This window comes from Nuphar pumila, chromosome 6, assembly GCF_984573655.1.
Source record: "Nuphar pumila chromosome 6, dmNupPumi1.hap1.1, whole genome shotgun sequence".
Classification (NCBI taxonomy): Eukaryota; Viridiplantae; Streptophyta; class Magnoliopsida; order Nymphaeales; family Nymphaeaceae; genus Nuphar; species Nuphar pumila.
Genome location: NC_143254.1, coordinates 102,849,692 through 102,921,780, shown reverse-complemented (window position 1 = coordinate 102,921,780; position 72,089 = coordinate 102,849,692). Strand labels below are relative to the sequence as shown.

Below are 72,089 nucleotides of genomic sequence, written 5' to 3'. Positions count from 1 at the left end.
TATAAACCTCGATTTTAGTGTACTTTTGGTGTCAATAGGTCAAGTGAGAGAATGTTGGACATAACGGATCTAGGTCAAACCCATTGGGTGACCTGGTTTGACACTATTAGTGGGCCACATAATGGAAAGTTAGTGAGTGGGAGTTACGTGAATATAGAGAGACCACATTCATGTAATTATCTCTTTCCCCAATATATAAGAGGGGTAGGCTGACATGAAATGATGAAAGATTCATAGCTATTAGCCTACCCCATATACCACATAAGGTTTACGCGGTACAGGATTTTGCTCATTGTCGACCTTAGGCCTGGGCTCATCGTGGGTATCGATCGGCTGAGGAGAATGCCGAACACCCACACTCGCATGCCATGGCATCTTCAGGTATGCTTTCTGTGTCTGTTTACGAAGAATCGCCAACAGTGAGCCGAAGAGAACAGTACTCCTCTGTTTGTTCTGGTTTATTTGCGTTGTGCCGTTGATCATGAACAGGTTACCACAGATGGTGTGTTTCTAAAGTTGGTGGCATTGAAAGCCCACAGTGACTTAACAGGGTCATGTGGGTTCAACACTGCAGTTTTCTGAGTTCTGGTCTGCCTATGTTGTGTTTTTTACAACCGTCTTGGACAGAGAAAATTGGTTGCAAGGATGATATCTATTATTTAGGGTTTAGGGTTTCGGGTAAATTTCACCAGTCAAATAACCAAACAAATGCATGACATAAGCAAATAACCTTCCACAAACCTGTGTGAAATAAGTGCAAATTGAGCTCAGGTAGAAGATTGTGGAGTATGGTGGATGACGAGGAAGCCAAAGAGGAATGAGCTATTTATAGCTTCTTCTTTGCTCATCAACACTTATGATTGGGGGGTTGATATTTTACCAACCATGCAGGGGCCATGTTGGGCAGTCGGTCATGTGGGTTTGTCCTCACTCGCTTTGACTTGCCTTTCAACAAAAAAAAAAAAAAAGCCTTGTGTCCACTGTTTCGAGCCCAACATTATCTTCATGGCGTTGATTCGTTGACCCGAAGAGTAAGCTTGCAACGGTATTTTTCCATACTAATTAAGTAAAATACTTAATTTTGAGTAACTTGTGTCTACTGTCTCGAGCACAACATTATCTTCATGGCGTTTGAGCAGTTGACGCGAGAATTGAAATAAACAATAGTCCCATATCGAATGTTTTACAAAAGTTTAAACTTTTTATAAAACAAGATTCGTCTTAAATTCAATGTGAGCGGTGAAGAAATTGGCGCCCTTGTGGAGTTGAGTTCCTTCCACGCTTGTCCGATTGTAGTGACGTACGACGGCGCATCTGAGCTCAAACATTTTTTATTTTCTCTTTTCCGTTTTTATCTTCTTCAGGTGGGTCACGTTTGGATCCGGAAATTACAGGAAAAATCTGAGACCCTGATATCATCAGATACCTTGTGTTCTGATGCCGTTCGTTTATGCGATGAACGGCATTCCAAATACCATGGTTGGGTTCGACTCTTCATCTTCTAAATGGGTCCTGTTTTCGTTTTAGTGCTGTTGATGAATGGCATCTATCTAAGGTTTGCAAAATGAACATCTGAAAAATACTTCATATATATGGTATTTGAGATGCCGTTTTTCACATGGATGAATGACATCAGACTCCTCATCTTCTAAATGGGTCCCACTTTTTTTAGAGCCGTTGATGAACGGATCTAAGGTTTGCAAAATGAACGGCTGAAAAATAGTTCATATATATATATATATATATATATGGTATTTGGGATGCAGTTCATCGCATGGATAAATGGTTATCATAGCGAGGTTTGACGGATAACTCTCCGTCTCAGAGCTGGCTCTGACTTGATATGCACCCATTGAAAATGTGGTCAAATGTACTGATTTTACACAAAATACTCACTACATTTGTTCTGAATCCAGCCCAAATTCAGCACTCTATCATGTGTTTCAAGCTCGACCTAGATCTAGAAGCTGACCCACTCATTGAAGTTTGGATCCAATATCAGGTCGACCCATTTGCAACCCTATAAGATAGTAGAAGAAATTAAGTTCAAGTTCTAGTCACCAATATCGCCACCTTTTTCAAAATACCGCAATAAAATCAAAATATTTTCAAAAGATGATATTATTACCGAAAAAAGCATGATATTTTCAAAACATTACTTGCTTTGAAAATATCATGGCTTTAACCCAATATTAACACAATAAAAAAACTTTTTTCCTAGATTCTTATAATATCTATATTTTTATTTTTATTTTTATATTTATATAAAACCTTATCTTTCCCAAGATCCTCATGAGAAAATGCATATGTAAAAGCACACCGACGGAAGCTCAGCTTGTCTGGCACGAGCAGTTAGTGCAAGTCACCTTGTGTTGCAAGTTTGAATCTCAATGGTAAGGTTGTATAACAGGTAGAGGTCGGCCTAACTAGGGGTGGCAAAATCTGACCTGACCTGACCCGCCCCGCAAACCCGCTTCTTAGCCAGGTTAGGGTTTGGCTTAAACGGATTCGTGTCGTAAACGGGTCAACCCGCCTAACCCGTTTATTAAACGGGTCGGGTTCGTGTTAGGGGTATGCCAACCCGCCAACCCGTTTGACCTGTTTAATAAATGGGTTAGGCGGGCGGGTGAACCCGTTTACACAAACTCGTCAACCCGCAACCCGTTTATATATATATATATATATATATATATATATATATATATATATATATATATATATATATATATATATATATATATTAACTTTTAACCCTACCAGAGTAGTGTTAACATTAAAGTTAGGAGTTAAGGTTTTATGTTAATATTGGTACTCTCGACCCTTTCTCTTCTCTGAAAACCAAAGAGGGTTAAACCCTCACTTATTCTCAAAAACATTGCTGCAAGTTTTGGCGACGATACACCGATGGAGTTCGCCCCAGTCAGCCGACGATGGAGTCCAACCACTATAGGTCTCGACCGATGCCTTAGTGGGTGTTGATCGAGATGATTCCGCTTTCACAACACGTTTGGGGCTTTTTCGGCGATGAGATGGGTGATCTCCGACAATTCAAATTGGACCTTCCATCGAGTGTTGCCGTCAGACTCCCTATCCCTCGAGATGTCCTCAAAATTTTGGCGAGAAGGCTCTCTGACCCTTCCTCTCGCTGTTTCCTTCTTCTCAAAAGAGGGGTTTTCTTTTTCTTAGTTTGATCTTTGATTTAAAGGGGATTTTGGTGACTCACTGCATAAAACTAGTGAACAAGAATATTTGCAAGCTGGGAAAACACACGGCGGCCTCTGGCGACCACTAACTCTATTTTGTTTTTCCTGTTTATTTTTTCTTTAATGTATTTAGGGAACACCCTAGAGCAGTCACCTGGATTCCTTTGTTCACCGGATTTTCGTTGACTGTCAACAGAAGGTGTCAATAATCGGAAAACAAAAACTGGCTATTATCTAAACCTCTTTCCTCTTAATATTTTTTTCCTATATATATATATATATATATATATATATATATATATATATATATATATATATATATATATATATATATATATATATATATATATATATGTGCTGTAAAAGAAAATTTTATCTTTTTTTTTAGTTTTCACTAATTGTGTTATTCGGGTTAGACAGGTTATTAGGGTTACTCGGGTCGGTTATCGGGTCAACCCGTTTAATAAACGGGTCGCTGTGTCGTGTAATCGTGTCGACCCGACCCGTTTATTAAACGGGTTAATCGGGTCGGGTCGGGTTAGCCGTTTAATAAATAGGTCGTGTTCGTGTTTTGCCACATCAGGCCCGTTTAATAAATGTGTTGTGTTCGTGTTGAGGTGTTCTGACCCGCCCCGATTGGCACCCTTAGGCCTAACCCCAGCTTTCTGTGGAAAAGAGAGAGAGAGTTCAACTTAGGTGGGCTATTGTCCATAGAGTTGGTGGCCTGGCCATTTCATTGATTTTTTTTTGGATTTTTTTTCGGTTACGTGTTTTATTTTAATACACCACCTTCTTCTACCTTTCCTTTTCCTAATTATTGTTCTCAGGTTTTCGTTTTCATGATTTACATGCAATTTTCATCCTTTTTTTTGGGCGGCATTTACTTATGTTATTCTGGTGAAGGGAATTTCTGGAATTTAGACAAAAATCTCTTCCAATCTTAGTCATTGAAACCGTTCAATTTCAGGTGGGCGATGTCATTTCTGTCCAGTTAGCAGCACCGATTAAGACCCGGGTTCAGACCCGAAGATCCTATTAATACATGGATCCGGGTATAGTTTGTAAAATTTTATACCGGACCCGAGTTTCGATTTGTAGTGGACCCGATTAGACATGGGTCCGGACCCAATACCATACCTGAAAATAGATTCCAAGTCTGGTTTCATCTGGGTCCGAACCAAACCCAACCCGTTGACACCCCTAAACAGTGGACACAGAGCGGGATAAAACACTACATATATGGGTAAGCAAGCATCTATGAACACCTGAAAGTTTCTGTTTTCCTTTGAAAGACTATGAACACTTGAAAATTTCAAACCATCATTTATCCATTGACCAGCTCCAGTACTGGTTACATCTCAAAACTTGAAACATAGAAATTCTCTCGGGAAATCTATAAAAATTCGAACACTTTGGTTGGCCATGAATATCCATCGAAGAACTACAATCATTAAAGAAGATACAATTTGACCTTTCAACCTCATTTCACCAGGAAAAAAATTCAGGCAATTATAGTGCAATATGTAATAAATTAAGATGGATGTGCAATTGAGAATCCTAATCATTCACAAGGATAAGAATCTTTCTAGATTCAGAACTACAGAGAACCTACGGACTTGACAAACAGAACATTATAATGTTGAAAGTCGATGAAGCTTAAAGGTAATGATCTATTTAATTTTGAGTTTGGCTACAAATATTCAAATGGTATTATTTGTCTGCGAAGCCAATATTTTGTCTTTGCATTAGTTTATCATAGATGGGTTCAAGACCTATCAGCTTTGTGGCTATGCATTGTGGTTATGCATTTCCAATAATTTGGTATTCAAGATTAATCTTTCAGAGCAGGGAAGTTGCAAGCTTGCTTTTTGAATTAACGTGTTCTACTTCCCATTTAGTCATTAAATTCATAGTCTGATCAGACAGATTTTAACAACATAAATCTCTTTCAATGTGCATTAGTTGCAAATGGAGGATCTCAACTGCATAATTATTCTCACAAAAGACTCGGGCGAAAACATAGATAAAAATAGGAAATGAAAATGGCATGAAGGTTGTATGCATCCTTAAAGCATTGCAGTTTATGCTTTTCCCCACTTGAGCAGCTTAACAGTCTCCCATGTGAAGTCTGGATCATCACGTCCAAAGTGCCCATAAGCAGCAGTCTTTTGGTACCTGAAATTGCCCCCTCTCTTCAGATCCAAATTGATAGCAATCATCCCCGGCCTGAAATCAAAATTCTCCTTGATCAGAGTGAGTATATCCTTATCTGGGATATTCCCTGTCTTGTAAGTATCCACAAATACTGAGAGTGGCTCAGGCACCCCTATTGCATATGAGACCTGAACTATGCAGCGACGAGCCAGGCCTGAAGCAACCACACTCTTTGCAGCCTGCCTAACTATATAGGCACCACTTCTGTCCACCTTGGTAGGGTCCTTGCCTGAGAATGCACCACCCCCATGAGCACCCCACCCTCCATAGGTGTCAATTATGATCTTCCTCCCCGTAAGCCCAGCATCACCATGGGGTCCCCCAATGACAAATCTACCAGATGGGTTCAGATGAAATATGGTCCTTTCATCAAGGTACTTTGATGGGATCACAGGCTTGATCACATGCTCCTTCAAATCTGCTGCTATCTTCTCATTTGTCACAGACTCATCATGTTGTGTGGAGATAAGAACTGTGTGGACTCTCAGTGGGACCATGGCACCTCCTTCGTTTCTGTACTCAACAGTGACTTGTGTCTTCCCATCAGGCCTCAGCCATGGGCAGGTGTCGTTCTTCCTCACCTCAGTGAGTCTCGCACCAAGCTTTGTTGCTAACACATGGGTGAGAGGCATGAGCTCAGGAGTCTCATCTGTGGCGTATCCAAACATGTGGCCCTGGTCACCAGCACCAATCTCCTCTGGCCTCTTGGTGAGATGGCCATGCACACCTTGAGCAATATCTGGGCTTTGTTGCTCAATGTTCACAAGGACGTTGCAGTTGTCGGCGTCCAGGCCAACGTCTGCAGAGACGAAGCCTATCTCTCTACATGTGTCCCTAACGATCTTTTCATAGTTGATTTGAGCCTTGGTTGTGATCTCTCCAAAGACCATGACCATGTTTGTCTTGGTGCATGTCTCACATGCTACCTTGCTGTCTGGGTCTTGTTCCAAGCAGGCGTCGAGGATGGCATCTGAGATCTGATCACACAGCTTGTCAGGATGGCCCTCGTTTACAGACTCTGAGGTGAAGAGGAAAGTGTCCATCTGCAACGGCCAAAATTGTTGACAGTCAGCAAAAACTGATATAAATGAGAAGCTTTTGAGTGTTTTAGAGTACAGTTGCCAGAATCGCTTATGCTACACGGGAATCATGATTCATAAAAAGTGAAATCAGAATCATCAAGAATCACGAATCCTGATGACGTGAACCTCATTTACATGATACGAGAATCTCAGTTCTCCTGATTGAGAATCCCTATTCTCATAAAGTCCAGAATGTCAATTTCATGACTGGGAATCTTAACTTCTCGTTTAGACCATAGTTACCAGAATCGCTTATGCTACATGGGAATCATTATTCGTAAATAGTGAAATTAGAATCATTAAGAATCATGAATCCCAATGATGGGAAACTCAATTTCAGGATATGATAATCGCGATTCTCCCGACTGGGGAACCCGACTTTTTCAAGAATCCCTGTTCTCATAAGCTGAGAATCTCGATTTTGTCGTGACTAGGAATCCTTTGTCTGAACAAAAATCGTGATTCCCTCAGAAATCTCGGTTCATGTAAGAATTCTGATTCTTATGCTCATGTAATTTTACATATCACTTTCTAAACGATTTCATATGCTGCTTCCTACTTGCTTCTCACTCCCTCAATCATGATTTCATGCGAATTCCCATTCCCACTCTGGTAACTATGTTTCAAACATTAGATGCATACGCTATTGTAAAGAAGGATGAGCAAAAGTAAGAAAAGTAAACACGAAAATTTCAACTAGACCTTCATCTCAACCTCCAAGAAGATATTTAGCATTTATAGAAAAGAAGAGAACAAAATAGAGTTCATGAGCAAAGAAGGATATTCAACTAAAGAAGTGGGCCGAAGAGAACAATACTGCTCTGTTTGTTCTGGTTTATGTGTTCTGTTCCTCACATCTATGATGGACACTGGACAGTGAAACTTGGTTGCAGGCATTGATCATGAACAAGTTACCACAGATGGAATTTTTACGCAGCAGTAATGCTCTGTTTTCAGTTCTGGTCTGCCTATGTTCTGTTCCTTACAACCGTCTTACAGAGAAAGTTAGTTGCAAGGATGATGATATCCATCACTTATGTTGCTACCGTTGGATCTGTTAATGATTTGACATGTGGAAAGAGAAATTAGTTTGGGGAGCTTCCCATGGACCAATTGTAGCAGACAAATGGAGATTGATAGTTTAGAATACATGAACCAGGGTAGGAGAGAGAGAGAGATGGAAGGAAATACAAAAGTAAATTTCAAGATATTGCAATTCTAACAATCAAATAACCAAACAAATGCATGACATAAGAAGATATCCATAAATACCAGGGGAAAAAACAAAAACAAAAAAAGTTTCGAGTAAAGCGGGGACTAAAGTAGGTTTAACTGTAATAGGCCTTTAGTCAAATTGGCTTGATTAGGCACGTCAGTGACTCGGACCCTCAAACACAATGAAACTTGAAGTGCAGCCAAGCCAACCCAGTCCAGTCCGAGCCTTTGAGACTTGATTGGTCAAATCACTATGTGAACTTTGAACCCTATGGCTATGAGCCTACAAAAGGTTAAGGGAAAAGCGCATACCTTCCACAAGCCTGTGTGAAATAAGTGCAAATTGAGCTAAGGTAGGAGATTGTGGAGTATGGTGGATGACGAGGAAGCTAGAGAGGAATGAGCTATTTATAGCTTCTTCTTTGCTCATCAACACTATCACTGGGGAGGTTGGTATTCTACCAACCATGCAAGGGCCATGTTGTGCAGTCGGTCATGTGGGTTTGTCCTCACTCGTTTAATTTGACTTGCATTCTACACAAATGTGAAGGTTTTTGGTGGAAAGTTGTGGCCCAGATGGTTTGTTGGGAGAGTTGGTGGATCGATGGTGGGTTATTCCCTTCTCTTTTTATTTTCTTTTTTTTTTTGGGGGGGGGGGGGGGGTGTAATTTATATAAACTTGTTGGTGGATGGAGATGGTGCCATGGTGGATTATTCTCTTTTCTGTTTTTTGATCCCAGCCATTTTACAGATGGACAACTTTCACAAGACCGGGACAACTTAGGGGGTTTTACCTGGTGATGATTGAAATTCTTATGTTAAATGACACTCATTCATCAGCTTGACTCCTTTTTTTAGTTTACTGAGAAAAAAAAAAACATGGAACTAGGCAGTATGATCAAATCGCATCATTATAGGTAGGGGTGGCAATTTCTGACACGACCCGCCTCTTAGGCAGGTTCGGGTTGGGCTTAAGCCAACCCGTTTAATAAACAGGTCGACCCGCGTAACCCGTTTATTAAACTGGTCGGGTTCGGGTTGGGGGTATGCCAACCCGCCAACCCAGCTGACCCGTTTAATAAACAGGTTAGGCGGGTGGGTCAACCCGCCAACCCGTCTGCCAACCCGCCAACCCGTCGACCCGCCAACCCGACCCGTCAACCCATCAACCTGACCTGTCAACCTGACCCGCAAACCTGAGAACCCGTTTACCCGACCCAACCCATTTATTAAATGGGTTGGTGGGTCGTGTCGGGTTACCCGCTTATTAAACGGGTCGGGTTCGTGTTTGCCACAGCCGACCCGTTTAATAAACGGGTCGGGTTCAGGTTGAGGTATGCTGACCCGCCAACCCGTCGGGTCGACCCGCCAACCCGACACGATTGCCACCCCTAATTATAGGATAATGCCATGGAGGAAGTAGTCAATCTTGTTCACTCTTGGTTACGGATGAGGTCCACCTCTAAGAACTTGTCCTTATCATTGATGTTGACTGCTTCCAAACACCCCCACGCAAAGTTTTTTTTTTCCTTCAAAGAAGACGACCGGGACATGGGGCCAACTTTGATCGTTCAATCTTAGATTGACTATGATCGCTGCCGCCGGCCGCCCTTGTTGGACATGGCACCTAACACAATTGTAATGGCCAGGCCACCAATCCTATGGACTACAGCCAGCCAAAGTTGAACCCTTTCTCTTTCTCTTTTTTCAACGGAGAAAGCTGGGGTTAGGCAAACCCGTACCAGTTATACAACCATACCATTGGGATTCGAACTTACAACATTCCAACACAAGCTAACATGCACGAACTGCTCCTCTTTCGTTGGCTTCTCTCTCGATCCTTTTACAGTTGCCTTTTCTCATGAGGATCTTGGGAAAGATAACGTTTTATATAAATATGTAAATATAAATAAAAAATGTGGATATTATAAGAATCTAGGGAAAAAGTTTTTTTTTATCGTGTTAATATTGAGTTAATGCCATGATATTTTCAATGCAGGTGATGTTTTGAAAATATCATGTTTTTCTCCGTAATAATATCATCTTTTGAAAATATTCTGATTTTATTGTGGTATTTTGAAAAAGGTGGCGATATTGGTGACAAGGACTTGAACTTAGTTTCTTCTACTATCTAATAGGGTTGCAAATGGGTCGACCTGATATTGGATCCAAACTTCAATGAGTGGGTCCGCTTCTAGATCTAGGTCGGACTTGAAACACGTGATAGAGAGTTGAATTTGGGCTGGATTCAAAACAAATGTAGTGAGTATTTGTGCAAAATCACTACATTTGACCACATTTTCAACGAGTATCCATAAAGTCAGTTGAATCCCAAATACCATGAACTATTTTTCAACCGTTCATTTGCAAACCTAAAAAAAAAAAGTAGGACCCATTTAGAAGATGAGGAGTCTGATGACATTCATCCATGTGATGTTATGAACGGCATCTCAAATACCATATATATCAACTATTTTAAAGCCGTTCCTTTTGCAAACCATAGATGCCATTCATCTAGAGCATCAACAGCTCTTAAAAAAAGACAGGACGAATTCAGAAGATGAGTCCAACTACAAGCATGGTAATTGGGATGAATGTCAATTTCTTCAATGCTCACATGAGTCATAAACGGATCTTGTTTTATAAGAAGTGTCATCTTTTGTAAAACCTTCCATATGGGACTATTGTTTCTTTCAATTCTCTCGTCAACGACTCAATGAACAAAGATAATGTTCGTCAAATTGACCTTCGAAAAACATGAATTTTTTTTTCTAAAAAAATTGTCATAAACCTCCCAAAGAACAAGGTTACATCACAAATTCAATATATCATTTCCATCAACCCTTCCAAACATAGAGTCAATTAGAAACAATAAATTGAATTTCATTTACTCAATCAATATTTTTTGATTTTTTTTTGTCTGTTACGTGTTTTTTTTTAATACACCACCTTCTTGGGCGTCATCTTCCTTTCCTTTTCCTACTTATTGTTCTCAGGTTTTCGTTTTCATGATTTACATGCAATTTTCATCCTTTTTTTTGGGCTGCATTTTTTGAAGAGAATTTCTGGACTCTAGACAAATATCTCTTCCAATCTTAGTCATTGAAACCGTTCAATTTCAGATGGGTGATGTCGTTTCTATCCAGTTAGCAGCACTGATTAAGACCTAGTTTCAGACCCGAAGGTCTTATTAATACATGGATCTGGGTATAGTTTGTGAAATTTTATACCAGACCTGAGTTTCGATTAAGACCCACAATTTTTCAATGTAAAATTGATAAAAAGTATTATTTTACCGGGTATGGTCCGAGTCTGGGAATGATTTTTCTTATAGTGGACTTAATTAGAACTAAAAATACTCTGGGATGTCGGTGTTCTCACGTACGATGCCCACAAAAAATAAAACTTCAATATGAATGTTGTTGTTCTATGAACAATCAGTGACTTCCCTGCATATGGTATGTTATCTGGTTGGAGCACACATAGGAGGTTGGCATGTCCGTACTGCATAGATGATACAAAATTGTTTAGATTGACCCATAAAAGGAGGTCGTGTTGGTTTGATTGTCATTGTCGATTTCTACTTAGCGATTATCCGTTCTGACGATAAAAGAATGTGTTTCGAGTAAGCACAACTGAAATGGAAGGTCCACCCACAAGGTTGTCTGACATAGAGATTTTAAGAAGATTGTGATACTTTTCATGTGGACTGACAGATGCCCATAGGCCAACGCCCTTTATTGAATTTGGGAAAGATCACAATTGGACAAAGAAATCTATATTTTGAGAACTACCATATTGGTCAACCTTATTGATACGACGTAATTTGGATGTCATGCATGTAGAGAAAAATGTGTTTGATAATGTGTTTAATACAGTAATGAATGTGAAAGGAAAAATGAAGGATAATCCGAAGGCCCGTATGGATTTAAAAGTAGTATGTAAAATACCAAAATTGGAACTCAAAGAGTACAATGGCAAAGTACGGAAACCAAAGGCAAGGTATGTGCTTGGACCAGATCAAGTAAAGTTGGTATGTCAATGGTTGAGACAGTTGAGATTTCCAGACGGCTACATTTCTAACATTGCTCGGGCTGTGAAGATAGACGAGGGACAGTTATATGGGTTGAAGAGCCATGATTGTCATGTCATTATGCAACGGTTGATACCCCTAGCATTCCATGATATGTTAGACAAACCTATATAGGGGGTATTGTCCAAGTTGAGTAGATTTTTTAGAACATTGTGCGCATCAAAAGTCATAGTATCTGAGGTAAAGAATCTCGAAGAATCTGTCATAACTACTATTTATCAGCTAGAAAAGATTTTTCTACCAGCATTTTTTGATGTTATGAAACATGTGATCATACATTTTTTATATGAACTTAGGGTTGGTGGACCTGTGCAATATCGGTGGATGTACTCATTTGAAAGATATATATATTTTTTATTTTTTATTTTTAATGCTATTGAGAAATTTATTATAATCCGAGATGTATATTGTTGACAGATGCATGTTTGACTTCAAAAAAATGTTCAGAATAAAGCAAGATTAGAGGGCTTTATTTATGAGGCGTACACTTTAGAAGAGATTTCAAATTTCTCATCTATGTACTTTGAACCTCACGTTACACATGCCCACCTCGTAATGATGATGAAGAATAATTAACCATAACTGACAAATTATCTATATTTCAACCACTTGGGCATGCATTTGGTAGTTACCGGTCAAGACTCTTGGAAGATCGAGAGCAAGATGCATCACAAATCTATATCCTTTTTGATTGCTCAGCAATCAACCCATACATCGAGTAAGTATACTTAATATGTAACACTAAGTTCTATACGTGCGTACATAGTTCGGTAAAATAAGTTTACGTTAAGTACATAAGATTTGATCTAGAGTTGCGAAGAAAACTTCAACATCTTACTAATGCAGAAGTACAAAAAGAACGTGAAAATAAGTTTGTGGCATGGTTGAAAGAGTTGGTAAGGACGATTATATACATTTTTTTCTTGTAAACAACAATAAGATACTTAATTGGTCGTTATCACAGTCATTATTTATGTTTGTAGGTCTGCCATGATGATGTTAAAGATCAAGGAATATGTGATTTACAAAATGGTTTGTCCAAAGTTGTGCAATGTTATAACGGATACATCATAAAGGATTATCGATTCCATACAAAAGACTATTGTGTCAACAAGTCAACGATGAATAGTGGTATGTGCGTCAAGGGTAGCAGCTACGGTAAAATTGAACATGACTACTACGATGCTATAGAAAAAATAATGAAGTTGACTTACTTAGGCACAAATAATAGCTTAACTTTATTCAAGTGTCATTGGTTTAATCCCACAACAACAAGAGTCGACAAAGCCTCAGTCATTGTGGAGGTGAATCATAAATCAAGATTTGAAACATATAAATCATTCATATTAGCCTCGCAAGCTCAACAAGTTTATTATACTTCATATCTGAGTATAAGAAAGTCAGATAGAAATGAATGGTGGGTAGTTTCTAAGGCAAAGTTTAAACTATACCCTGAGTATGATCAGTTACAGAAAGACAAGATTGCTGAAGATGGTGATTACTATCAATCAGATGATATGTATGACTTCTCTTATGGTCACGATATCGCGCATGGTATGCATGTCATATCTCCATTGTCCGATGGCACATGCATGAAAGAATGTGATCCAAATGATATACGAAGTGGATGGGCGCTAAATAAAGAAGAAGAAGATGACAAAGAAGAGAAGAAGAAGAGTATGAAAGTCAAACAAGTGATGATGAATCATTCATGAGCTAGTGAAATACATCTTGTAATACATACCTATATTTGATCTGAATGATTAGAATGTATTGAAATATATTGCAATGATTTGAATATATTGCATGAACTTATTTTTCGATTTGATTATGTATCTTCGATAGGTATAGAGATATGAATTGAATTTATTGTAACGTGTTAGAATTATTTAAATGTATTGCAATATTTGAATGTCTTGCATGAAGTCATACTCGATTTGATTATGTATCCATAAAGATATAGAGTTGTGTAACTGATCTAATTGTATTGCAAGTTAAGCATAAGTTATCCATGATTAGCAAGTGATTTCATATCTTATGTTTTAATGTATTGCAATATTTGATGTGAATATATTGAAATATATTGCATGAACTTATTTTTCGATTTGATTATGTATCTTCGATAGGTATAGAGTTATGAATTGAATTTATTGTAATGTGTTAGAATTATTTGAATGTATTGCAACAATTGAATGTCTTGTCATGAAGTTTTTTTCGATTTGATCTGATTGATTAGAATGATTTGAATGTATTGAAATGTATTGTAATGATTTGAATATATTGAAATATATTGCAATGATTTGAATGTATTGCATGAACTTATTTTTCGATTTGATTATGTATCTTCGATAGGTATAGAGATATGAATTAAATTTATTGTAACATGTTAGAATTATTTAAATGTCTTGCATGAAGTCATACTCGATTTAATTATGTATCCAATAAGATATAGAGTTGTGTAACTGATCCAATTATATTGTAAGTTAAGGATAAGTTATCCATGATTAACAAGTGATTTTATATCTTATGTTTTAATGTATTGCAATATTTGTTGTGAATGATTTGAATGTATTGCAATATTTGAATATATTGCATGAACTTATTTTTTTTATTTGATTATGTATCTTCAATAGGTATAGAGTTATAAATTAAATTTATTGTAACATGTTAGAATTATTTGAATGTATTGCAATATTTGAATGTCTTGTCATAAAGTTTTTTTTCGATTTGATCTGATTGATTAGAATGATTTGAATGTATTGAAATGTATTATAATGATTTGAATATATTGAAATGTATTGCAATGTTTGAATGTATTGCATGAACTTTTTTTTTATTTGATTATGTATGTTTGATAGGTATAGAGTTATGAATTGAATGTATTGTAACGTGTTAGAATTATTTGAATGTAATGCAATATTTGAATGTCTTGCATGAAGTTTTTTTCGATTTGATCTGAATGATTTGAATGTATTGAGATGTATTGTAATGATTTGAATGTATTGCATGACATTTTTTATTTGTTAGAATATGGTTCATGGAGGATACAGTCGTCGAACACCCAGTGGTAGCCAGTTTGAGCCTTCATCTTCACAGGCTACTTTAATAGGTATATCATTTAAATAATTATATACTTGATTAGTTTAAATATACATTGTGTGAATTTCTAACTCATTGTTCTATAGGTGTTGTTTTACCTACACATGATCCACCTACGCCGGATGCAGGGTCTTCTCAGTGTGACACACGATAAGTAATTTAAATAGTGTATATCGATGGTCGATTGTAAGTATTTCATTGTCACTTGTCCAATATTTAACTTATAAAAAGTGTATATCGACAGTCGATTGTTAATGTGTATATTTTCATGTGCAGTGCATGGTTTGAGTAGCAAGAAATAATACGAAGAATTGTGAAGTCATTACTACATCATCTTCCAGAATTGGTAGCGCAATGGAAAGAGTACCCGAGAGAGGTGTTGGAGAGATTAATTTCTTCATTCATGGTATGCAATCATTTATTATAACAAGAAGTATTTTATATTTATGTGTGCTAACTTTTTGAAAGTATTTGTAGGCTTCTCATCGCTTTGCGAGTGCAAACGAGAAGAAAGACACGAGGGTAGTGTGACAAAAGGTGGTTGTCAATCGATTTGCCGACATGCTGCACAATATGAAGACTGCAGCAAAAAAGCAGCTGGTGGGATAGATGATCCACTACAGTAGAAGAACCATGGGCCTTCTACTATCATGAGAGATTATTGGAAGGGCATGTGCGACAAGTAGGCGAGCAATAATTTTTGAAATCGCTCAACAAAGGCTGCACAAAACCGAGGAGCGATGCCCGATGCCCAGCTACACACAAGTGGATCTAGGACTTTTGGGAGCCACCAGAAGAAAATGGTAACTCATCAATATATATATATATATATATATATATATATATATTGTCAAATTCATAAGAATTTTTGCATACTTATTAATCAATTTTTTTTTATCATATAACATTGCAAGAAGCAGAAAAAGGAGGCATTGTGCCTTATAAGGTTGTGTTTGTTAAAACACATAAACGTAAGAGCATGAAAGATTTTGTATCAGAGAAGGCGAGAGCAACATCGGTATGTATTTATTGTATTAATAAAAATTATAAGATACAAGTTACTTTGAATTACGTTATCATAAACATTATAATTTTTAATTATTAATTCATATTCCAATTATTACTTTGTTGGAGTCATACGAGCAACAAATGATATAGCGATATGGCGATGACTCCACCCAACATCCGCCTTTTGATCCTACAGCATGGGTGACTGCTACTGGTGAACCCAAAAAGGGTCGTATGTTCAGGTTTGGGAGTAACATGAACACCACACCAGTCGTTGCCTCCTGCAGCCATGACTCACAGAGTTCTCTCGCCAGCATCAACTCCTAACATTCGATTGACCCTGCTATGTCAGGGGATGGTCTGTCAGTGTCTTGAGGACAAAATGCAAAACTTTTTAAATAAAGTTATTCTCAACATTGTCCGTAATGAGTTGTGCAACTTTTTTTAGGACAGAAGAACTTCATCTGCATTCAACATGAGCTCAGGTGCCCGTCAGGTATGCATGATTGAATTACTATAATTTTTTCCTTATAATTCTGTTAATGTCCTTCAGTTTATTACTAGTTTATGTGTCATTCAGCCATTTACTTTGTTGCATTAGATTAGGTGGATTTCATATAATTTATTTCATTATATTATGTTTATAAATAGTAACATTTTGGTTCTCTTTTGTAGGATGCTAGAGATAATCAGCGTAGAGGAGCTGATAGAGGCATGGAAGGAGGGGCAAATCGAGAAAATGAAGAGGATAATGCCCAAAATCTTGGCGAGGATTATATTTGTTTGTTTAATTTGTTTGACAAACTTGTAACTAATTATAACTTCGCAAGGACTATATTTGGTTATTAAAGTTTGCTTAACTTAGAATTTGTGTTTAATTTGTTTCACCTGTATATGTATTTTTTATGTGTACAACAACAACAACAACAACTACGCCTTCATCCCAAAACAATTGGGGTCGGCGATATGAACCAACAAAGAAAATCATTCTGGGTCTTCCACATGAATCCTTCTCCTTCATTCATTTCTATCCAATGCCATGTCCTTGGTGAGGTTCAAAGCATTCATATCCTTTCCTATCACCTCCATCCATGTCTTCCTAGGCCTACCCCGACCTCTTTTAACTAATATATTTTCCCATTTCTCCATCCTTCTAACTGGAGCATCATTAGGCTTACGTCGAATATGTCCAAACCACCGTAAATGATTCTCTCTCATCTTATTTTCAATGGGTGCAACGCCTACCTTCTTACGTATCTCCTCGTTCTGAATATTATCTTTTATTGTATTTCCACACATCCATCTCAGCATACGCATCTCAGCTACACTCATTTTTTGAATATGATGTCTCTTGGCAGCCCAATATTCCGTACCATATAGTAAAGCGGGCTTAATAGTCATCCTATAAAACTTTCCCTTCAACCGCAATGGCATTCTACGATCGCACAACACTCCAGTTGCACTCTTCCATTTCATCCACCCAACCTTTATCCTATGATTTACATCTCCAGCTACACTCATTTTTATTGTGTTTTTTATGTGTACTTTTTTTAAATAAGCAGGATATATGAATTGTATAACGAGAAATTTTTTTCGAGTTTCAAAATATTTCAAAAAAAATAAAATAAATTTTTTATTAAAAATTAGCGACGGATATTATTTGTCGCTACTTTGTCGCCAATTTGAAGCAGTCATCGCTAATTATCGTCGCCAAATTGGCGATGGACATTAGCGACGGATACTTATCTATCGATAATTAGTAGCGACGGCATAACGACGAATTAAATTCCGGCGCATAACCAAATCAGTCTTTATTTAGTGATGCATTCGTCGCTAAGACACTCATTCGCGACGTACATGATCCATCGCTAAGTCGTCGCTACTTAGCGACAGATAAATATTGTCGCACTTTAGCGACTAGGGTTATGTGTCGGATGCTATTCGTCGCTAATCCATCGCAAAATACATTGCTAACTTATTTAGCGATGGATAACATTCGTCGCCAATATGCATTTTTCTTGTAGTGTTTTATAGTGGACCCGATTAGACATGGGTTCGGACCCAATACCATACCTGAAAATCGGTTTCAAGTCTGGTTTCATCTGGATCCGAACCAAACCCAACCCGTTGACAACCCTAATATAAAAAGTAACTCAGGTGGTCACGTAAGCAATTTCTTGAATAGGTAAGTGTTTTATCTCCAATGTTCGAGAACTTAGGCCGTTAAATGTAAATTTGTCATAAGTATATAAATTGCTCGAATAAAAAGAAAAAAAAAAACAGAAAAGATAATAATCCACCGTGGCACCATCTCCATCCACCAACAAGTTTATATAAATTACCCCAAAAAAAAGAGGAGAATAACCCACCATCGATCCACCAACTCTCACAACAAACCCCTCTGGGCCACCACTTTCCACCTTCACATTTGTGTAGAATGCAAGTCAAAGCGAGTGAGGACAAACTCACATGACCGACTGCACAACATGGCCCTTGCATGGTTGGTATACCAACCTCCCTAGTGATAGTGTCGATGAGCAAAGAAGAAGCTATAAATAGCTCATTCCTCTCTAGCATCCTCATCATCCACCATACTCCACAATCTCCTACCTGAGCTCAATTTGCACTTATTTCACACAGGCTTGTGGAAGGTATGCACTTATTTCACACAGGCTTGTGGAAGGTTATTTGCTTATGTCATGCATATGTTTGGTTATTTGACCGTTAGAATGGCAATATCTTGCAATTTACTTTTGTATTTCTCTCTCTCTCTCTCTCTCTCTCTCTCTATAAAACTATCCTTTGACAAAATCTCATGTATGCTGCAATTGGTCCCTGGGAAGCACCCCCAAACTAATTTCTCTTTCCACATGTCAAATGATTAAAAGGTCCAACGGTAGCGACATAAATAATGGATATCATCCTTGCAACCAATTTTCTCTGTCCAAGACGGTTGTAAAAAAAAGAACATAGTCTGACCAGAACTCAAAACAGAGAATTACTGCTGCGTTCAACCCACATGACCCTATTAAGTCACTGTAGGCTTTCAATGCCACCAACTAACATTAGAAACACACCATCTGTGGTAACCTGTTCATGATCAACGGCAGCAACCAAGTTTCGCTGTCCATCAAAGATGTGAAGAACAGAACACAAATAAACCAGAACAAACAGAGTACTGTTCTCTTCGGCCCACTTCTTTAGTTGAATATCCTTCTTTGCTCATGAACTCTATTTCGTTTTGTTCTTTTCTATAAATGCTAAATATATGCCCGGAGGTTGAGAATATATGAAGGGCAAAGACCCTAGTTGAGATTTCCTTGTTTACATATCAACTCTGTTTTATTACTTTTGCTCATCCTTCTTTACAGTAGCGTATGCATCTAATGTTTGAAACATAGTTACCAGAGTGGGAATGGGAATTCGCATGAAATCATGATTGAGGGAGTGAAAAGCAAGTAGGAAGCAGCATATGAAATCGTTTAGAAAGTGATATGTAAAATTACATGAGCATAAGAATCAGAATTCTTAAATGAACCGAGATTTTTGAGGGAATCAAGATTTTTGAACAGACAAGTTTGTCAAGACAAAATCGAGATTCTCAGCTTTTGAGAACAGGGATTCTTGAAAAAGTTGGGTTCCCCAGTCAGGAGAATCAAGATTCATATCCTGGAATTGAGTTTTTCATCATTGGGATTCATGATTCTTGATGAATCTGATTCCACTTTTTACAAATCATGATTCCCATGTAGCATAAGCGATTCTGGTAACTATGGTCTAAACATCATGAAATCGACATTCTGAACTTATGAGAATAGGGATTCTTGAAAAAATCGGGATTCCTTGTCAGGAGAACTGAGATTCTCGTATCATGTAATTGAGTTTCCCATCTTTGGGATTTGTGATTCTTGATGATTCTGATTCCACCTTTTATGAATCATGATTCCCATGTAACATAAGCGATATTCTGGTAACCATGCTCTAAAACACTCAAAAGCTTCTCATTTATATAAGTTTTTGCTTACTGTCAACAATTTTGGCCGTTGCAGATGGACACTTTCCTCTTCACCTCAGAGTCTGTAAACGAGGGCCATCCTGACAAGCTATGTGATCAGATCTCAGATGCCATCCTCGACGCCTGCTTGGAACAAGACCCAGATAGCAAGGTAGCATGCGAGACATGCACCAAGACAAACATGGTCATGGTCTTTGGAGAGATCACAACCAAGGCTCAAATCAACTATGAAAAGATCGTTAGGGACACATGTAGAGAGATAGGCTTCGTCTCTGCAGACGTTGGCCTGGACGCCGACAACTGCAACGTCCTTGTGAACATTGAGCAACAAAGCCCAGATATTGCTCAAGGTGTGCATGGCCATCTCACCAAAAGGCCAGAGGAGATTGGTGCTGGTGACCAGGGCCACATGTTTGGATACGCCACAGATGAGACTCCTGAACTCATGCCTCTCACCCATGTGTTAGCCACAAAGCTTGGTGCGAGACTCACTGAAGTGAGGAAGAACGGCACCTGCCCATGGCTGAGGCCTGATGGAAAGACACAAGTCACTGTTGAGTACAGGAATGAAGGAGGTGCCATGATCCCACTGAGAGTCCACACCGTCCTTATCTCCACACAACATGATGAGTCTGTGACAAACGAGAAGATAGCAGCAGATTTGAAGGAGCATGTGATCAAGCCTGTGATCCCATCGAAGTACCTTGATGAAAGGACTATATTTCATTTAAACCCATCTGGGAGATTTGTCATTGGGGGACCCCATGGTGATGCTGGGCTTACAGGAAGGAAGATCATAATTGACACCTATGGAGGGTGGGGTGCTCATGGGGGTGGTGCATTCTCAGGCAAGGACCCTACAAAGGTGGACAGAAGTGGTGCCTATATAGTTAGACAGGCCGCAAAGAGTGTGGTTGCTTCAGGGCTCGCTCGTCGCTGCATAGTTCAGGTCTCATATGCAATAGGGGTGCCTGAGCCACTCTCAGTATTTGTGGATACTTACAAGACAGGAAAGATCCCAGATAAGGATATACTCACTCTGATCAAAGAGAATTTTGATTTCAGGCCTGGGATGATTGCTATCAATTTGGATCTAAAGAGAGGGGGCAATTTCAGGTACCAAAAGACTGCTGCTTATGGGCACTTTGGACGTGATGATTCAGACTTCACATGGGAGACTGTTAAGCTGCTCAAGTGAGGAAAAGCCTGACTGCAATGCTTTAAGGATTTATAATGCTTATTGGTTCATACAACCTCCATGTCATTTTCGTTATCTATTTTGTGATCTTTGTTTTTTTTGTTTGTTTGCTTGAGTCTATTGCGAGAGAAGTTATGCAGCTGGATTCTACATTTGGCTGTCTATTGAAAGCGAGTTGTGTCGAGAAAACCAGTCTGTTCAGACTGAATTTAATGACAAGATGGAAAGAAGAACATACTAATTAAAAAGTATGCTTGCGACTGTATTTCTCCATACTAATTAAGTTCCATACTTAATTTCGAGTAACCTGTGTCCAATGTTTCGAGCTCAACATTATCTTTTTTTATGGCGTTGAGCCGTTGACGTGAGAATTGAATGAAACAATAGTCCCATATCGAAGATTTCATAAAAGATTAAATTTCTTATAAAACAAAATGCGGTTCTTTCCAAGGTGAGCTGTGAAGAAATTGGCGCACTGGTGGAGATGAGTTTCCTCCACGCTTTGCCGATTGTAGTGACGAACGACGATGCTTCTGAGCTCATCGATTTTGTTATTTTTGTCTTTCTGTTTTTGTCTTCGTAGGCACGCAGGTATTGAGGGGTTGCATTGAGGCGTTTCAAGCTTGAAACGCACGCTTCACTCATGTGAAGCGCACGCCTCAAGTCGAAATGCCCTTTGCTTCTAAAGCGTACGCATCTGTGTAGTTCCTACAAACTGCCCCTTTCCTGCCAAAATCCGCCGCCGGAGACATTGACGAGCAGGTTGGCGCCGCGAAGTCGATGGCAAAGAAGGCAAGGATCCTGACGACGACAAGGATCGCGATGTGAACCGCCGGGGAAACCTCCCTTGCACTTGCGTCGCCGGAGGAGCACCGCCTGAGTGTTCGGGTTAGGGAAGGGTCGGACGTGCAGAGTTGGGGGTTTTGGAAGAAGCTTTGGTCGAACGCCGTGGTGTCGAAGGCGTTGGGGATCTTTCTGGTGAGGGCGTTGTCGGAGAAGTTGCGGAAGGTCGGCTTCAGTCTATCGAGCTCCGGCGACGATATCTCGTCGGAGAGGTTGTTCTCCGAGAGGTCCAGACTGTTTAAGGATGACAAGGAGGCGAGCGACGTGGGGATGCTGTCGTTGAGTTTGTTGTGGCTCAGATTCAGGATAGATAGCCCCTGCAACGAGCCGATCTCTGAGGGTATTTGGCCGAAGAATCAGTTGCGGTCCTTCTGGGAGCCGGTGAGGCAGAACTGGGCGAGGAAGCGGATGGTGCCGAAGAGAGAGAGAGATGAGGATGCCCTAGGGGTCCGGGTCTCGGGGGTGAAAATGGATCGGGTTCGATTGGACCCGATTGATCATGAAGCGTACACTCCAATGCCTCGAGGCTTATGCCTCACTTCGTAACATGCTCAACGCCTCGCTTTGCCTCAGTACATTTAACAACCTTGGGTGGCATCCCCAATACCACGGATGGAGTTGAACTCCTCGTCTTCTAAACGGGTCCTGTTTTTTTTAGAGCCATTGATGCTCTACGTGAAGGGATCTAAGGTTTTGCAAAATGAACTGGCTGAAAAATATTTCATATATATATCGTATTTGGGATGTTGTTCATCGCTGAGCGAGCTCTGACCGATTACTCCCTTTGAGAGCTGGCTCTGACTTGATATGCACTCATTGAAAATGTGGTCAAATGCATTTGTTCTGAATCCAGCCCGAATTCAGATGTGTTTATATAGAGAAGAGGGTAATATGGTACATCAAGTGGTGCTGGGACACGCCGAATTCAAAAGCTCCTTTGCCGCAAAGCTGAAGTGAGGTGATTTTGCCCCATTGTCATAAAAAAAGTACTAATGTTGGATGCAGGTAGGGGTGGGCATTAGGCTGGGCTGGCCCGTCCCGGGCTCATTTAGAGCTCAGTCTGTCAGGCTTTAAGTGCGGCCTGGAGATTGCTCGACCGGTCTACTAACGGATCAATGTGAAGCAGGTCAGGTCTAGCCCTATCCAACTATAATCTATTTGTAAATAGTAATAATTAACAAGTTTTCAACTTTATATGCTCCCAATTAATTATCTTTCTAGTTTTTATAAAATTATTGTAACTAATTAAGTAAATAGTAGTAGTTGGCTTTTTTTTCAATAGTTAAGTTAGGTTGCTTCTGCCTAACCTTTTTTTACTAAATTAATATGAATGGTTGAAAGTTGAAACAATGTTGACATGGTGGACAATATAAGTAATTTATGAAAGTTGAAACAATGTTTGCATAAGATTTTTTTTTTTAAGGCAAGTTGGGGGTAGGGTTAGGTGAACTGATCCTGTCAGAACAAGAGCCGCCCCATGTGGCAGTGAGATTTGACACAGGACCCCGCTTACCACATGGGATACCACTTTGGTGGTGAATATGATAAGATATACGTTGCTTGTTAGGTGCTAGTTATTTTTTTTATATCCATAATGAGAGACCTAGTTGTGCTGCCTTATTTACCATCACTTGACAGCGTAAAACTCCATGGGCTTACTCCTTGCCTCCAGAGAATCGCTAAGCTTCGGCTTGCACAAAAGGGCAAGGTGTGACTGCCCATGGGATTTGAACCTAGACTGCCTGCCTCGCAGCCTAGGACCCATCCCACTGCGCCAAACCCTTTTGGGGCTTGCTAGGTGCTAGTTGCTGTCCTTTTCAATGGGTGCTCCTTCCCTTCAATCGCGTCTAATTTCATGCTTTGGTTGAGATCTTACAATCTTAAAAAACCGCGATATTTTGAACATATCACGTTTTTATCCAGACATTAAGGAGGATCCCATTCGCACTAAAGCATTTGGGTAATTTCACGTTATGCTTACATAAAAAAAAATGCCGGTAAATTCGCTACATCGTGTTTTCAGCTTTACAGCTGCTCAAAGATCAACCGCACTAAAAAGGACACTACAAGCCCTACATAAAGAGCTAGCTAAATGCCACGTGTCCTCATCCAACAAGGTTTTGGTCTCATCAAAGCAGGCCTCCAGATCCAGCCCAGGCGAGCAAGGTGGAGATGGCAAGCCATCTTCTGGCTCTCCTCCACTGCGAGAGGGCCGATCCGGTGGCGGACTTAGCGGAGACAGTACCGTTTGGGCGGTGGGGAGGTTTGGACGAGGAAGCGTTGGTTTTTGAAACTCCTTGAAGAATCTGCATGCATGTTACAATCACATGAATTCAAGCCCATTTCTTACTGAACAAGCATAGTATATCACATTTATAAGTTTAAATCTAAAAAAATAAAAATACCAAAAGAATCATATTTCTAGTCAGTAGCCCTACCCTCGTTAGCACCAAAACTTTACTCTTTGAATTAACTCAAGAGAGCGGTGGGATTGATATGGTTGAGTTTATGAAATATATTTTAGCAAAATTTTCAAGTCCTTTAGACGGATGAATGAAACCTTAGTGGTAAACAAACGTGAGCACAAATCTCGAATTATAAATATTTACAATTAAAATACAAAAGTTTAAATCTGGCTAGGTGGTTTGGCTTAAGATATTCAAGTTGATGGATGTCGTGAGTTCGATACCCCCGGGGTATACGTCCCTTCCATTATGGCTAAAGCAGCTAACTCCTTAGGGGACAAGAGGGTCGACCAAGGAGTTTTAAACTTTTAAGTTGGGGTGGGCCATATGAAGATCTCTCGCACCCCTTGATAAAGATAAACAAAAACAATACATGTTGGCCATTTTAGGAGCAAATTTTTTTTTGATAGGCAAGCTAGGCTTAGGCAGACCTCTATCAGTTATACAACTATACCATTGGGTTTTGAACCTGCAATGTCCCAACACAAGGTGATGTGCACTAGCTGTTTCCTACCAAACAAGTGGAGCCCCCATTGGTATTTTAAGAGCAATCTTGTTGTCAAAACACTGCATTGAAAATGAAGTTGGCGGCCTACAACCAACAACCTACAACGCCATTCACCCATGGATGTTTCTGGCAACTGCATCCTCAAGACCATATTTTGGCAACACATGGAAATGGTGCTTCTATCCATAGTGACAAATATCGCGAGAAATTGCTTGAAAGTTTAAAGCGGCAATTTCTTGAGAGATTTTCAAAATATCGCGAGATTTATGAAAAAACATAAATACCATGATTTAAATGAGATATTTTCGTTTTAAACAACTATTTATTATGAAAACCCCATGTATTTTTATTTTTAAATAATTTTTATTAATATTTTCTTATAAAATAATTTTTATATTTTTAAATTTATTTTTTTATTGTTGAGATTTTGCCAAAAAATGTGAGATTTATGAAAAATTTTCAATTTCTCGTGAGTTTTTGAAAAACAAGATTTTGCCGATAATAATGTTTATCGCTATGCTTCTATCTCAATGCAAGGCTCCCAAAAGTGCTTAAATTGAAATCACTTAAGCATTCTCATTAATGTATATCATATGTCCATGTCTCGCATGACGTCTTGTTTATTCTATGTTAATCGACGGCCAACCAAAGGCAGATCCAAAATCAATGGCCAATGATAATAGGTAGTCTTCCTTCTCTAACAATTGAGTTTTTTACTTTACATATTGAATCTGAATAATTCATTTAGTGAGGGACATGTTTTAGATTATAAAATTTAGATGTTTAGATGCATTTTTTTAAGGGCCAAAAGTCAATGGTCAACAATACTTTGTATTATAATGTTTTAAATGCATTATGAGTCATTGATCTTTCACGATTCAAAAAACATGATTATATGTGGTAGGGCTTTCATGTAAAGCATATTTCTTACGAAATAGATTATAAAGAACAAATATATGAGGTCTTATCAATGAGTTGCTCACGAATTAGAGAAGGGGGGTATTGTCATTGATTATAGATTTTTGACCTTTCTTTTGTTGGACAGTCTCTCTCTCTCTCTCTCTCTCTCTCTCTCTCTCTCTCTCTATATATATATATATATATATATATATATATATATATATATATATATATATATATAGAAAGAGAGAGAGAGAGAGAGAGAGTAATGAGTTCCTTAGGCCCCATTGTTCATTAGGTCTAGTTATACTACAAGAAATCTATGGATTAGCAACAGTCGTAATCCGTCGCTAATCTATCACAAATCTGTCGCTGAACAATTTAGCGACGGATAACTTTCATCGCAATTTCCTAGTCGCTAATTAACGACAAAAAATATATGTCGCTACTTTCGTCGCTAATTTGCGATGAATTAGCGAATGCCATGATTCGTCGCAAGGTCGTCGTTAATCCGCAGAGATTTAGTTTTACGACAGATACACATCCGTTGGTAATTTCGTTGCTAATGTAGTGATAGAATTGCGACGGATTATAATCCATCGCAAAACATCGGCCGATTCAGTTTTCTGACGGATAAATATCCATCCCTCATCTGTCATTAAATTGGAGGTTGATACTAATTAGCGACGGATAATATTCATCGCTAATTCGTCGCAAAATATAAAAATAATTTTGAAAAAAATGTTTGAAATATAAATATCGAGAAAAATTTTCTCGTTATATAATTTATATATCCTATGTATAAAAAACAAAGTACGCATAAAAAATACATATACAAAGCAGCTGAAATAATTTATCAATCCACTATAATCTTCGCCAAGTTCTAATTATTTACAAGTGAACATTTACAAAGAGTTTCTTTTGAAACAACAAGAAGGTACAACAAATTCAATACATGAATCTAATCATCGCCAAGATTTTGATCATCATCTTTTTCATTGTCTCAATCTGCCCCTTTATCCATGCCTCCATCAGCTCCTCTATGCTGATTATCTCTAGCATCCTACAAGAGAAAACAAAGGTTAGTATTGATAAACAAAATATAATGAAATAAATTATATACAATGCACCTAATCTAAGGCAATCAAAGTAACATGAATGAATTATGCATAGACTAGCTAGCAATAAAGTGAAGGACATTAACAGAATTCAGATATGTGTTCTAAGGCTGACAGAAAAAAAAATTTAGTGCTTCAATCATGCAGATATGTGTTCTAAAGTTGTCAAAAAAATATCATAGTGATTCAAGCATGTGTTATAAGGCTGTCAAATAAATATCTTCTATATCACAATCATGCTTATATGTGTTCTAATGTTGTCAAAAAACTCTCATAGTGATTCAATTATGCATATATGTGTTCTAAGGTTGTAAAAAAACCTTCATAGTGATTCAAGCATGCATATATATGTTCTAAGGCAGTCAAACAATTTCATAGTGATGAAATCATGCTTATATATGTGCTATAAGGCAGTCAAAAAACTTTCATAGTAATAAAAGCATGCTTATATGTGTTCTAATGTTGTCAAAAAACTCTTATAATACTTCAAGCATGCATATTTGTGTTCTAAGGTTATCAAAAACTTTCATAGTGATGAAATCATGCTTATATGTGTTCTAATGTTGTTAAAAAACTCTCATAGTGCTTCAAGCATGCATATATGTGTTCAAAGGTTGTCCAAAACTTTTATAGTGATGAAATCATGCATATATGTGTTATAAGGCAGTCAAAAAACTTTCATAGTGATGAAATCATGCTTATATGTGTTCTAATGTTGTAAAAAACTTTCATAGTGATTCAATCATGCATATATGTGTTATATGGCAGTCAAAAACTTTCATAGTGATGAAATCATGCTTATATATGTTCTAATGTTGTCAAAAAACTCTTATAGTGCTTTAAGCATGCATATTTGTGTTCTAAGGTTGTCAAAAACTTTCATAGTGATGAAATCATGCTTATATGTATTCTAATGTTATAAAAAAACTCTCATAGTGATTCAATCATGTATATATGTGTTCAAAGGTTGTCAAAAAACTTTTATAGTGATTCAATCATGCATATATGTGTTCTAATGTTGTCAAAAAACTTTTATAGTGATTCAATCATGCATATATGTATTATAAGGCAGTCAAAAACTTTCATAGTGATGAAATCATGCTTATATGTGTTCTAATGTTGTCAAAAAACTCTCATAGTGCTTTAAGCATGCCTATTTGTGTTCTAAGGTTGTCAAAAACTTTTATAGTGATGAAATCATGCTTATATGTGTTATAAAGTTGTCAAAAAACTCTCATGGCGATTCAATCATGCATATATGTATTCAAATGTTGTCAAAAAACTTTCATAATGATTCATTCATGCATATATGTGTTCTAATGTTGTCAAAAAAATTTCATGGTGATTCAATCATGCATATATGTGTTATAAGGTAGTCAAAAACTTTAATAGTGATGAAATCATGCTCATACTAGCTTGAAATTTAACGACATGAAACAAATGACATGAAACTTTATACCTAACAGGTAGCTGCAGGCGAAGTTCTCCTGTCCCAAAAGAAGCTGCACAACTCATTACTGACAACATCGAAAATTGCTTCATGTAAATAGTCATGCATTGTGTCCTTAACAAGCTAGCAGACACCATCTCAAGAATTAGCAGGGTCAATCGGACTCTTGGAGTTGATAATGGCGGGAGAACTCTGAGAGCCCTGGCTGGAGAAGGCAACGACTGGTATGGTGTTCATATTACTCTCAAACTCAAACACACGACCCTTTTTTGGTTCACCGGTTGCAGTCACCCATGCTGCAGGATCAAGAGGCGGATGGTGAGTGAAGTTATCGTCATATCGCTCTACCATCTGCTACTCGTATAACTCCTACAAAGTAATGATTACAGTATAGATTAATAATTAAGAATTATAATATTTATGGTAACTTGTATATTACAATGTTTATTAATACAATAAATACATATCATTGTCATTCTCGCATTCTCTGATACAAATTCTCCCGTGCATATGAAATATAGTAAACTTGTTGAGCTTGCGGGGCTAATATGAATGGTTCATATGTTCTAAACCTTGATTTATGATTTACCTCTATAATGCATGAGGCTTTGTCGACTCTTGTTGTTGTGGGATCAAACCAATGACACTTGAATAAAATTATTCTATTATTTATGCCTAAGTAAGTCAACTCCCTTATTTCTTCTATAGCACCGTAGTAGTCACATTCATTTTCATCGTAACTGCTACCCTTGACACACACATTACTATTCATCATTGACTTGTTTACACCGTAGTCTTTTGTATAGAACGATAATCATTTATGATGTACCCGTTGTAACATTGCATAACTTTAGGAGGACCATTTTATAAATCACATATCCCTTGGTCATTCACATCACCATGGCAAACTTACAAGCATAAACAATGACTGTGATCATGACCAATTAAGTAATTTATTGTTGTTTACACAGAAAGAATGTATGTCATTGTTCTTACCAACTCTTTCAACTGTGCCACAAACTTATTTTCACGTTCTTTCTATACTTCTGAATCAGTGAGATATGGAAGTTCTCTTTGCAACTCCAAATCAAATTGTCTGCACTTAACAAATATTTATATTATCGAACCATGTACGTATGTATAGAACTTAGTGTTACATATTAAGTATACTTACTCGACATAGGGGTCGATCGCTGAACAATTAAAAAGGATATAGATTTATGTTGCGTCTTGCTCTCGATCTTCCAAGAATATTGACTGGCAACTACCAAAGGCATGCCCAAGTGGTTGAAATATCGACAGTTTGTCAGCTACAATAAATTGTTCTCTATCATCATTATGAGGTGGGCAAGTGTAACATGTTGGAATGTGAGGTTCAAAGTACATAAATGAGAAATTTAAAATCTCTTCTAAAGTGTATGCCTCATAAATAGAACCCCCCACTCTTGCTTTATTTCAAACTTTTTTTTTTAGGTCAAACATGCATATGTCAACAATATACATCTCATAATACAATAATTTCCCAATAGCATTGAAGAAAAAAATATAAAAAAATTTATACCTTTCAAATGGGTACATCCATCGATATTGCATAGGACCACTAACCCTAAGTTCATATAGCAAATGTATGATCACATGTTTCATAACATCAAAAAATGCTGACATAAATATCTTCTCTAGTTGATAAATAGTAGTGACAATAGAATCATCGAGAATCTTTACCTCAGTTACTACAACTTTTGATGTGCACAATGTTCTAAAAAATCTACTCAACTCGGATAATACCCCTATAAAGGTTTGTCTAACATATCATGGAATGCTAGGGGAATCAACCGTTGCATAATGACATGACAATCATGGCTCTTCAACCCATATAATTATACCTTGTCTATCTTCATAGCCCGAGCAATGTTAGAGACGTATTCATCTAGAAATTTTAACTGTCTCAACCATTGACATATCTGCTTTACTTGATCTGGTCCAAGCATGTACCTTGTCTTTGGTTTCAGTACTTTACCATTGTACTCTTTGAGTTTCAATTCTGGTCTTATATATTACTTTTAAATCCATACGGGCCTTCAGATTATCCTTCATTTTTTTTGACATTCATTACTGTATTGAACATGTTATCAAACACATATAGTTCCCAAAATATAGATTTCTTTGTCCAATTGTGATCCTTTTCAAATCTAAGGAAGGACGTTTGACTACGAGCATCTGTCAATCCATATAGAAAGTATCGCAATCGGCTTAAAATCTCTATGTCAGACAACCCTTTAGGTGGACCTTCCATTTCAGTTGTGCTTGCTCGAAACACATTCCTTTGTCGTCAGAACAGATGGTCGTTGGGTAAAAATCGATGGTGACAATCAAACCAGCATGACTTCCTTTCATGCATCAATCTAAAAGATTTTATATCCTCCATGCAGTACGAACATGCCAACCTCCCATATGTGCTCCAACCAGATAATATATCATATACAGGAAAGTCACTGATTGTCCATAGAACAACAACCTTCATATTAAAGTTTTGTTTTTTGTGGGTATCGTACGTGAGAACACCGTCATCCCACAATATTTTTAGTTCATCAATCAATGACCTTAAATATACATCAAGATTTTGGTCCGGAGAGGTCAAACCAGAGATTAATAGAGACAAAAAAGAGTTTGACGCTTCATACACAAGCTTGGAGGAAGGTTGTATGGGGTGACAAATACTGGCCAAAACGAGTATGGAGTTGATCTACCCTCAAATGGATTAAATACATCTGTACATAAACCTAGCCTAACATTTCTCACTTCCATTGCGAAGGTTTGATGAGTACGATTAAAGTGCTTTCAAGCTTTTGCGTCAACAGGATGCGTGATCTTGTCTTCATCATGTCGAACTTTATTTGCATGACATGTCATGTGTTTAGCTGTCCTCGAAGACATATATAATCGTTGCAATCTAGAGGTGATAGAAAAGTAGCGGAGTGACTTGTATGACACTTCTTTTGACCTCGTGCTACCATTGTCTCTTGTCTTTGGCTTGAACCGAAGATGCCCACAAGACGAACATGATCTGCTATTTTCTTGATCTTTGAAATACAACATGCAGTGATTTGGATAAGTATCTATCTTTTGATACCTCATACATAAAGCATTGACCATAACCTTCGCACGATAAAAATTTTGTGTCAATTTCTTATCTTTGGGCAACATACTCTTCACAATAAAGAAAAGATGGCCAAAACATGATTGACTCAAATTATACTTATACTTCAAATTCGTTAGTTGAAGAACTGCAGACAAGATAGTGTGACTCTCACAACTATTCCAAAGTGGCTCATCAACATCTTTAAGTAAATCATAAAATCTACTAGCTGCATCATTTGTTGCTTCTTCCTCTACCCCAGTTGGTACATCACTGAGACCCATAGCAAAACCCAGTTTTGGTCCTGCGGTATCAAATATCAAATCCATATATAGATTATCATGCACCACATCCACTCTTTGCATCAAAATTGTTCTAAAATTCTTCACCATGAAGCGTTCAATTCTGATAATCACTCACAAGACCCTTCCTGTATAGGTGATGTTTAATACCAAGAGGTTCTACAAATCGATTGTTCTTATACATCGTGCAGGAGCACCTAATCCGACCTGTAGGATCCACTGTACTGACACTTGCCATTGCAAATTCAATAAAAGTGTCAACACTATCCATATATTCAAGTGATATCTCATTGTCAACTATCATATGGTACATCCATTCACGGTTTGCAGCCATTTTGAGCGATGAATGTTACAGATACTATCCTAACCAGTTAAAAGAGAAACATAAGAATACTATAATGAAAAAAATATCTAATTTATCATGCATTCATGGTGGATGTAATGATTTGATATATATATCGCGCGCACACACACACACACACACACACATATATATATATGATATCATTCAATCACAAGAACTATGATGCATGCATTGATAACTTAATATTTTCATGTGCAAAATCATTCATTTGAAGCATGTTTAAAGCATTGATAACTTATCATTCATTTTTGTATGCAAACTCATTCATAACACGATACATTCATTTGAAGCATGTTTTCCTGATACAATTTCACATGGAAGGAATAATCAAATTGAAAATAACTTCATGTAAGCATGAATACAGTCATATCAAACATTGCAATACATTCAAATCATTCATATCAAAACAATGTCAAACATATACATGTAGTAAACACACTCTAATATCCCGCTAACTACTACTATGACTAGCATGGAATATGAACTTCAAAAATAAGATCACTTCTATTTTCATACATTAAAATCATGCTCAGTATGATCTCCGAACTCCATCAAAGCAGTCCTAGATATCCACAACTAAGTGAGTGTGTGAACAGAAAAGTATTGCATCCAATAAAATAAATAACCTGTGATGTGCTTGCATCACTTACTTACTACGAGTATTTACCCGATTTGCATGCTATTGTCTTTGTATTTTTTTCTTATTTATTTTTGCATTACATTTTTAGCCGCATGCGATGCTTAGCACTAAGTATCATGCAATTAGCTCAGCTACGCACCTGCAAAGCACATTTATATACGATCACGGGTCAACTGCGAAATAAGGCTACTAGAACAGAAGGACGACAAGGTCACCAACGTGGGTTAGTTGCTAGGCCGAGCTTGGCCCCAACCTCGATCGAGAGGGAGGTGGGTTTGACTACCTGGTCGAGCTTGACCCCATCAAAACAGAGAGAGAGCGGAGAGCAGGGAGGGCCCAAAGGAGATGGGGAGGGGCGGCACGGGGCCACCTACGAGACTCTTCCCGCACACACAGAGAGGGAGGAAGGTGCGACAGGAGCACTTTCGACCTCCCATCGGCCCTCCGATAACCAACAAAAGGGGGAGGGTGTCATAGGGGCCACCGGTCCCCTACCAGCTATCTGGCAAACCACAATAGAGAGAGGGAGACGACAGGGGGGGGGGGTCGACTACATGCGGTTCTCTGGCAGACACATAGGGAGCGGGAGGGTGCTGCAGGGGTTGTCAGCCTCCTGTCGTTCTCCCAGCGACATAACAAAGGGAGCGACAGGGCGCAACAGAGGGTTGTGGGCCTTCTGTCGACCTTCTGATGAGCCCAAAGAGATAGGGGAGTGAGGAAGGGTGCAGCAGGGGTCGTGGGCCTTCTGTCGACCTCCCGATGAGCCAACAACAAAAAAAGGGGGGGAAGAGGGAGGGCTCCGAGGGTTGTGGGCCTCCTGCCAACCTCCCGTCGAGACAACAGAGAGAGGGAAGAGGTAGAGAAGAACTAGAAGACGGGGGAGAGGAGGAGAAGGGAGAGGCGCGACAAGGGGTCGACATCATCCTGTCAGCCTTCTGGCAACAGAAGAAGAAGAAGAAGAGAAGAGGGGAAAGAGTGTACCTGGGAGGGGATGGACGTCGGTTGGTGTGGTCAGAGAGAGAGGCGGTCGTCAGAAGGGGGAGAAGGAAAGGGAGGAGGTCGCCAAAGAGGGAGGTGGTCGCCGGAAGGGGGAGAAGGGAGAGCAAGCAATGGGGTGACAGAAATGGATGAATGAAACAGAAAGGAAAAAGAAAGGGGGCTCACATTAGGGTTTTACGAAAAATTTAGTGACGGATTCACGATGCCAAATTTCATCGCAAATGTCATCGTAAATTTGCGACGGAGTAGCGACAAAAAAACGGTGTCGCTCATCCGTCGCGAAGTAGCCAGGGAGTGTGAGACGGAATTCTTCTATCGTAAATTATGCAACTAATTCCAATTTTAGGGACAGATAGTTTTCTCTCGCTAATTTGTCGCAACTTTGCGACAGATTATTTCCGTCGCTAAATAACATTTTTCTTGTAGTGTTAAGCCCCTTAAAAAATTGTTGCTTTAAGTATTTTTTCTCATATCTAATACTGTAGATGTGATCTATAGGTTTTGTTTAGTGGGAACTAGCTTTTGGATCATCGGAATTTGACATGTATACAAGTTTTTTTGGTGATCCAAAATCAATGGATGTGACAGTACCAATTTTTCTTGTCTCATAAAATTATGTTTTTTGAAAAAACATAATCCAAGAGTCGATTTCCAACAAATCGATCATGTTAAATACATCTAACGGTTCAGATCTATCATAAAACACTTAAAACCTATAGGGCAGGACAAGAAATGAGGCCTAATATGTTCAGTTCTCATATATATATATATATATATATATACACACACAAACACCTTATTTTTAAGTCTTTGATGTGGCTGTGCACAAACTAAAGAAAACCTTGATTCATACCATTTTACACATTTTGTTGGTTAAAATATTTAAGATTTCTTATATATATATATATATATATATATATATATATATATATATATATAAGAAAACTTAAATATGTTTGCTGGTATGAGTTGATATTTTCATAGATTTTTTTGCAAATCTAACCCTGCAGGTGCATTCAGCGTGGTTCATTGGTTTGGAATCGGCTATTGGATCATCGTAATCGAATCAAGAAATATGATTTTTTATGCTTTACTATTTATGAAATTTATAAACCATTGATTTTAAACCATTAAAAGACCCTTCTTATACATCTTAATCGGATGATCTAAGATTATGTTTCTATAAGACCAAGTGTTTAGATCACATCCGTATGGTGAAATTTTTGAAAAAAAAAGAGTAAAAAAACTATGAAAATCTTGGTTTATTTTAGTAAATATATTTTAGTTACCCTATATATATAGTATATATATATTAGTTAATATATATTATATATATAATTGCTAATATATATCAGTTAATATATATTGGTTGATATATATACACGATAACTAAAGTATGTTTACCAACCAAATATGTTTACTGGTATGAAACAAGATTTTCATAAGTTTATTTATTTATTTTTTGAAAATTTCACCAAAAGGATGTGATCTAAATGTTTGGTTTTATAAAAATAGACTCTTGGATCATCCAATTATGATGTATAAGAAAGATATTTTAAGGGTTGAAAATCAATGGCTTAGAATTTTATAAATATTCAAATATAAAAAATTATATTTCTTGATCCAACAGTCAATTCCTAGCAAATGGATCACATATGTACAAATATATTTGGTTGGTAAACATATTCCAGTTTTCTCACACACACACACACACATATATATATATTGTTGGGTGGTGAGTCTTAATTACTGACGGTTGACTGTTGGGTGTGGGTCTTATATAAACCCAAGCCCACATTCTGACTAGCTTAACCAGCTTATGTAATGCTGTGTGAGTCCTTAGTTCGGATCTGGTTTCTAAGCACAACTACTCTGCCCTAAGTGGGGTTGGCATAGTGGGGTGGGGCTTTGACTGCTAGACCGGCAGTCAAGGTTTGATTCCCATGGGCATTGCCCCTCTGCACAAGCCAATGTGTAGCATATGCCCTTGGGGCAGGGGTCCTATCCTTGGAGTTTTAAGCTGTATGACCATAGGTATGTCAGGTTGAGCCCGCACGGCCAACTCTTGGGGGGTGGTTTCTTAGGGTTATAAATCCAAAAAGGTGACACTCTTTCTCATGTGTTTACTTTTTGTTCTCATGCACTTTTTTTTTTTTTAAAGGCAAGCTGGGGTTAGGCCTACCCTTACCAGATATACAACGGTGCCATTGGGATTTGAACTTGCAACGTTCCAACACAAAGTGACAGTGTCCTATCAGACAAGCGGAGCCCCCTTGGTTATCATGCACTTTTATGATCACTTCATAATTGTATCTTGCTTCTCACTTCATCCTACTTTTTTTTTTAAAGCCAAGCTGGGTTTATGCAGACCCTACCAAATACTTTTTAAGCTCCATGTGGCAGAGGGATTAGAACCTGAGTCTTCAGCTTGGCACAGGACCGCGCTTATCGCATGGGATACCACCTCTGTGGTACTTCATTATACTTTTTAATACTCACCTTCTCCGCTTTCACTTCATGTATTGTTTCTCAAATCCATTTCCTTCCCTGGTAACTATTGGTCCGACCTTCATAAGGTGTAGCCGTCTTGGAACCTAGATCTAACTGTGAGGTGCGGGTACCAAGTGCCGACTTAAGTTCAACCAAACCTGTGAGATGAAAAAACCATGTCTAAGTCTTACAAAGATTAATTAAACCTGATCCAATAAATTAATATTTTCTTATATTTTTTGCATTAAAAATTTGCAGATCCTAATTGGAACTAGAATGGAACCCAGATCTAAAGAAATTCCATGAATCATAACCAGTTTTATGCTTTTATATATTAATCAGCCTTCCGATCCAACTTGAATTTTTAATCAGACTTCTTCCTTTATTACCACTAGAAAACAGCTCGTCCAGACGGGTCACAATGGCAAGAAAAACACACACACACACACACACACACATATATATATATATATATATATATATATATATATATATATATATATATATATATATATATATATATATATATATATATATATATATATATATATATATATATATATATATATATATATATATATTATTTATTGAAAGGCAACCTGAGGTTAGACCCCTACCAGTTACACAACTATACCATTGGGTTTCGAAGCTGCAAAGTCCCAACACAAGGTGACGATGCACTAGCTGCTCCTACCAGGCATTGTGGAGGCCCCAGTTGGTGGCAATAAACATATATGAACAGCAACTAAATTCAATCTAAATTATATATATATATATATATATATATATATATATATATATATATATATATATATATCATCAAACACCCACTTTGTTCGATACAATTTTTTTGTATTGAAACGGGGCTTTAGCAAGACCGCCGTTAACATAGATCAGCCACACTGGGAGATTGAAATCTTACAAGAGAGTTTCAACTTGCTAGTGCTCAAAAAAAGGTCTTTAATGGCAGTCAAGACTGCTGCTAAAAGCCATTTTTTTTATGCAAGTCCCATTGTCATTCAACACATAGGGTTTAACGATACTCTCAATCCTATATATATATATATATATAATGGCTTTAATGATGAAAAATATTTACAACCATACATAAAAAGAAAAGCTTTATATACATAAACCATTGACATGAATAGAACACATTAACTTCTTGAGCCAGGGGTGGGCAAAATTTGAAACCGAGTCGACTGGGACCCAGGCTCTCGATGAGTCTAGAGTCTGCCAAAAGGGGCGAGGGGTAAAACCCTCGCCAGTTTTCTAAAGCTCTGCCCCTCCGTTCCGGCGTTCCCCTTCTATCACAGGCAAAGCGGCAACCCCATTCGCCGGCAACCCCTGTGCTCTACAGTGCCGCCGGCCTCCCTTCGGTGAACCCGCGGTGGCGGTGCCCCCCTTCGAGCTTCTCCCTCTCTGCTGCAATCTCCGGCGACGCGAGGCACCAGTGTCGCAGTCAATCGAACCTTCGCCAATCTCCGGCGACCATCGCTAGCAGTTTGAAGAAGACCCTCTTATCTCCTAAATTTGAGGGTGGGTTTTGTTCATGTTCAGTGGCTCTGGTGATACAATATCCAGTTATCCATTCTACAGGAGCAATACAGGCCAACCCTTCAATTTGGTTCTTGGTCTTTTCTTTTTGTGGCACAACTGAACGTGGGTCTAGTTTCTTTCCTCCTTTTTGGGCGCAACCTCATTGGAAGAGTCAATCTTGCGATCCTTTCTTGGTCATCATGCGTGCATAAGACTCTCTTTTTGTGCCTGCTGCTAAAACAAGGTATGGATGTCTATCAATGTAACGAAGGCAACAAATAGTGTATCTTTATCTACCAGATAGTTGGTGTGAGTGAATTGCTTGTTCTCGATTGTCTAGGATTCTTGTAGTGAGTAATTGTGGCCATTGACAGATTTTAAGAATTGGGCGCCTGTATTTTTTGTCTAACAAGCATTTTTATACTCTTTTTGCTTGAATTCTGCATATGGTGCATGTTGGTCATCATCGGTGTCATAAAAAATGTATTCGTTTTTTAGCTTAAAGCTTTTTCTGGGTTCTACGACCAATCTTGGTGGTCAGAGGCGGAGCTGGGGGGGGTCCTGCCTCCCGAAACAGTTAATTTTTTTTTTAAAAGCCCAGTCCTAGCCCAGCTCAGCCCTGACTGCAGCAAATAGTTTGATTTGTTCATATAAAATAGATTTTTATTAATAATTGTAGCCATTTTTTATTTTATCTCAAAAAAAATTTTTTGGGGGCGCTGCCCCCGAACCCCCAACTATCACACCATTTTTTTTGCTACAACCCTATTTGCTCACCCCTCACATCAATCCTAGCTACGCCACTGCTTCTTGTGAACCTATGTCATAACCTCAACCTATGTGACCAAGAGGCCATCCTTAATGAAAATCAATTCAATCTTCACCTCAAGGTTTAACTCCGAGTCCTTGCACATTATACAATCAAGTTGAAGAAACATGTTTGCTTGTATCTACAAAATATGTACGATCAGTCACGTAGTTGCTTTAACAAAGTTATGTATGCCGCAAATCTTCCATTTTGAGACTGAAGAGAACTGCCCAAAACCCAACAAAGAGATGCACAGGCAAGCTCTAAAAAGATTAACCAAGCATTTGCGAACATTTTAGAGAAAAAAGAAAAAAAAGAAAAAGTTAATTTTAGAACTTAGTTGCAAATAATGTAAAAAAAATGCATACCGTTGATTGTATTGAATATATAAATTGAGAGGGATCTGAGAAAAGTTGAGCTAGAGGATCGATAGGACCAGCTCTGAAGGTATTTCTTATATCATTTGATCGGTCGTGTCATGGGCTTACTTTTTTCAATAAGCCTGTGTCACGCGATGGTCATTTCTTATCATCATAAACCTTTCTATCGCTCTGTCATGGGCATAGAATACTTCGCAAACCCGTGATGCGCCGAGCTGTCTAAGTTGGCCAGCCTAATGGCTAAAGGCCGCGTACCAATACCTTTTCATGTGCTAAACCATTTTCATTGGCCCTGCGCACCACCTCATGCGCAACTGCCTAGCGAAAGCTTTAAGTGTATTTTCAAATGTGTATTCTATGTTGTGTATGTCGCTTAGTGCATAGCCATCACATACCAACTATTACTTTCGAAAGAGGCATAAACTTTTTTTTAGCCTTGCGTGTCAAGTACATAAGTTCTTTGTTGACCGGTATGCTTTCCACTGCACAACTTCTGACCGCGTTTATGATCTACATGACCCCTATCTTGGATTGCATGACCTCGGTTTATATGGACTTCATTGTTAGTCTGCTAAAGTTAGATGACTTAAGTTTCATCCTCATGGTGGTGGTGAATCATTTCTCTAAATATTCCACCTTTATCTCAGCTTCAAAGGAGTGCCTCGCAGAGTTGTTCGTCAAGCATGTTGTGAAGTACTGGGGTGTACCAAGAAGCATTGTGAGCGATCGCGGTGCTTGCTTTACAGGTAAATTCTGGTGTAAAGTGTTTCAGCTACTCGACTTTGATTTGCTATTTTTAACAAGTTTTCACCCACAGACGGATGGACAAAGAGTGCATCAACGGACTGTTGGAGCAGTATCTCAGACACTTTGTTAGTGCCAATCAAAAAGACCGGGTGAAGCTCCTGGACGTGACTCAATTCTGCTACATTCTTCAGAAGAGTGAATCTTCTGGCCACAGCCCGTTCGAGATAACCACGAGACAGCAGCCGTTGACTCCACATACTCTAGCCACATAGGAGAAGGAAAGATCATCATTTGCCTATCAGTTTGTTCGAGACTGGTACAAACAGACCGAACTGACGAAAATGTTTCTACATAAGGCGGCTAAGAGAATGAAGAAGTGGGGTGACAAGCATAGTCAGCCTACTAAGTCCCATGTTGGGGACCAAGTGTTGATGAAGCTTTATCCTGATAGCACAAGTATTTTTCATGGATGGCACTGCGGACTGATCAGGAAGTATGAAAGACCATTCACTATCACCAAAAGAGTGGGCAAACTGGCGTACAAGTTGGACCTGCCCCTAAACTTCAAAGTGCACCCGGTATTTCATGTATGCAACCTAAAATCATTCTATGCAGACGAGGGAGGTTCAAAATGTAACATGTCATAACGTGCTCCTATCATGCGGAAGGCCCCGACAATACAATGAGCCAAGAAGCATCTCAACAATATCCTTCGTCACAAGGTCAACTACTTGGGCGAAGCGAAGAAGTATTTTGTGCAGTGGGAGGAGGCAGCGGAATCGACATGAGAGCCAGCATTCCAGATGAACAACCACTATTCAGATGAAGTCAGGGCTTACCATGAAACAGATGGTGCCGAAGGTGGCGCATGATTTGAAGGGGGGAGTATGTTCTCTTCTAACCTACTTTGTACACTTGTGTCTAGAGTTTGTTTTGCTTTGGTTGAGTCATGATATAAGTGTTGAGTCACTTGTAACTTTCTTCGGGTTACCCTTGTACTTTGGTTTAGGTTGATCAATACTCTGAACGATTAGCCTGTAGTTCTGAATTGTAAGATGTCTATAAGCAAAATAGTGAATGAATGCAAATGCGTTGAGCTTTATTTGTTCACCCTCGTGATTACTTTCAAGTGATTGCAATTTCTCTTCTTCTCTTCTCTTTCGCTTTCTTACACTTTGTACACTTAAAGCTTCCACAGTAGCAAGCGAACGATCAAATAGGCTTGCGGTGGTAAGAAAGGACCATCGCGCTACACTAGCTTGTTGAAAAAATAAGCTCATGATAGGTCGAATCTATTTACAAGCTCTTTATTTATAGATTGATCATGCAAACACAACTAACTGCCCTATGTAACTACCACTTTTTCAATTAAATTGTGTCATGCATGAAGTGGGTTATTTACCCCAAAATGAAAAGGTAACTTCTCAATGTTTAGCTTAGTGGCCATGCAAGGTTGGCAATTGATGAGAATATTAAGGAGAGAGAGACCATACATGATTAAAAAGGTGATTGTAACTGATTTTTATGATAAGATGGAGAAAAGTTTGAGAGAGAGAGAAAATGAGAGGAAGTTTCCACATTTTATGGCCAATTAAAGGAGGAAGAGAAAGACTTAAAAAGAGATACAAAGATAGAAAGGTTACAGTAACTCATTAGTATTGAGAAAAATTACAATGTGACATGTAACACATTTTTTATAAATATATTATAAAAATGTCCAAACAAATTTTTAATGGCATCCTCAATTCACATGACAAAAATGTTAATTAACGAAAAGGTATAAAAAGCAGTATTTTATTTTTGCACTTATGCCTCAAAGGGGTTTGGCGTAGTGGGTGAAACGTAGGCTGCTAAGCAGGGGGTTTTGGTTGAAATCTCATAGGTGTCACCCCTTGGGCAATTGGGCAAGCTGAAGCGTGACAACTCCTTGTGGGCAAGGGTAAGCCCACATGCAAAATTAGCACGACTAGGTCTCTCATCTTGGAGGTGGTTTATATGTATAAATATTAAAAAAAAATTATAAATCATCAAAAACTTTTAATCCGCTTTTATAATATTTAAGAAACACAGATCCTATTGGATCCAATACAGGTCGGAATCGGGCTACACCCTATCATTTGACCACCGCATGTCGTGCAATCACATTGCATACTTTTGCCGCTATCAGTTGTTGCGCTCACAGCATATGGAGGGCAGCCAGTCTCATTTGACACCCCTAGTTCCCTGCCCCACGCCCTAGGGATCCACCACAGTATCCTTCGTACTTCCTTCTGGTTTCCCTCCGACCACCGGTGACCTCTTCTGGCGTCCTCCCAGAGTCGTCGGTGTTTTCCGGCATCGGTGCAGGTAAGCACTTCTCTCTCATTCCTTTCTTTTTTCTTGTATTTTTCCCCATAGTTTATCTTAGTTTTGATCATCAATGTTCTTCAATGATCCTAGTTTACAAACTATTTGTTTCGGGACTTTGCTAAACTCTTGGCTTAAAATAAGATAAGAATTCCTTCTTTGATGGAAAACCTTGTTTTTTTTTTCTTTTTATTGTTTACTTTATAAATTTCGATGCTAATTTATTTAAATATTTCTTTTTGTCACTCCCTTTTTTTGATTTAGTGATTATGGGGTTACTGTGATGTTCATATTCATTGATTTGTTATTTGGTGTATGCTTGATTTCTTACATTCTCTTAGCATTACACTGATGGTTCTTTGAGCTCAAGAACCAGTAAATTTTTGGAATAAACCAATAATACACAGACCCAATAATTTTCTGTTGCATACATGCTCAGAACTGATAAATTTCAAAGGAATCCATGCCACAATTATCGCAAACACCGTTCAAGATTATCACCTTGTGCTTTCGAACAAACTTATTGATAGACGTTTAAGGGGGCAAATTACCTAAGAAAAACCAAAGAGGGAAAAAGAAAGAGTGGACAGTGAATGGTGGATTCACCCTGAGTAGACAAAAGCCTTTATAGCATTTCCAATGCTATGCCTTAAAAACTCGGCCATTTATCCTACATAACCTTATTAATTATGAGCAGGAATCAAGTAAATAGCAGGTCTCATATTATCGAGTACAAGCAAGGCAGGTCTATTATCATGTCAAATCTCTCATCAAGGAACTATCTTCGAGTTTCTTGGGATAAAAAAATAGAAAGGGTGGTTTTAATTTGGACTTATTCTCTTGAACTACTTTGCTCAATTGCTACATGATTTAGGACATGTTAGCCCCTACTTGACTGTTTGATGAAGCCTCTTGGAATATTGGAACTATCAACTTAACATGACAATGGAGAATGGGTGAAACAAAATGAATTTCTTATTGATATATCTTGTCAGCCATTGTAAAATTGCTTGTAGTTTCTTCATGTCAAGATGATCAAATGTTGCCTTAGATCATGTTTCTTGAGGGTTCTTAAAGTTACTTTCATGAATATACCATGCTAAAGTTATCAATCTTATGGTGAAATGACATAAATCCTTTTGAAACTCATGGCTTTGCCACCATCATTCTTTTCCTTTACTTTATTTTTTCTTTTGCCAGGTGCTTTTTTGGGGTATGTGTAACTGACCATGTTTCCTCTGTTTTGATCCTATGAAGTGGAGAAACACTTTCAAGTAAATTCTTATCCAGTTTCTTTGATCAATCAGAAAATGGATGGGAAATATTCCGCAGAAACATTGAAGCAAGTGTTCTAACTAATGGTTTCTTATTGTTTCTTTTATTCTTAATTTGTTAGACTAATCAGGTTATATGTTTTTGGCATTGTTATATGCAGCCATTTAGAGAAGCAAAGTGAAATTTTTATGGAAGCTTATCGTTCATTATCACATGAGCTACATAGGCTTCAGGTTACTTTTTACTTATAGAAAAGGGGTGTATTCTGGGTGATTTTTTCAACATTTTCTTTTCTTGAGAACACTTAAAATTCGGATGTTGGTTTTGGCCATAGGTGGAAGAAGAAATGCTTATGCGCAAACTTCATGAAGTTATGTCAGCTGAAGGCCTAACTAAAAAGGTATTTTCATTGACTAATTCTGATTGAAGAGCAATTTGCAAATGGCTTCCTGACTTATCATGTACTTACAGATGACCAACTGCCTTTCCAGTTATGATTCTTAGCTGCCTGATTTTTTTTTAAATCTTGGGGCATAAATTACTTTTGTGCCATTCGGTAAAGAAACAGCTCATCTAATATTAATTTTCAAATAGTTAGTTTGGTTATTTTATTTTGACTAATTCAAGGCCAACAGCTTGAATGTAGGTCCACACATGTCTTTATTGCAAACAACCAGAAATTTAGGGGCTAAATGTAATGACTGAAAAACTAGGTGGTTATTTGTAAATTGGTGATAAATTAGGCATTTGTTTGTAAATTTCTCTTGACCGAAAAAAAACTTTCAGTATGTTTACATTGTTGATGTTCTTTTCAACAATGATGTATGAATCTATGATCATCCTTGGGTGCCCAGCAATCTTCATTGGCAGGCTTGGATGCACTTATCACATCAGTTGATTATTGCCTGCAGTTAGTGCATCCATTGTTCATTGTCTGACTCTTATTAAGAAAGTTATCTGTATGTGAGAATGTGTTTGCACATTATCTGACTCTTATTAAGAAAGTTATCTGTATGTGCGAATGTGTTTGCAACATGAGTTTGGAATCTTTTGGAATATATTGTCTGCCACTCCTATGGTCTTTTCTTTGCTCACATGGGTTTGTTCTTTTTGCTATGCTTTTTTTTATGGAACAAAAATCACTTTCCAATCCCTTGAAAAATGATGTTACTCAAGTCTGTTTACATCCGCTTGCCTCTTAATGAGTTTTAGCAGATGTAGGAAGTGATGATGGATGAATTTATAGCTTGTAAACATCCTTAACATGTTTCTGGCACGAAATGGTGCGGATTCCAATGCACTCCAAGACTTAAAACATTATACATTTAAACAACAAAACTTAAGAATTAAAAGACATGTATCAAAATGTAAATGGATAATTTTATTCATAATGGACATTAAAAGAAATACAAAAATAAAAATACATTGAAGCCTCACACTCAACGAAAAACAATACAAAACCCTAATACTACCCATCACTTTCTCAACCTCACGCATTCATATGCACCCTTTATTTATAAAGGAGAAAGAGAGAAAAAAGTAAAGGAAAAGGAAGAGGGGAAGTCCTCTCAATAGCCAACAAGGGGGAAGCATCCCAACGGCTAGAATTTTAGCCGTTGGGAGCTAATCAAACAAGTTTGACTAGGTCCCAACGGCTAGAATTTCTAGCCATTGGGACTAAGTCAACTTGTTTGACTTAGTCCCCAATATATATACATAAATATGTATATATATAAAAAACAATATACGTATATGTACAAAAAAGATACATTTAATCTTAACACCCCCCCTCAAACTTACAGTGACTCACTGTAAGTTTGTAAATACAAATAAGCAACCCATTACATAAAATGTCATTTGTCTTTATCAATTTTCTTTATTCATTGATTCCTTCAGGAGGTGCTCTATCATATGCTCCATAACACAGGGGATCTTTAATTGTCATCACTCCTTGAAAACCTATAAATATAACTAACAAAACTTCTAACTATACAAAAACATATCTTAAGAAGATTTCAAATGATAATTATATTAGCTATATATTTATTTTGAGAGAATGGCCAAGCACACAATATAAAAGCTATTTAATTTAACATCATTTAAAAAGAACAAAACATTAATTTTAAATAAGATAAATTTTTAGCATTTTAATTATACATGAAAACATGCATTTTTTTAAAGGAAATACACATATAAAAGACATGATTATTAAAGAAAGAACTCATTAGAGAGTTAAAATCACAAGACAGTTTTACACAGCGAAAGACATAACCAACAAGCTATGTCACATGGGTGCGGGTGCGGGGATGCGGCACTTCCAAAAAACCCAGGTGTGGGGGTGCGGCAAATATATATATATATATATGTATATATATATAAAGTTCAAAAGTTGGACATAAATGACCTTGGGTGCGTTGACTGCACCCAGGGTCAGGTTGACCGCATCGGGTGGGGGTGCAGGTGCGGCACCTAGTTGGAGAATCCTTGTGACATATATTAAAAAAAAATTCTTGGCAATTTTTTTTTAAAGTCCAAAAAAATGGACCAAAATGACCCTGGGTGCGTTGACCGCACCCAGGGTCAGGTTGATCGCACCTGCGTCGCGTCGCATCGCGTCGACGTGGGTGCGGCACCCTGCTAGCCGAATCCCTGTGGCATAGCCGACAAGAGTGTTAAAGCAACATTAATTTTTCAAAATCATTTAAAATAAAAATTTTGAACAGTCATCAACTACAAACATGATAGTCATTGACAAACTCAACAATAATAGAATAATGTTACGATAGATGAAATCAATGAAAATCATGCACATATATATTTATCCCAAAAGACATACTAATATATAACAATCATAAATTTTTCATCGTTATCAATACTATGAAGAACTCCGCCTGTGTATAACTGTTTAGTTATACACTGCCGGTCCTAAGCCCGGATAAAGGAGGAGGGTTGCGGTAGGCCAGTGACAGCCAACATAAAAACTTAGTCACACCCTATGAATATGAACCAATATGAGAATTTCGTTGGGGTGTTCCCTACTGAGCGACGCGATGTACTCTATAGGCCCGGAGGCAGTGATAAATGGGCAAGGGTTGCTAGGTCGTCTCCCAGAAGCGACGCGTCACACCGGCGCCCGAGTGTGGTGTCAAATAGGCAAGGGTTCTCTCACTTTGTTGGACGGGTGGGGGTAAAGAAGATAGTTCAAGACCATAAAATTAGGTTAGCCACTTGGAACCATGGTTTTAAAACTCACCGAGTCAACTCGTTGACTCGGCTCGGCCCTCCAACGAGTCAACCCGGCAAGGCAAACTCGGCTTGCCAAGACTCGGGCTTTGACTCGGCCTGACTCGGGCGAGTTCTGGGATGTTTGAAATTTGATTTTTTATTTGAGTTGAAACAAACATGGGATGAAGTACGGTTGTTACAGACATAACATATGTTTTGTCTGTTATGTTCTAAGGGTCTGTCCAATCTTGGACAAGCAATCAGACAGACCCTTAGGGTCTCTTGTGAGTGTGTCCTTAGTGGTCCTTGTGTTGGCTGATTTGGTGGATTGATGTGCTCATTGGATTTGTGGTATGTGTGCTCTTGGATCTTCCGTGTGTGTGTGTGTTAACTTCGTAACAGGTACTAGGTATCACTATCATAGCATAATCAACTATAATATTCATCATGTATTATCAGAAGCATAAAATTAAGGAACTAAGTATATGTTGGAAACTGGTAATTGGCCTTGTGGTAGCCAGTAGCTAGAAGTCACTCAAGAGAGGATTCGTAACGTTTCCATAAATTTCTACCAATAAGACAAATGTCAACAGAGCTTCACATAAGTTCTTGATTGCTTGACAATGCACAGAACCATCAAAATACAAAAATCCCACTAATTCATAAGAAACAACATTAGGAGCCAGTGTTCATAGGGAAAAGAGGTTTAGCTCTATTTGGGAGTGAACAACCAGGATTTTATATGCTGCATCTCTTTCGAGAATTTTTGTCATGCCACTTAATTTCATATTTTTCAACTTACACCATAGTTATTCTTCAACTTACTCCATAGTCCTTTGTCTAAAAAAGAAATTTGAAGGCTATTTAGCAGGCTATCTTAGAGTTTTTGCTACAGCATTAGTTTCTTTTAATGACCTTTGTTCATTTGTCAAGGTTGTACATTTATATATGGTCACATGGACAACAAAAAGGACACATGGCATGCCATTTTTGTTCAATTTTTCATTAAGAATATTGTATAAGGGGGCATGGCACAAGGGTAACTGGTAAGTTGGGAATATTCCTGTGAGATAGTCTGGCAGAGATCAGCCTATGCATTTTTCAATGCTACTGCTCTCTATGAATGGTTTAACTAGAAAATGACAAACCCAGGAAGTAATACAAGCAAAAACCAAGCTAATTTAGTTGATGCCAATTGTTATCAGTTCAAAAGCAACCTAAGAAAGAGTCACATCTCTCTCCCAGTTTCAGTGATTACATGCCTTAACACAACCCAAGGATCTCTTGTTTACTGAAAAACATGGTTTGAGACAAATTATAAATTGTTTTTCTTTTAAAATCAAAAGTTAACAAAACCTGGTCCGAGTCACCGAGTTGACCTGCCGAGTCACGAGTCAATAAAGAACGAGTCGAGTCTCGAGTCACGGGTTTTAAAACCTTGCTTGGAACATAGGGTCTTTAACTGGTAAGTTGGTAGAGTTAGTAGATGTTATGTGTCGGAGAAAGATGAATATTTTATGTCTACAAGAGACCAAATGGGTAGGTGAGAAAGCAAAAGTGATAGAACCTTGGGGATATAAGATTTGGTATACAGGAATAAATAGGAATAGGAATGAAGTAGGGATTGTTATTAGTCGTGAGTTTATAGATCATGTAGTTGAGGTCTGTAGGAAGGGTGATAGGATTTTACTTATTAAATTAGTATTAGGTACGGATATTATTAATATTATTAGTGTTTATGTACCTCAAGTAGGTTTAAATGATTCCATTAAGCGTCAATTTTGGTAAGATTTAGATGAAGTAGTAAAGGGATATCTTATAGAGAAAAACTTTTCATCGGCGCTGACCTTAATGGACATGTAGGCATTAGTAGGGATGGATTTGAGAGTATCCATGGAGGCTATGGTATAGGAGAAAAAACCGAAAGTGGAGAAAAGATTTTAGATTTTGGTTTGTCCTATGACATGATCTTAGCAAACACTTAGTTTAGGAAGAGGGAGTCTCACCTAGTAACATTTAAAAGTGGGGTTAATACGAGTCAGATAGATTTTTTCCTACTTAAAAAGAGAGATAGGGGTTGTTGCATCAATTGTAAGGTTATACCGGGAGAAAGTGTAGCTACATAACATAGTCTTAATTTTAGATCTTAGAATTAGAAAATGCCGCAAAAGGGATAGACATAGGATAGATCCTAGAATTAAGTGGTGGGCACTAAAAAGAGCTAAACAAGGAATGTTTGTAGAGCAGGTAGTTAAGGAAGTTGATTGGTATTTCGAGGAGGATTTAGAATCAATGTGGAATAAGATAGCGGGTGGCATGAGAAAGGTGGCTAAGGAGGTATTGAGTGTGTCTAAAGGCGGTGCACCGCTAGGTAAGGATACATCATGGTGGAACGAGGATGTCAAATTAGCTATTAAGGTTAAAAGAGAGTGTTATAGAAATCTAAGTAAGAGTCGTGATAATGAGAATTTGGAGAAGTATATGATAGCAAAGAAAGAAGCTAAAAAAGTAGTTCAAAACGCGAGGGATAAGGTATATAAGGAGGTTTGTGACAAGTTGGATACCAAAGAGGGCGATAAGGATATTTATAGGCTTGCAAAGATGAGAGATAGGAAATCGAGGGATATGGGTATGGTTAGATGTATCAAAGATGAAACGCAAAGGGTTTTAGTCAAAGATGAGGAGATTAAGGAGAGATGCAAAGATTATTTTAATAAGCTATTTAATGGAAGTCATGCTCAGGATCTTGGAGACTTCTCCATTCCTTTTCATGAGATGAATCGTGACTTCATACGCAAGATTCAAAAGAAAGAAATTGCAGAGACTTTGAAGAAAATTAAATCAAAAAGGGCAGTTGGCCCAGATGGTATACCTATCGAGGCTTGAAAATGCTTGGATGAGAAAGGTTTAGAATGATTGACAAATTTTTTTAACAAGATTTGGCGGACAAATAAGATGCCTAATGAGTGGAGGAAGAGTACTTTGGTGCCTCTATATAAGAATAAGGGTGATATACAAGATTGCACAAACTATCGTGGTATAAAACTCATGAGTCATACTATGAAACTTTAGGAGAGGGTGATTGAGTATAGGTTGAGGAAGGTTGTCATGATATCAGAGAATCAATTTGGTTTTATGCCCGGAAGATCAACTATGAAAGCTATACATCTTCTTAGACAACTTATTGAGAGAGGAACAAAGATTTGCATATGGTTTTTATTGATTTGGAGAAGGCATACGATAGAGTACCTAGGGATGTTCTCTGGTGGACAATGATGAAGAAAGGTGTTTATCTCAAGTACATTAGTATAATTAAAGATATGTACGAAGGAGTAGTAACCAATGTCCGCACTTGTGGAGGGGTGACAACCAATTTTCCTATAACGGTTGGGTTACATCAAGGATCTGCATTAAGCCCTTTCCTATTTGCTATAGTGATGGATGAGCTTACGAGATCAATTCAAGAAAATATGTCGTGGTGCATGTTGTTTGCTGATGATATTGTTTTGATTGATGAGTCTAGAGTTGGGGTTAATGCTAAGTTAGAATTATGGAGACAGACATTGGAAGCAAGAGGTTTTAAGTTGAGTAAGAGTAAGACAGAATATATGGAATGTCGGTTTAGTATGCAACAAAGTACTGATGGGAGTGTAGTGAAGCTTGGTGAGCAAAAAATACTGGTGGATGACTGTTTCAAATATTTGGGATCTATCATTCAAAAGTATGGAGAAATTGATGGAGATGTAAATCATAGGATAAAGGTTGGGTGGATGAAATGAAAAAGTGCAAATGGAGTGTTGTGCGATCGTAGAATGCCATTGCGGTTGAAGGAAAAGTTTTATAGGACGACAATTAGGCCCGCTTTACTATATGGTACGGAATGTTGGGCTGCTAAGAGACATCATATTCAAAAAATGAGTGTAGCTGAGATGCGTATGCTTAAATGGATGTGTGAAAATTCAATAAAAGATAAGATTCGAAATGAGGAGATGCGTAAGAAGGTAGGCGTTGCATCCATTGAATATAAGATGAGAGAGAATCGTTTACGGTGGTTTGGACATATTCGACAAAGTCATAATGATGCTCCAGTTAGAAGGATGGAGAAATGAGAAAATATATTAGTTAAAAGAGGTCGGGGTAGGCCTAAGAAGACTTGGATGAAGATGATAGGAAAGGATATGAATGCTTTGAACCTCACCGAGGACATGGCATTGGATAAAAATGATTGGAGGAGAAGGATTCATGTGGAAGACCCAGAATGATTTTTTTTTTGGTTCATATCGCCGACCCCAATTGTTTTGGGATGAAGGCGTAGTTTTTGTTGTTTGTTGTTGTTGTTGTTGTTGTATCAATACTATGAAGGAATAAATAACAAACCATCTTTACTCAACGAAAGATATAAATTGGCATGGATCAATTAGAAGCAATATTTAAACTAACATTTAATGCATATATGAATAAACCATGCAATAGTTTAGAATCAATAAAGAAGTCACATGTGGACTAATAATAAATAGACAAACTTTCAAGAACACATACTAATAAGCAAAAATAAAAGAATCCCAATGAAGATTCACACAAATACAATATAAGTGCCCAAGCAATTAAATGCACACAATAGCCACTGTGGGCATACACATATGAGATTTTACTAATGAAATGCTTAGAAAATCATGTAATAAAATATGCAGAATTTACAAAAAACAAAGTTTAAGAGTACATACAAATCCAAGCATTGACAACATAAAGATACGAAGGCCCAATATAAGCACAAAAGTGCATACGTATAAGTCTATTATAACACAAAGAGTCAACAAAGGGCAACATAAACAAGAAAAAATAAATATATATATATATATATTAATGAGTATATGCTTGAAAAAATATATACTTATACAAATCATACAAGACAATTAACCATGGAATAACTCATGCAACTAAAACATAATACAAAATGCATGAGAATATTTCAACAACCATTTCTCATAAAAGAGAAAATGAGTTTAGACAAATCACAAATAGATTTACAAAAACACATACATCATAATGAATGAATTTTGCAAATTAAAAAACCGATTTAACCACCACATGCAATCACCTCCTAAGCCTCCAAACCTCAAATATCAAGTGTATCATCGACTAGAACAAGAGCATAATCACCATGTCACTAAAGGGCCAAAGACACACACGAAGGTGTGTATAAACATCTCTTGTCTACATATAATGACACTTAAAAATAAGTGTATTAGCGACTAAAATAAGAGTGTAATGGCAAAGAAGGGCTAAAATCACACACGAAGGTGTGAATAACCTCTCTTGTCTATATATAATGATACTAAAAAAGCAAGTGTATCAGCGACAAGATCAAGAGTATAATGCTAACAATGGGCTACAATCACACACGAAGGTGTGAATAAACATCTTTTGTCTACATATAATGACACTTAGATAAGAGGCATAAAAGAAGAAGACATCCGAGGTAAGAACGCTTGTAATGGAAACATACTAATGCCATCAATAAAAATATTAATTTTAAACATATTTCGAAACACCATGGTTTTAAAAAGTAGATAGCCATCACAGATACACATAATTATAAGCATCCATAATAAAGACAATGGCTTACAACAAATGAGTGATTCAATACACCTACAATCAGTTATCACATAACTGTCAGTTAGAGTCAAACTACAAGTTATATGCAATACAAGATGTTTCATGATAATTTTTATAATCGTGAATAAGCAAATAACGAGTCATGCTCAATATAGACACTCTTCATAGAGGTGGTGGAATTATAAAGTTTGAGAATCTCACAAAAGATCATAAGTCCATCAATGAGAACCAAGTACACTAAGCAAATCTTATACAAAAGATCAATAAATCTCATTAAAGAGGCAAAAACACATATGACTTAAGAAGTTAGAGTTAAGTCATGAGTCTATTATGAAGCAATTGAAGACAATCAAATGGAGATTCCCAAGAATATCAATATGCAAGAGAGAAATCTCAAAAGATAAACACATTTTATACGATAACAAGTCAAGTTTATGCCTTTCAATAATTAAGGCATATAAAAAATGAAAATCTTAATCCAACACGTGTCATTTGAAAATAATCTTTACTTAATAGAGCAATATTGCTCAAATATATATGAAACAACACATTAAAAAAAAGCCTCATTAAAAATAGATCACGATAAAATATTATGCTTGATCACATCATAAAAAATTTCAAAGATAGTCCATACATATGTCAAGAAATATAAATTTTAATATTTTTCCAAAACACATAATATTATAAGAAGTCACATATTCAATTTGAGTGAATACCTAAAAAAGGTGTTCTCTAAGAAACACACTCACAATACTCACAAAGGGAACAAAAGAGAAGTGTTTTAAACGAACCCAATCACAAATCCTACAAGAGGATACACAATAAGGAACAATACAAAATATAAATATTTTTGATCAAATGAAATGATTGTATAGAAGCATATGTAAAATATAGTTTTACACCACATATTCATAGTCTAAGACATATCAAAACATCACAAATTTTCACATACTTCACAAAAAATATTTATTTTTAACATAACTTTCTTTTAAAACTTACCATACATATAAAAGACAAGAAGCCAAAGATACATGTCAGAATGCAAAACCTTTGAATCCATTTCATTTACCAATACGAATCATTTTGAAGACCGATGCCTCGCTCTGATACCATGTCACAAAATGGTGCAGATTCCAACGCACTGCAAGATGATCTCCAGGAATCAAAAAATTATACATTTAAACAACAAAACTTAAGAATCAAAAGACACGTATCAAAATATAAATGGATAATTTTATTCATAATGGACACTAAAAGAAATAAAAAAATAAAATTACATTCAAGCCTCACTACAATGCATTCAACGAAAAGCAATACAAAACCCTAATACCCATCACTTTCTCAACCTTACACATTCACACACACCCTTTATTTATAGAGGAGAAAGAGAGAAAAAAGTAAAGGAAAAGGAAGAGAGGAAGTTTTCTCAATAGCCAACAAGGGGGAAGCATCCCAACAGCTAGAATTTCTGGCTGTTGGGACTAAGTCAACTATTTTGACTTAGTCCCCAATATATATATATATATATATATATACATAAGTATGTATATATACAAAAAACAATATATGTATATATACAAAAAGATACATTTAATCTTAACAGTTTCTTCATATGCCCTATGGAACTTTTTTGGAAAATAATCATGGAATATATGACAGTTATGCTTTTTCGATCTGGGTAAGTAGTGAAGGGGGGTCTAATCACATGTTTTCATGCAAAAAGTAACTAGAACTTGAATTATGTGGTAACAATTTCACCATGGAAAATATAGGTCTGCAACCAGGTGTTTTACCTAACATGCCCTTTGGAAAAAGTCGGAGTCTGTATTCAGCAAAACATGGTTCCTAGTCCATCTGATACCCTTAAATGTATTGTTGATTGTGTTGATAATCTCACTCAAAAAAGTCATCGAATGAATGATAGTATCATACAACTAGTAAATTCTACCGATGGATTTCCACTCTCTATCCCATTTACAAGCATTGGAGTAAAACCATCCTTATTAGAAATGATAATGGTATTGTTACCCACATAGAGGGGGATGCAATTGGAATAATTCCACCCTACTTGAGATTTCAATCCTCCTCTTATGGTTGGCTGCCTTTGGTCAGAAATAATAGACAGTTTTTTCTCTTATCTAGTCCTTGTAGGGACTGGTGTCCTGAATTTGTATGGTTGGGTCCTGTTCTTCAATATCAACCGTGGGTGCTTGATTCTCTACTTTAGGCTGTGATCTCTGCAATCCATGAGCCAGCATCTCATGGCAACACAAGGTCTTTCTGGTTCAAAACATTCAATTTGAATTGAGCCTACTGAACCGCGGTCACTGCATTGGAGACTATGATGTCTACCCTCCAGGATCAAGTGATTGTGAGATGAAGAAAAATGAACCTAAACAACGGATGCTTTGGTCTCTCATTTATCTTCTATGTCACAAAGATAAATGTATCGTGGATGGAGACCATTGGTAGGTTAACTGATGTTTACCTCTAAAACGTCGCATGCTCTCCTCGACAGTTCTTAGTTGCCGAACAGCTAAGGAACAAGGTTTGTGGTTGCTTTCATACCAGGAGATGGCATGTTTAGTAAGATTGGATCTCCAAGCCTGTAGGTTGGTCCAGCCTGATAGCCAAATATAGCCTATACAAATATTTTATAGGCTATGCTAACTTGAATAAAGAAAAGGGCCCTAACAATATAAGGACCAAATCTTTGCACCTGTCCTTCCTGAGGTAGAGTGTCAGGATCTCATGTCAGGTCTAGTCATCCATCATATTTGTTTTAGACTTATTAACCTTACAGAGTGTGTGCTGGATATCCCAGATAATTAAATTCTTATTTTCTTGTGTTAATCACACTCATTTCCAGTTCAGTAGTAATCATGTTTATGTTATATTTTAGTGTCAATCACTTTTTTCTATGTTTATTGACTTCTCATGTTATTCAAAATTAGGCCATAAATGTGTGTGCAGGTGTTTGTGTGTACCCATAGATTTATGGATCCGTTCATCTTACTATTCCTGAATGAGAAAAAAGGGAGATCCAAATAACTGGGGAAATATTTGTGATCAATTAATGATTTAATTTAGTATCCAAAATCTATGATCGAATTAGTTAGGAGACTATAGAAGGAAACAGTGAAGCAAAGGAATTCCTTTTTTAAGTTTCATTTCTTTTGGAGGGTGATATGAATTTTCTACCATGTTGCATTAGCACGCTAAAGGGCATATACATGATATCCTGTGTCAAGGAGTGACAACGTTTCTATCATCAAATAAGGTGTCTCCAAGTGCATGCAAACAAGGTTTGTAATTGCTCGTTTATAGTTGAGTCCCCTAAGGTTGTCCTTTGAGGTATTAAATTCACCCTGGAACATTCTTATTGTCCTGTACCTGCTAGCTTAAATATCTGATCCTTTTCTACAATTCCTTTTTTTCCTTCCCAGAAAAACTCCTGCATTCTGTGGTTTGTTATCTCATGTTTTCAGCATAAAAAAACTTGTGCTATTCAATGACAAGCATGTTTTGGATGGAGGAACATCAGTTATGCTACCTGCCTCATGTCCTTGTGGGAGGAAATAGGAACCATATGTCCTGCCGTTTTATGTTTTTGTGTGGTACTACGTGCTACTTATGCATATCATCCATTGCAAATGGTTGCTTGTGTTTGGTCCTCCATCTTTTACGTTTTAAGCATGGCAAGTTGTTGGGATGCTCCCCTTCATTTTTCTCCTTATGCCCAAGGGCTGAGTTGCATCAAGTTGCCAAAAAGATCACCAGTTCAGTATTGACATAACTTTGATATGTGTGCATTAACCTTTCAGGATATTCATCTCCAAAATACTACCAACAATAGAGAAGGGATATCTACACAAGCATCTGTCTCTGATACAAGCAATGGGAGGTAGCATTGTTTACACTTCAGTTATTTTTCATCACCTAGAGCTAGGTTACAATCAACTATTTGTCTTATAGTGGAAGTTACTGGTTTTAAAGCAACAATCATCAGCTTAGAATCTTCCTACAGCTATCAGTATTGGTCTCAGCTGATTTTTTTTTAAAGTAGCATCCTGTTCTCCACTTGTCTCTGCTTGTATTTGAGTTCTGCACAGGTTGATAGCTAAAGTTGTTTGTTTGTCAAAGGTCGAAGCTTTAATAATGTTGGTTTATCTTTAAGAAATGCACCAAAGCTGTTCAAAAGTGTGTTGCCATGACCCTGCATGGGCGCTATGTAGACTATGTTTGGGAGTCTTGCAATGGGATGGAAAGACGGTTTCAGTGTGTTGCCAAAATATAATTTTGCCAATGTGTGATATTGAGAGATGGAGTTGCCAAAAACATCCCCTCGTGAAAGGTTTAAAAAAATGTGTTGGCCCAACACCAGTCCGAACACATTGTTTCAGCAATGCCACTGCTCCCAAACAGCAAGAGAGTATGGTATGGGAGTATGGCGGAAACCACAACACAACCTCCAATTCAAGGCTCCCAAACATAGCCGTAATTATTTTTCAATTTATTGTAATTCGATCACTGTCGCTTCTGAAACACTGCCTTCTGAACTAGATGTATTAACTGGTTGCCTTGCTGTCTACAGCTGTGGGCTTTTGCTCTGGCATCAAGTCATTTAGTTGCACTGCTGTGCCTGGCCTAAGCCTGGCCAACAAGATTGGGTAATGATCTCTTGACCCAGCTGTTGATTTGAAGGCATTGCTGTCATGTGCATTCTAGCATAAGTTTTTCTCTAAAATGCATGTTTTTCAATCAGTCTGGAGATTGCTTCTCCAACAAGATTATGCATGCATGGTCTGTTGATTTGAAGATCTATACATTGATGTCAATGACCTGCCTGAATGCTAATCTTAAGTTAGTCTAGTTTGTGTTTCTATAGAGGGTTTGTCTGTTTTCAAAGCTTTGGCAGATGTTTGGGATGCCCACATATGTAGGGCACAATGACAAAGTGATTGACGTAGCCACCGGTGGGACAAATAACAACCTGGTGCCGTTCCACCACTGTTTGGAAGTTGAGGAATTGGGTTTAACTTTGGTCAAACTACTACATTGGTGGTGGTTTGGCAGAATGATGTGGAGAAGGTTGTTTTTTTTTTCGATAGGCAAGCTAGGGTTAGGCGGACCCCTACCAGTGAATTAAATAGAATCAAACGTACATCTAAATGCTCCCCAACATGGGTTTCCAGTACGGGGGATGATCCTTTCATGACTTGGTCACCCCCGACCTTGCTAAGTTAGCCAGGCCACTGGTCAAAAAATTACAGTATTTGGGCACTGTACAAAAAAAGTATCTACAATTACTGTAAACAAGCTTACAACATTTTGTTCCTTCTTCCCTCCATTAATGGCGCCTGTCAGTTCTGGCCTTACTCTCAATGATAATCTTCCCAGTTCAATGGATCTTACTCTGTTTGGGAGACAGTTGTTGGGAGCGGTGATGAAAATGCTGGATTTGGCAACATCTTCGTGAGGACGCTGTTGAAATCCAACCATTTATAACACCATCTCCCCTCTCAACACCACAACCACAAAGGCATTGTGCAATCTACAAACCACGGTCAACTTATCATCCCCTTTTTGGAATCCTAATTCCCAAATTAGTTGAATACCACAACCACAAAGGCATTGTGCGAACTACAAACCACGGTCAACTTATCATCATCCATCTTCCAAATCAAAAGATTCACTCATGTATAAAATCCTCCATGCTAAAAGGATGCATTAAACATGTTCACACCTAAATCTTTCTCTTATCAAGGGGACAAGACATGCATGACGTATGCGTAGTTGCTTGCAAGTACAACACAAAGTTCATCATGGTTTCTGTGAGTACATGGTATTTCAACAAGCACTTAACAAAGAAAATTAATAAAGAAGGTATATATATTCATATGTCCTGTCTCAGTTTGAACAAAACCAATGGAATCTGGTTAAACTGGATAATCACGAGGCCAATTACTCGTGGTAAGGAAAAGAAGAAACAAAGAAATAAAATGGCAATGACTATTGAACATGATGGTAGGTAAAATTGACTCTGCCACCAAAACTTAAGCTTGTTATTTACTCAAAAAAGTTGATGAGTCTGGTCAAGGGTGAGAGCTCTTAAGATCTAGGCCAATGTCCATGCCATTGTAGGTGAGCGGTGAATACATCCACAGATCATCGGAGCTCAGAACCTGTCAAGATAATGAGAGAATTAGAAAAGGATACTCAGAAACATAACCATCAAAATGAAGGAAGAAAACACCAACAAAAGTTAAACAATATTTGGACACATGCAATACACACAATTTGATTTAGGCTCTGATTGGGAGCCTTGAATCGATGTTGTTTTGCAGTTTCCCAGTGCTCTCATGCTTTCTTGTTGTTTGGAAGCAGTATTGCCAAAACATTGCATTTGGAATGCAGTTGGCAGCCAAAACCACATTTCAACACCATTCACAAGAGGATGTTTTTGGCAACTCCATCCTCGACACCATATTTTGGCAAACCGTGGAAATGGTGTTTCCATCCCAATCACTACTAACACACCACAGGAGAAAGGGACACACCACAGGAGAGGGAAAGAATATCACACATCACTACTAACACAACTCTCTCTCTCTCTCTCTCTCTCTCTCTCTCTCTCTCTCTCCACACGCGCACACGTTCATATTTGGTTCTCACTTCTCTCTTTTAATACCTTGATTTGGAGTTGCAGAAACTTTACATATCGAGCAGATTCTTCAAGCATTGTGCTCGTACCGAATGAAAATTAGAGAATAGTTGAAAGATGAAATGCATACTTTCCATTCCATTGTGAAAGCTAAATTGCATATACCTGCGGGCATTATAGCTTAACGATGTAAAATTTAACAAAGAAACAAGACGGGAAAACAGAACAAAGATTACTTTGGTGCCATTCGGAACACTTTGGTGCCATTCAAAACAAAGTTCTGCGATACCCTCAAGCTTTCATTTATTCTCTCTTTCCTACTCTGCAAAACAATCAGATCCACCATGAGTATATCAGCAATTTATATAATTCCCTCTGTGAAAAGATAGGCATTCTGCTAAATCAAGTTATATTTTGTCAAGACTTGATGGAGAGACCAATTATTTCAAGAGCTGGGATATGCAAGTTTAGTCCCAGCCGCTATTAGAACTTTAAATGAAAACTGGTCAACATCCTAACCACTATGTTATCTTTCTTGTGGCCAGAGACATTATTTATGCGCAACCACTATATAAACTTCTGGTTTCCTTTCCAAAGAAGACATAGAATTATGACACGGTGTGGAAGAATGTGCTCACCCTTGCATAAAGGCTTTGATGATCAGTAGCAGACCCTCTTCCTGCTCTGGTTTTTCCACTCAAGGCAGCAGAGCTTGAAGTTGTCCCTTTCTGCTATTGGGACACAATTGAGTCATCCTCTGCTCGGGCTTTGCATGTTCACAGCAGCATTGTTTTCTCCTTCATCATTTTTAACTTTGTGTCTCTTCTTGAGTTGGGTATTCTTCCTTCCCCTCTGAGACTGTCACCAAATTGGATTAGATTAGTTAACAGAAACTAGCCAAATAAGGGTACGAAAATACCCATTGCACAACAAGTTAAATTACAAAAAACCATTAATGAACATGTGACTTAAATAAACTCGAGTTGGGTTTGAATCTCGTGAATGACTTCTTTTCATCCTCTCTCAAGTTGTACATGGTTTTGAATAATGAACAACTTGTCTTTTAAGATCCAAAATTTGTCCTTGATAAGCCCTTTTGTAAACAAGTCAACAACTTGATCAACAGTCCAAACGAATTCAGGTTCAATTTCCTTATCTTTGACCTTTTGTCTTACAAAATGTTGATCAATTTCAATATGCTTGGCACGACTGTGGTAGATAGGATTAAAAGACATGTTGATGAAACTTTGATTGTCACATAAGAGAATACATTTAGATGTCAATTCTCTTATTTCTGTCAACAGGTGTCTAATCCATGTTACTTTGACAATAGCAACTATCATTGATCTATATTCAGCTTCTGTGCTCGACCTAGCAATAACTTTTTATTTTCTACTGCTCAAAGAGACAAGATTTAGGCCAACGAAGACACAATATCCTGAGACTAACCTGTGCTCATCTGGATCTTCTGCCCAGTCTGCATCTGCGTAAACGGGAAGTTCATGCATGTGATGTTCATTCATACTCTTTCTATACAGAAGACCATCCCCAACGGTTTTCTTCAAATATCGAAGAATGCATTTAACAACTTTCATATGCCCAATATGTGGTTCATGCATGAACTGAGAGACCTGATTGACTGAATAGACAATATCAAGGCGAGTAAATGTGAGATATTGAAGCATCCCTACTATTCTGTGATATCCTGTAAGGTCTTCATACAAATCTCCATCTTGGGAACTGAGTTTCTGATGAAGTACATTGGGTGTGCTTAGAGGCTTGCAATTTTTCATACCTGCCTTGCTGAAAAAATCAATAGTATACTTATGTTGGGTAAGTGTCATGCCTTCAGTAGTTCTGTCAACTTCTACTCCAAGAAAATATTGCACTTTACCAAGATCCTTAATCTTGAACCTATGGTTCAAGAGTTCTTTGACCTGCTCAATATATTCATTAAAGTTACCTTTAATGATGTCATCTACATATATCAATAACAGGGTAACTGTAGCTTTACATTTGAATATGAAAAGAAAATGATCAAGAAGAGACCGACTAAAATCATATTTCTCTATTTCAAGAAAAAAAACTATCAAACCAAGATCGAGAAGTCTGCTTCAAACCATATATAGCTCTCTTTAACCTACACACATATTCTTTGGAGTTTTCTTCTGCGTACCCAGTGGGCTGCTCCATGGACACTTCCTCCTTCAGAGTTTCATGTAAAAATACATTTTTCACATCCAGTTGACTAATAGTCCACTGATGCTCAATAGACAATGATATTATGATTCAAATAGTGCCCATTTTCACAACCGGACTGAAGGTCTCATTATAGTCTTGTCCTTGCTCTTGGGCGAAGCCCTTGGCAACCAGTTTAGCCTTACATCGCTCAATAGTACCATCCGACTTATACTTTATTTTATACACCCACTTGGACCCAACCACATTTTGATCGTGTACTCTGAGAACAATCTTTCAAGTACCACATTCATGAAGAGCCTCCATTTCTTCATTCATAGCTTCAATCCATCTTTTAGAATTTGTTGATTGATAAAATATCGTGGGTTGATCTTCCTTACCTAAAGAGGTTAAGAAGAGTTGGAAATTCATAGTGAAATTCCCATAACTAACCCACCTATCAATAGGATGTCGAGGTCGAGTAGATCTTCTGGGAACAGAGGATGGAACAGAAACATAAGAAGAATTTATCTCTTGATCAGAGTTGGAAAGAGTCTCCTTTTCACGTCGAGAGTAAACAATGCCTTTATACCTTTCGGGAGCCAAGAGTGGTTCTGAAATGACACTTTCCTGAATCCCTTGTGTAGTATCAAACATGTTTCCCTCAACTCTTTGATTACATCTTGAAGGACAAACATCATCAACACTAGAAAAGAGATCAGAGTTCAACCAGGGGTGGTAAATTTAAATTTCAGGAGAAGTGTTAGCATTGTGGTCAAAATTCAATTTATGAAATACAACATTCTTGGATATTTTGATACACTTGCTCACCGGATCATAACATTTGTACCCTTTATAATCATCAGCATACCCCACAAATCTGCACTTCAAAGCTTTATCCTGAAACTTGTGACGCATTAAACTGTTAACATGAACATAACATACACACTCGAATTCCCGCAAATCATGATATATTGGATGAACACCATGTAAAGAAAAATAGAGTGATTTGTTTTCCAAGATATTCATGGGCAATCAGTTTATGATATGAAAAGCCTCTGCCCAGAAGGTAACTGGAAGGTTACTATCATGCAACATGCTCATTGTACTCTCGACAATATGGTGATGCTCTCGTTCAACAATCCTATTTTGTTGAGGTGTACGAAGGCAAGACACCCACCTACTTATTCCATTTGTCTGGAGAAAATTAATAAAGTCATTTGAGAAGAATTCACCCCCTCCATCACATTGAAAACAAAGGATATTATTAGAGAATTGATTTTGAACAAAAGAATGAAAATTCTGAAATAACTTAAAGGTTTTACATTTACATTTCATAAAGAAAATCCAAGTGTATCGAGAATAACTATTAACAAAAATGAGATAATATCTGATTCCAGACGTGGAAGGAATTGGAGTCGGACCCCAAACATCAGAACATATAATTTGAAACGGTCTTGAAGCTCTTTTATTAATAGAATGAAATGGAAGAACATGACTCTTACATTGAAGACAACTAGAACATTTTTTATCATTGACATTTAAACTTAGACTTGACTTGGGAATAAGACTGCTTGGAACAAGCTTTTCAATCAAATGACTACTACAATGACCCAAACGACCATGCCAAAGATTCGGCTCAATACATTCAGAAAAACTAAAAACACTCGCAGGAGAAACTAAAGAAGATGATGACGTGAGCTTCAAGGTGAAATCAACAGGCCGAACACGAGTGAAAGGATTCTCTTGGAATACGTACATATTCTCTTGTCATTTTTCTTCAGTGAATGTTTTCCTCATGTGAAGGTCCTTGACACAAACAGAAAAATGAGTAAACTCAACTGAAGCATTAATGTCATCTACAAGCTTAGAAACATAAACAAAATTTTCTTGATATTAGGAGCATAAATGACATTTGAAAGAGCAAGAAAAGAATTGGACATAGGAATGACAAAGTTTCCAATGTGAGAAATACGATATTGAGATCCATTTCCAGTGACTATACTATTTCTACCAACATAAGGAACAAGAGTTAGGAGCTTACCAGCATTACCAATGACATGAGTGGCTGCACCAAAATCGACATACCAAGTACCCTGATAATTTTGTTTTAAATTTAATTCAGCTAAGGCAGATAATAAGAACTCCTTGACTTCGCCACTGTTCTTCAATTTATCTGACCCCTTTCTTGTCTCTATTTGTTTGCCTCTATTTTGAGGATTAAACCAACAATTAGCTTTGATATGCCCCTTTTATTGCATAGAAAACAGGTGGGTATTGATCTTTGCCTTCGCGAATTAGAAGGAATATTGGGTGTAGGTAATATTCCACGACTTCCTTGTTCATTCCCTTCTTGACCCCCCCTTTTCCGAAAATCATACCTACCATGTCCTCGCCCATAGGCAACTCCTGTGGCAAGAACATCGTGTGCTTTAACGTGAGCATCAATATATTCAGAAAATCCCTTCAAGGTCATCTCATACTGTAAAAGCTTGGCACAAAGATCTTTAAATGTAGGTGAATCTGACAAACACAATAAGAAAGTAACCATCATATGATAATCAGATCCCAGCCCACTCAAAGTTTGTTGCATCATATCTTTGTCACTAGCTGCGCATTCCACGATGGCCAATTGATCTGTAATAGTCTTCATCTTATTCAAGTACTCCATGATAGTCATGGAGTCCTTCCTCAGCAATTGAAACTCTTCCTATAAAAATAATACTCTAGCCTAAGAAACTTGAGAATATGTCATAATTGCATTGCTGAGCAGTCATCTGGAATTGCCACAAGCACTTCTTGTGACAATGTAGAAATAATATAGGCAACCAATGCCTGATCTTGTTTCATCAAGGATACGTACTCTGGATTTCTAACATAGGTAATAGAAGGATCTCCCTCGCCATTTTTTTCTTCTTGTGGTATGAACTCTGAAGGAACATGGACAGAACCATCCAGATATCTAGAAAGGTCCTGACTTCTTATGAATGATATGATTTGTCGCTTTCAAGTTAGAAAATTGAAATTGTTTAGTTTCTCAGACACAAGTTGATTAAGAAAGTTTGAGGAAAGACCAAATTGAGAGTAAGGAAATGAGTCTATATTCTATTGAAACCGAGAACAAGAAGGAACAAGAAATAATAAATTATGACTTTAGGACAAGCCTTAGAACAAAAATCCAATTATTACTGGATTCTAATAGAATTCAGAACAAAGATTTAATATCAGAGAATTCTGTTGCTTTTTTTTTTAACGATTGGTAAACCCAAGGCAGAAAACCAGAACTGTGCAGTAAAGAATCTGTTCTGAATAGAATTCAATCAGTAAGAGGTACGTTACTTTGAAAATAATGTGTTTTCTTTTCAGAATTATGAGAAAATAGACAAGCAGTACAAAACAGAGAAGAAAATGAGTTCAAAGATGATATTAATTAATCAAAACAGATATGGTCACGTCTAGATCAGAATCTGATCTGACATCAATTTGCAAATGAGTTTGATGTGATCCACTTCAACCTTTTAAATCACGTATAGATCAAATCTGATCTTGCATGGTTATTTAAGCTGTTGTTGGGTAAGATCACGTGCAGCAACGTGAAAAGAAGAATAGTAGGCAAACAAAGAACAGAAAGAAGAAAAATATGACAATGTGAACAAATCCAAGTTTTGGATTTTGGAAGAAAGAGAAACATGTTGGATTTTGATTTGAAGACAAAAGGAATAAAGAGGGAAATCAATAAAATCAATAAGAAAGGGGACAAGGAGAAATAATGAGAACTCGGATGGACAAATACCTTAGAAGAAGACAAAGAAGCTTTACCTGATGCTCATAAGAAGAACACGATCTTCAAGATTGGATATGGTGTTCTGATACCATGATAGAAATTGTGGGTTCCTTCATTCATCCACAAGGACAAGCACAGAATGGAGAGAGAATGTGGCTGCTGCAGAAACCCCTTGTAAGTGTCACCGGTACGTGCGTATCATTAACTATATGCTGATACAAATAATAGGGTACGGAAATACCCATTGCACAACAAATTAAATTACAAAGAACCATTAATGAACATGTGACTTAAATAAACTCGAGTTGGGTTTGGATCCATTCGTGAATGACTACTTCTTTTCGTACTCACATCACCCAAGTTGTGAGCCTTTTTCTTTGGATTGTCACAGGAACTGGTCGCCAAACCACTAGTACCATCATCCAACACTTGTGGTTTTCTTTTGGATGCTAAATTTTTATCTGACAGATTGATTGAAGCGAGTAGTTTTATAGCACCAAAGAGTCATCACTGCTAACCATGTCATTATTGTACATTGCATCACCCCATGGATTCTGCTGATCAGCATGAAGTCGACCGGCTCCTTGGTCATGCACCATGTAAGAACCAAAGAAGTCCTTTGAACTATTTGAATACATATCATGATCCAGAGTGGGTGCACTCTGTGGCCAGTAATATAGACTCGAATTTACAGAATCTGAACCAAAATAAACACTAGAATCCAGGGATTCTTCACCTTCCACCACGTTCAGGGCTTCCTGATCATAAGGCCAAGATGACACAGTTTGATCATTCGAAATGGAGTAGCTAGTGAGAAGTTGGGACATCATCTCAGCCTCATCAGCAGATATAGATCCAGAGATTGGATACTCATGCTGAACTGAATTGGTGGTGCCATTCGGACTCCACATGAGTTCAGACATTTTTGTAGCAGAGCTCTATCTTATGTTCTGAATAAAGGGTTGGAATTGTGGAGAGTATGCTGATGAGCTTGGTGATTCTCAAGGGTTCGGAATGAGAAAACGACACATATTTATACCAGCAGCCTGGGAGAATGTTGCCGTGAGGAATTTGACTTCATTTTTCTAACAATTTTAGCATTCTATTAACCAAAGCTGGTGTGAATTGTCTATTGCTAATTAGGAGTCCTCTGTGGGGCCATCTTTCCACACAACTCAGAGACGGGCCAATTAAGGGAATTACTACATAAAAATTTATCAATATTAAAAAAAATGTCTCGCATTGGAGTCCCTATTCCCTTTCAAACCTTTAATACTCAAATAACAGGCAAGAGATTATTCTCATCTGAGTAACAAAAAGGATCCATAAGTTTCGATATCAAGGAAACCACCAGTTTAGTGTTGCCTCATACCACATAAGCTTCATTCCAATTTTGAAGAATAAATAAAGCACTGCGACCAATTGTTGTGACCAAACGCAATTGTCAAGCAGAAGTCATTAGCGGGACTGGAGGCTAGATAGAACATTCTCAGAAATTAAGCTCCAATATTTCAAAACTATCAGAGGAAATGATAAAGATATCCAAGTTATATCGAGAGTTAGTCCATACATTAAATTAATAATATTCATTCCGGTCATTAGATCAAATTCATATAGGATAAACACGTAATTAGACATCGATTCCTGAGACCCAACTTTGAAACAACCAGTTAAAATCTCACAGTTATACCTGCCAAAAAAACTATGTAACTAAGCATCCAACGTGAGGCATGAATCACCATCTGAAAGTCGAAACTAAGCAATTCTTATAGAACACTAGACAAATCAAGTTCAGATATTAAATGAATCAAAGAAACAAAAAAAGAACGATAAAAGGCTAAATAATAAAGTAAGATGGCCAAACCTCGGTGAAGGAAGAAGTAGCTCATGTTAACAAGGCATCATTATCCTACAATATGGCCAAAACAATGTCGATTTGAGCCCGACCAGTTCCTCTTGCTGGTGTAACCATTTGGGTTCCAATCTGGCATTAAAATTCAGAGTGTGGACCATGGTAACTAACATCCCAGGAACAAATGGCAATTTAAACACACTATAGAAGCTAAAGAACCTGTAGGTACTATTAGTCTAATCAAGGCAGCTGTAATCTTAAAATGTGTTAGAGACCTTATACAAAGATTTACAATAACATTACCCTAAATCTAATGCCAAAGTCCTAGTAGCGAGTCAGAAAACATTATCAATTAAAATGTATTAGAGATCCTAAAACAATCTTTACAATAACATTACCCTTAATGAAATGCTAAATTTGATGAGTTGTGGAGCCTGATTCAGAGTTTTTGCCCTTGCAGGAAGGGGGTCCCGGGGCTCCTCCCGATGCGGGTCCCGGGCGGGGGGTTGTGGGGACAGCGCCCCCCGAAAGAATTTTTTGGGGCTTATGTTTGAGACCTGGTTTTTTATGGATCAGACCCGATTTGTTTAGGTTTAGGGTTGTCGCCCTTGCCTTGCATAAATACTTTGTTTTTTTTCTCTCTTGTAACAGTCAAAGAAGAGCAATAAAGTTTTCTCTGGGCGGCCGTGGCTTTTTACTCTCTCTCGGATTTGAGGAGAGGTTTTTTCACGTAAATCTCTGTATCTTTGTTGTGCTTAGTTTGATCGTTCTTGTTTATTGTTTCCTTCGGTTGTTTCTTACTTGTGGTTTTCCTAACAAAATTCTCATAGTGAGAACTTAGAAAACATTGTCAATTAAAATGTATTAGAGATCTTAAACAAAGATTTACAATAAGATTACCCTAAATTGAAGGCTAAAGTCCTCGTAAGGAGTCAAGAAACATCATCGAAAGAGTAATCCCGGACGTGGGACACCATGTTGTAGAAAAAAAATCAATACCTTAAACACTTATACCAAATTTATGTACAAAAAATACTATTAGTGTAAAGCATAAGTTTCAATCCGAGTTTGAAATAAGTGCAAAAAAATAAGGGACTAAGCCCCACATTGATAGGCAATTAGTGATATGTTTGCTAATATACATCAGTGTTAAACTATGTCACACGAACTCGGCTCCAAGGTCAACGCACCCGCGTCGACACGCACCGACACGGGTGCGGCTCGGACTCAGTCAACCCAACCCTGGGTGCGGTCAATGCACCCAGGGTCATTTTGGTCTATTTTTTGGATTTTTTTTACATAATATAAAAAATATCTTTGGGGGGGGGGGGGGGGGGCGCCTCCCCTGGACCCCTGCCTGCTGACCTCGCAGCGGGACCTGCGCTGGGACCCCCCCCCCCCCTTAAGGAAAAAAACCATAAATCAGGCTTCACAACTCATCACCTCTCCTCTAATAGGCACAACTTTGACTACGTCTTATATATATATATATATATATATATATATATATATATATATATATATATATATATATATATATATATATATATATATATATATATATATATATATATATATATATATATATATATATATATATATATATAACCGAGTCCCATGTCCAAAATTTTTGAAATTGCTCTGCACCCGTGTTGCACCCGCACCCGCACCCGCACCCATGTGACATAGGTGTTAAACTAGGGAAGGCAAGCACAATTAAGAATTCAAGACTGACTGATAGGGAAATTCAAAGCTGATTAATTTTGATCAAAGAACACAGATATGATATTAGACAATGCACTCCATTTTTTAAAATAGTCATGGATATGGGGTAATGATTGACAGAAATGTGATTGATACCAGACGGACAAATTCTAATAGAGATTGAATAATGACAGAAGGTAAACAATGAGGCAATTTTATAAGGAGATTGAGAAGGGTCACGTTCTAATAATTTAGAATTTTCAAGAACTTGGGGAAGTCTCTGAATATTCAAATCAAAAGAATTTTGGGCGCTAAAGATCATCAGCAGGGTTATCAGGGTTGTTTTATACTTGGAAGGATTTGAAGAAACGGGCAGCATGAACGCTGACAATGGTTATTGTCTCTCATCATTTTGAACCCTTGCTTAGTGGTATTCATGCATAAGACAAAGAAATCTAATGTATACACAAATTCAAAAGAAAAAAGAGGAAGAAGTAAACTTTTATAAAGAATTATATGTGTGTATGCATCATTGTCTTAAAATGTACAGCATTCGGGAGGGGAAAAAAGGGAGTATTCTAACAAACAAAAAACTAATAAAATCACACTTTACCATTTCACAAAACTGCAAGAAAGATCCAATTGATATTTTGGTGCAAAGAATCCCTTAGAAAGAAACAAATTTCACATTTTTTGTGAATTAATCAAATTTTCTTAAAATGAAATGAAAACCATTGAGTAACTTCTTTTAGCCAATCCTTAGGAAACATTTCCTGTAGACCTTGCAAATGCAGATTTGCCATTTTTGTAGGCTCTAAGAAACCATTTGATAATCTTCCAAAGCAACCTAAGGGACCCCACTTAGCAATTTCCCCTTTAAACAAAAGAAAGAAATCAATTGCCATAAACCCCAATTTTCATATTATATAATTTAAAAAAAAACCACTAAAATTTAGTCCTCCAAAATGCTTTTTTGTTTTTGCCTCTTGACCATCCCCATCACTCAAAAAGAATGAACAAAATTAATTACGAGATATTCCACACCAGACATCATATACCAAGCAGAATAGGAAGAACAATATCAAAATATTCACAGAAAAACAATATAAAATTCCCATCGTGGGAGTTTCACCTACTTCTCCAATCGCCCATGGCACGATCTCTCATTCCGAGGGCTTAAAACTCCATAAAAAAAAAAGCAAAAAGAAAAGAGCCCCATCCTTTTTTTTTGTGCCTTCACAGAGCAAGAAGTCTTCCTCGATTCTCTTCTCCCCGTAAATTTTTTTATCCCCTCGCCGGCCTGCACGATGCCATTAGAGGCCCTGTTCCTCTCTCTCTCTCTCTCTCTCTCTCTCTCTATATATATATATATATATATTAATCTAACATTAAACTAATTATATTTAACATTATATATAATTTCAACCTTATGAAAATAATTAAAATACACTAAAAACATAGTACTTTTAAACGTTACTATCCTTCGGGCATTACAAGTCTTTTGAACCTAGAGAATTGAAGGTTAAACTTTTTTTTCAAAAAAATAAATTTATGATTTTATCAAATTTATCTTGCCTTAAAAAATAACCATATATTATTAAAAATATTATTTTTTAAAAGTAATTTAATCATTTTAATATAATTGAATTCATCTAATATTAAATACAATTAATTTAATGTTAGATTAGCTCACACACACACACACACACACACACACACACACACACATATATATATATATATATATATATATATATATATATATATATATATATATATATATATATATATATATATATATATATATATATATATATATGATGAAAGGACACAGATTCTACCACCCACTTCCAAAGATATCTCTTGAAATGGTGTTAATGTTGTCATCATAGTGACAAACATTTTTTGTAGCAAAATCCGGTTTGTCAAAAACTCATAAGAAATTAAAAAAAATTCATAAATCTCATGTTTGTTTTGGAAAATCTTGGCAATAAAAACATTAATTAAAAAATATAAAAAATAATTTTTATAAGAAAATATTAATAAAAATGATTTAAAAGTAAAAATACACTGTTTTTCATGATAAATAGTCGTTTAAAACGTAAATATCACTTTTAAATCGCAGTATTTATGTTTTTTTCATAAATCTCATGATATTTTGAAAATCTCGCGAGAAATTACTGTTTTAAACTTTGAGGCAATTTCTCACGATATTATCGCAAGATTTTTCATAAATCTCACGATATTTGTTACAGATATTGTCATTAACGTCGATAAATAATTCAGGTGTTCTGTCCCATAGGTTTGGTAGGTCTGACAGGGTTTGAACTTACCCATTAGCCTCTATGGTTATTATGGGTGCCAATGGGTTGGATATGGCTTGGGTCTAGGCCGCACCAAACCCAGATCTGCTTTGAAATGCTGATGCTGGGTTCGGACTTGAGTCAAATCGAACCTACTATAAGACAAAGTATATCAGGATCCTATAAAAACCAAACCCTTTTTAATTTTGTTTTGGTTATTAATATTAGTGGATTCTCTTATTTTTCAAGATTGTTGGATGATAGAACCTAATCAAACTTTGGCCAGGTTCTTGTGCAGGTCCAGGCTGAAACTTTACTCACTGCAGAGTGAGCCAAATATTCTTCTAATAACATCAAATTCTGGAACTGAGCCAAGCGCTTGATGGACTCATAAATAGAATTTTGTGCAGTAAAATGTTGAATTAAGATTCGAGAAAAAAAATTACCATTTTATCTGGTGATGATTGAAATGTTTATGTTAATGAACACTTATATATCAGCGTAGGCCCTTTTGTTTTTTGTTCCCCAATTCTAATTGTTTGCTTTGTATTTGCATTAATTCTTCGAGCCAGACCAACGGGCTCAGCGGGGTTGGTAGGTGCACGTCTCCTTGTGGTGAGACTGTGCACATAGGGTTAACTAGTTCGGTTATAATTCGGGTCAGGTATAATAGAGTTCATACCTAATTTGATTCAGGTTCTAGCTTGGGTCTGGGTATGAGTAAGATTATGAGTTAAATGAGTGGGAGTATACATCCGGTGGGGTTTTGACACAAACCTGCTTTTAATCAAGTCAATCTTTGTCCTTTAATAAACTTAAAATACAAAAGCAAACTTTATTATAAACACTTGTAAATTAAGAAGCTTATTGGATTAACAATAGTAATATTTTTCAAAAAATGATCGTACTACTTTTGCAAAATTGTGGGTTCTCCAAAATGCCTCACAATTTGCCAAAATCCTTCTCATATCCAAAATCTCTGGTTCTTGACTTTTTTGGGATATTTTTATCCCTTTATAAATATTGTATGATTGTCGCAAATCATTTTTTGTGAATGTTACCCAAAATCTGTTAACCTCTTTTAACTTAAGTCTCTTGACATATATTTGCAAATATAGTACGACATTCACATATAATTTGTGTGAATGTCACTAAAAATATGTGAATATCTTTTAATTAAACACTCTCGACAATGTTTCTACCCAAACAATGAAGGATTTCGAAAAAAAATATAAAAAAAATAAAGAAACTAGACAAAAATACCTTTTCAACGATACATGATTCTCTGAAAATTGACGAACGAACATTGAGATAACCCCTAATAGT

The 72,089-nt window shown here is 37.3% G+C and overlaps 3 protein-coding genes and 1 non-coding gene across 4 annotated transcripts; 3 read left to right on the top strand and 1 right to left on the bottom strand.

The window, feature by feature from the left end:
• Positions 1-1,234: 1,234 nt before the first annotated feature.
• LOC149835466 (small nucleolar RNA snoR114) lies at positions 1,235-1,322 on the top strand. Its single transcript, XR_016432907.1, has one exon. It is a non-coding gene; the product is annotated as a small nucleolar RNA snoR114 (small nucleolar RNA).
• A 3,746-nt stretch (positions 1,323-5,068) lies between these two features.
• On the bottom strand, positions 5,069-8,088 carry LOC149835465 (S-adenosylmethionine synthase 3-like). Its single transcript, XM_090010541.1, has 2 exons — positions 8,027-8,088; positions 5,069-6,460 (listed from the first exon to the last, which is right to left on the bottom strand). Exon 2 carries the CDS (start codon positions 6,458-6,460, stop codon positions 5,285-5,287), a length of 1,176 nt encoding a protein of 391 aa, XP_089866667.1. The 5' UTR covers positions 8,027-8,088; the 3' UTR covers positions 5,069-5,284.
• A 10,403-nt stretch (positions 8,089-18,491) lies between these two features.
• Positions 18,492-21,433, top strand: LOC149835464 (S-adenosylmethionine synthase 1). Its single transcript, XM_090010540.1, has 2 exons — positions 18,492-18,565; positions 19,964-21,433. Exon 2 carries the CDS (start codon positions 19,964-19,966, stop codon positions 21,125-21,127), a length of 1,164 nt encoding a protein of 387 aa, XP_089866666.1. The 5' UTR covers positions 18,492-18,565; the 3' UTR covers positions 21,128-21,433.
• An 18,186-nt stretch (positions 21,434-39,619) lies between these two features.
• LOC149835463 (uncharacterized) lies at positions 39,620-56,438 on the top strand. The gene is made up of 7 exons (XM_090009590.1): positions 39,620-39,815; positions 39,874-39,980; positions 42,036-42,162; positions 43,363-43,375; positions 43,598-43,670; positions 43,772-43,837; positions 56,103-56,438. Exons 1-7 carry the CDS (start codon positions 39,620-39,622, stop codon positions 56,184-56,186), a joined length of 666 nt encoding a protein of 221 aa, XP_089865716.1. The 3' UTR covers positions 56,187-56,438.
• Positions 56,439-72,089: the final 15,651 nt, after the last annotated feature.

Coding starts and splice junctions, on each gene's coding strand:
- LOC149835463 (XM_090009590.1), top strand. CDS start 39,620: ATGGACTTCATTGTTAGTCTGCTAAAGTTAGATGACTTAAGTTTCATC. Junction 39,816..39,873: donor TCGCGGTGCTTGCTTTACAG/GTAAATTCTGGT, acceptor ATTTTTAACAAG/TTTTCACCCACAGACGGATG. Junction 39,981..42,035: donor ACCGGGTGAAGCTCCTGGAC/GTGACTCAATTC, acceptor TGACACCCCTAG/TTCCCTGCCCCACGCCCTAG.
- LOC149835464 (XM_090010540.1), top strand. CDS start 19,964: ATGGACACTTTCCTCTTCACCTCAGAGTCTGTAAACGAGGGCCATCCT.
- LOC149835465 (XM_090010541.1), bottom strand. CDS start 6,460: ATGGACACTTTCCTCTTCACCTCAGAGTCTGTAAACGAGGGCCATCCT.